This window comes from Vitis riparia, chromosome 5 (assembly GCF_004353265.1).
Source record: "Vitis riparia cultivar Riparia Gloire de Montpellier isolate 1030 chromosome 5, EGFV_Vit.rip_1.0, whole genome shotgun sequence".
In the NCBI taxonomy this organism is placed as follows: domain Eukaryota; kingdom Viridiplantae; phylum Streptophyta; class Magnoliopsida; order Vitales; family Vitaceae; genus Vitis; species Vitis riparia.
Window position 1 is genome coordinate 17,927,145 of NC_048435.1, and position 72,089 is coordinate 17,999,233.

At 32.3% G+C, this 72,089-nt stretch overlaps 6 protein-coding genes across 7 annotated transcripts; 4 read left to right on the forward strand and 2 right to left on the reverse strand.

Moving 5' to 3' along the window:
• Positions 1-1,155: 1,155 nt before the first annotated feature.
• On the reverse strand, positions 1,156-8,315 carry LOC117914454 (V-type proton ATPase subunit F). Of its 2 annotated transcripts, none has more exons than XM_034829803.1 (5): positions 8,211-8,315; positions 7,182-7,261; positions 5,419-5,500; positions 2,660-2,742; positions 1,156-1,626 (listed from the first exon to the last, which is right to left on the reverse strand). In XM_034829803.1, the coding sequence occupies exons 2-5, from the start codon at positions 7,242-7,244 to the stop codon at positions 1,462-1,464; spliced, it is 393 nt and encodes a 130-aa protein (XP_034685694.1). In that variant the 5' UTR covers positions 7,245-7,261; positions 8,211-8,315; the 3' UTR covers positions 1,156-1,461. The 2 variants fall into 2 exon arrangements, with proteins under 2 accessions (XP_034685694.1, XP_034685695.1); XM_034829804.1 differs by lacking the exon at positions 8,211-8,315 and adding an exon at positions 7,978-8,005.
• Positions 8,316-8,467: 152 nt separating this feature from the next.
• On the forward strand, positions 8,468-18,129 carry LOC117914453 (protein TIC 22-like, chloroplastic). The gene is made up of 7 exons (XM_034829802.1): positions 8,468-9,055; positions 9,140-9,214; positions 13,746-13,802; positions 17,012-17,071; positions 17,166-17,246; positions 17,319-17,354; positions 17,505-18,129. The coding sequence occupies exons 1-7, from the start codon at positions 8,582-8,584 to the stop codon at positions 17,601-17,603; spliced, it is 882 nt and encodes a 293-aa protein (XP_034685693.1). The 5' UTR covers positions 8,468-8,581; the 3' UTR covers positions 17,604-18,129.
• A 16,749-nt stretch (positions 18,130-34,878) lies between these two features.
• Positions 34,879-36,582, forward strand: LOC117913869 (xyloglucan endotransglucosylase/hydrolase 2-like). Its single transcript, XM_034828964.1, has 3 exons — positions 34,879-35,275; positions 35,709-35,902; positions 35,989-36,582. The coding sequence occupies exons 1-3, from the start codon at positions 35,003-35,005 to the stop codon at positions 36,365-36,367; spliced, it is 846 nt and encodes a 281-aa protein (XP_034684855.1). The 5' UTR covers positions 34,879-35,002; the 3' UTR covers positions 36,368-36,582.
• Positions 36,583-51,634: 15,052 nt separating this feature from the next.
• On the forward strand, positions 51,635-53,290 carry LOC117913911 (xyloglucan endotransglucosylase/hydrolase 2-like). Its single transcript, XM_034829029.1, has 3 exons — positions 51,635-51,985; positions 52,157-52,350; positions 52,720-53,290. Exons 1-3 carry the CDS (start codon positions 51,713-51,715, stop codon positions 53,090-53,092), a joined length of 840 nt encoding a protein of 279 aa, XP_034684920.1. The 5' UTR covers positions 51,635-51,712; the 3' UTR covers positions 53,093-53,290.
• A 982-nt stretch (positions 53,291-54,272) lies between these two features.
• LOC117914062 lies at positions 54,273-59,594 on the reverse strand. Its single transcript, XM_034829228.1, has 5 exons — positions 58,839-59,594; positions 58,584-58,686; positions 57,676-58,487; positions 55,257-55,355; positions 54,273-54,887 (listed from the first exon to the last, which is right to left on the reverse strand). Exons 1-5 carry the CDS (start codon positions 59,457-59,459, stop codon positions 54,807-54,809), a joined length of 1,716 nt encoding a protein of 571 aa, XP_034685119.1. The 5' UTR covers positions 59,460-59,594; the 3' UTR covers positions 54,273-54,806.
• Positions 59,595-64,078: 4,484 nt separating this feature from the next.
• LOC117913870 (crocetin glucosyltransferase, chloroplastic-like) lies at positions 64,079-65,751 on the forward strand. Its single transcript, XM_034828965.1, has one exon. The coding sequence runs from the start codon at positions 64,130-64,132 to the stop codon at positions 65,627-65,629; it is 1,500 nt and encodes a 499-aa protein (XP_034684856.1). The 5' UTR covers positions 64,079-64,129; the 3' UTR covers positions 65,630-65,751.
• Positions 65,752-72,089: the final 6,338 nt, after the last annotated feature.

A 72,089-nucleotide genomic window follows, 5' to 3' on the forward strand; every position in this document is an offset into this window, starting at 1 on the left:
CAATGACCTTTTTTTCAGGCACGGTAGCGCATTGACTATAGCGCGCTTGACCGTCATTGACTCGCATTGACTATGTGATATATCGGGAAAAATCGGCGATTTATCTCCAAAATCGTCGAGATATTGCCGATTTTTGGGGATTTCTCCCTAAATTTTGTCGAATCAATATTTCTACATGAAATATCGTATTGATACCCTCCGATACACGATATATCGGCGATATATCGACGACATATCGGCGATATATCGACGACATATCGGCGATATATCGACGACATATCGGCGATATATCGACGACATATCGTGATATTTTCTTGCTTGCTTATGACTTGATAAGCATTGGGCTATGGCTCATCCATATTACAAGTAGGATTGGTCATTTTAGTGAATGTGATGAACCAAATCCACTACTTAAACTTGTTTTCATGTTGCTAATTAGATGCATGCAGACCTTCTCTTTTACTTATTGATTCATAAAATGTTGGATTTTATTATAGTTTTAGATGTTATAATAAGCATGGAGATATGAAATCATCATTTTCTTTAACAAGCAATACAAAATTACTATAAGAATTTTTTTTTCAACAAAAAAAAAATAAAATTGTAGCAGAACCCACAACATGAGGCATAAAGCAACCAGTTCTTCCACTGTAAGAACATACATGGAATTAATTTATTAGCCCCTCAAATGTTAATTTATTTTCTAAAATATAAAATAATTTTAAAAAAAAACATATATGTAGTTAATGCTTAATGTGCATCACACGTCGGCACTTACTAGTATATATAAAAGAGTGAAGTGGTTGTGGACTTTTTCGTTTTGCTAAAATGCCTTGATTATCTCACTTATATACATCTTATTTTATTTAATTAATTTGGATAATGTTTCTCCCTTTTCAAGAACACCATCAAAATTGATTTAGATAATGTCTCTTTAAAAAAAATCATAATTTAATTAAAATAATAATATTTCATAGCTAATCAATTTAATAAATTCTTCATGTAGTTATATGTTTATTATTAATAATTTTATTAAGAAAAGATGCTATGTGCATTATTAATATCACACAATCATTATTTTCAAAATAGTGAGCTCTTGATTGCCCATGCAACTGTAGATGGCGACACGAAGCTAAATTTATAATAAGACTTAAATTCCAAATAAGCTAAAATTCTCCACTTTTTTTAACTGTGAATCCCAGAGGCAATAGTTCAAGGCATTTTCTGGAATTAAAAATTATTGTATATAGGAAAGTCTTGATGAAGTCAGCTCCGACCACAAAGTTTGGGCTTTTCTCATGACAGTTCATTTGAATGATCTTCATAACTTACATCCTCTTTGGACTTGGATTTGGATTTGGATTTGAAATAGAGAAATGAAGCAAAAACAATTCAAAATAACACAGTAACCAAGCACTAGAGATAGTGGTGTGCAGAATTGAAGCAAGTGCTTTAAGATGATCAACGCCTTCCGGATGCCACAGACTCAGCAGAGAAGAGGTACTTCACTCGTGAGAGGACTGAATCATGAGCAGGATCATAAGGATGGTCCTTGGATGGAATCTCCAGAATTGCTGGTACAGGCTTGTTGTAGCTATCTACTAGGAACCTTATCATGTTCGCAACCTGAAATTCAGATGCCATGATGATTACACATAATTAGACTCTTCATACCAAATATCAAAGGCCACCCTCATGAAATTTGACTTTCTATTTTGTCAAGATGAAATGGTATTGCTCTAGAATAACCAGATTTTAGCACACACATTATGCTCATGTACAAAACACCCAAATTTGATTTTATACGACAGAAGCCCGTAAGAGGGAGAAGAAACTAAGAGTGGGATTGTGGGGCTTGATTCTCTGTGGTTTCAATTTTTTTTTTTTGTTATATTTTATTTTAACTTAACAGTAAGGGAGGGTTATGCACAGCATTTGCCATGTAAAAACACAATATCGGAGGGAAACTAGGCTCCTTCTTTAACCATTAATGAATTCAAAATACTTCAATAATTTTGAGATTATCACTATTTCCATTGGGGTAAAAGTCATTTCCCCATGTGATTAATCCCCTTGATTGGAAGAAGACACAGGGAAGTAGTGCAACATATTTACAAAATAACATCAATATACTGCTACATTCCCTGTGAAAGTTTCATATTGATTTGTGCAAGGATCCCCTTCTTTTTCCCTTTTATTCCTCAAGAAAAATTTCCAAAATCTAGTCATCTGAAGGTCCAAAATGTGTCCCAGGGACATTTTCTGTACTCCAACTTCAAAAATCAATTCCTAGTTCAATTTTCAGGATGCCTTCAGCAAGCATAGCATCAAATACTAAACAGAACTTGGTTCTAGGGTGTCTGCCTAAACCAGTAAATTAAACCCCGTGTATTAGTGTGGATCGGAGGATCAGTTGTTTGGTGAGTTACTAATGCTAGAGCTTGAGCTATTTTCCCTTTTGCCCCATCAGGAATCCTCCAGTTTCATAGGAGAACATAAAAGTGTTGGTGGATCAACATGTTTAAAAAAGAAAAAGTCGTATTGCTATTATTCCATTATCACACATGTGCTTGCAACAGAAAAGTTTACGTGCATGCTTAACAGTAAGGGGAGGGAGGGAAAAAAAATAATTAAATGTCATACTGATAGAAACACTTACATATTGGCTTATTAAAATGATAGCAATGTCTTCCTTTGTGGTGAATTCCTTGAATGCATCTTCAATTTGTTTTACAGTTGTTTCTAAGAAAGAACAAAATGACCTCATTAGCCAATGAAATGACCATTGATAAGCTTCATTAGATACTGAAATAAATAAGGGTACACAAGTTGCCCAATTCACATAAAATAATTAATGTGATTTAAAGTAGATTCTCGCATTAATTAAGGATACACAACCAGATATTCGAATTTTAAGAAACTACAACAATCCCAATTTTTTTTACTCATGCCAACCTTATCAGTTCAAGTGACGAAGGAGATATTATTTTCTGATGCACTTATTGCAAGAACCCTTAAGTCATAAAATGAACTCTTCTTTGAGTGACAGCCTCATTACTGCTGTGACGCAAGTGCCCTGTCTTAGAACTAAGTCATAATGGCACATGAATGAAATAAAAAAGGAAAGAGAAAAATTATTTTATCCAGCATTATCAATTAAAAAATTACTTAGCATCAAATCAACTTCTTGATCTAGAGTGTCCTTCTATTGACCATTTGATTACATTTTGACATAAGGTGGTTGGATCTAATCCTCATAATTAAATCATAAAATATAACAATCAAATAAGGAGCAAAATAACTGTAATCAGAATTAACATCAAATGATTTCAAGATCCAGAACATTTTAATTTACCAATGGAGTATAGCCTATCTAAACAACCAAGATTCAAAATTTAGCACAAAATTTGAGGATCTGAAGCGGAGGAGATAGGAAACAGCCATGCTCACCATACAAAAGCTTCAGCAACACTTTTGACAAAAAAAATGTTCCAAAAAAAGTGATGAAATTTTCAATCTGCATATTTCTATACTATTTATGGGGTTGCCAACTAAGTGTATGCACACAGTTTACTCAGATAATAAGCTTGTAGCGATATCATATGTACAGGTCCACCTATGACAATGTACTGTTATTATGAATAAGCTTGGGACTCAACATCAAGAACTAACAATTCAAATCACTTACAGGTGATTTTCTGGTAACCCTATTAAAATGCTTTCAAACTTACAACAATTGTATGTTGAAGTGATTGCTTGTCTGTCAGTTTTGACTATATGTTAGCATCTTGTCATATGGATTGGCATGCATTAGACATACTCATTGTTAGATAACAGTTGATGGAGCCTTTATGATCTGTAGAAAGTGCAAATCCAAAGTAAATAAATTTTGTCCCTCCTAAGGTGCATTCATAATTCTGTCTTCTTAAGGAGATAACAACATAATGTGCCAGTCTAAACCAATGTACATTTGGCAATGCTGTTTAAGATTAGAGTTTTGAAGGGAAAATCAATCTAATAGCCATAGACTATAATAAGACCCTCATAGCTTCAGCATGCAGCCAAGTGCAGGGTTTTATTATTATGGAAGTTTACCTGAAAATAATATGTGGAGAAGGTTTGTGAGCCAAACACGAATATTCTCTCCGTTCCCTTGTGCAGTTTCCTTAGAACTTTTAAAACACAAATGTTGATATATTAACATTTCAGGAGTGTGAAGCATGCATCTTAGGGAGAAAGCATGCCTCAGGGAATGAAGTGTGGGTTTCCTGAATGTAATTCATACATAAGGCTGAAATCCAAAGGGATTTTGGTATATTAATATTTCAGGAGCATGAAGCATCCATCTTAGAGAGAAAGCATGCCTCAGGGAATGAAGTGTGGGTTTCCTGAATGTAGTTCACACATAAGAATGAAATCCAAAGGGACTTGAGCCTCAATATTGCAGTTTGAGGCATTTTTTACTGTTGAAGTCATCACTCAAGGCATAAGTTTCATCTACTTTCTTGACTATCCCAAAATAAAAATAAATAACTCTAATAGCCATTCCCCACAGACCATTCTACCTTACTTTATGCTATACTAGAGGTAGGACACACAATATAGGGGTGAATTACCACATGGGTGTAGAGTTTTTGGAGAAATGCAAAGAGCAAGAGAGGTTTAAGGTGTCAAATTAATCTTCTGTTTTAACAATTGTTTCATGATTATTGGCTGAAGGGAATGGAAGTTCCAAGTAGTCATTGGTGGGAGAGAAAGTTCAGGACAGCTGTCCAAATCTTTAATAGTAATTTTTAAGATGTTATAAATTAAAAAAAAAAAAAAAATAGAGACTAGAGAAGCCATTCCCATCATTGATATAGATAAGAGTGAAATATACTAGAACATGATTATAAGGAACATTGTTTTTACAGAAGAAATGAAAATGGTGAAATAAAATAACTAAATGAGTTCAACTTAAGGAGACAAAAATATGGGTATTAAAGGCCTTTGAGTTGCATGGTTAAAAGATTGACCTAGGAGTGCCATAAAGTAGGAACTTATTTATGGAGGAATTTTAGGGATGGTAAATAGTAATGGCAGAGGCCAATAATTCTTTAACATGGAAAGTGAAAGGGAATTCACCATTGCCAATTCTAGTACATGGAAAGGTCTCATGCTAAGGATACTGTAAGGTGAATTCACCAGATAAGTACAACAATATCTCTTGTAAATGGTTTAATCAGTTACAATATCATCAACAATTCAATAGTTGGCAGAGGTTAGATTTTATAAATGATATAACAATGGCTACAAAAATAGCAAATCAGCATATGGAGAGCTAATTTGATTTATATCTTTATGTTAACCTAAAAATTCAATCAACTAAAGGATAAGCAACCTATAATACTCTAGGATCAACTAAGCTCATAAACGTACTTGAGTCAACAATGAGATAATTTGTCTTTCTCCGCAAGTCAACATTACCCACTCCAGCCAGCAAAAACCCAGTTATAGTGTCCTGCATATGAACAATCATCCATCAGATAAATAACAAACCTAGTGAAAACCATGTGCCTTTGTGACAATTTATCAAGAAATAAATAATTATGATGCACAGTTTTATGAAATATACAGTTAAATTACTTTAGCTGAGCAATTACTGAACTTTCCTGGAAATATAATCTCTACAGATCAAGTGGTAAACTGCACTAAGGTAGGCATGTAGGAATCAACTGGAAATATCCTAGGAAAAGGCTATTAATGGAGTACTAACGAACATGACATGAGCAGGTTAACAGCTCAAACACAAACTAATGTGCCCAAAGAGAAATACAAATGTAGTGGACAATCATTACCATGTTACCACAAAGACCACGGGGTTCATTTTCCCAGGCAACCAAAACAAGTCCAGATCTTTTTATCCCCCCTTTTTAATTAGAAATAAATAATCCATTAATAAGAATTTTTAAGCACAAATGAATGATGCAAAATCCTTCTAAAAGTATAAAGGATAATGAAAAAAGAAGAGGGAAATGCCTAACAAGATCAGTAAGATAGCTATATAGATCAAGGATTAAGCAAAAACATGAACAAAGTATAGGAACAATGAACAATTCAATGGAATAAAAAAAATTCCCCACAGAAAAAACCATTTACTTAGCTCCATGTTTTGCTAATCTATCTACAACATCATCAGCTCAATTGGGCACCAAGAAAAGGAACATCCCAACCTTCTAGCTAGATCTAGGATTTGGCGTAGCCACATGATGTACTTCCATGGGCCTTTTTCTGACCTAAACACATAAAACATCAAGATAGCAGAATCCCCTTCCACCCATAAATTGGATAGATCCAAAGTCTTGATGCTTCCAGAAAGCACAGGATATTATCTTTCAGGTTTGGAAGCTCAACCCAGGAAGAATATGCTTTTATTGAATGGGAATCACCACTAAAAATATGGATAAGATTGAAATTTGATGATGTGGCTGAATGTGATCCTAAACAAGCTGTCATTGGAGGGGAGCTTCAAGCAGGGGGTCATTCTCAGGTTTTGCAGCAGCAAGTGAAAATCAATGCACAGCAGAGGTTTTGTCCTAACATATCTACCAATGCTAGCAAGCAACATGTGATTCAAAAGTGTTTGGGTTGAAACGGATCCTAAAGATAGTATATGTTTGATTCATATCTAATTGGTATATTGTACTAGTGTTCCCCCTGGCCTCAAGCCAAACCATTCATGATCTTGTATAGAAATGTATTTTTTTTTTTTTGATAGACACAAATATGCAAAATACTATTGGCTCAACTGCCACTCATGGTTTTGGAACACGGGTAAAGGAAGAAAGTAGTTGGAAGACATTTTTTCGAAGGAGGTACAAGCCAACCCAGATATAAGAAATGATTTTAAATACCATGAGTTACCCCTTCAATAACAGCATGATGACCATGATAGCCAACTTGTACTTGTTATATATCCTGCTATATGAATTTATTGATTTCAGACTTCTTCAAGAGGAAAAAATGCAAAGTAGAAAACAGAAACCTCAATTCAAAAGTGTTAAGAGACACAAACCCAGCTTAAAACTGAACAATCATACATATATGTCAACATAAAAAAAACACTAGTTCAAGTGTCTAAAACATAAGAATTGGGTATAGTTCCATTAATAAAGCCATGGAGCAACTACATTAATCCATACCTCATCAGCAATCATAGCAATGAGTGCTGAGCTTTTAGTGGGGATTTGAGCTCTGCCAGCCATTGCTTTTGAAAATTCAACTGCAACAGCAATTTAAATAAATAACAGAGAATGCAACTAACCCACTAATAAAAAAAATTAAAATACTACAAAGAGCTTGTAAACCTTTTGCTGCCCAAAATACTCCAACTATATCACTCACTTCCCCTTATGTCCCACATCTTTACTATTTGATAGCGAAAATCATAATAAAATTACCTTAAAGATCATAATAAATTTTTATTATTTATTGGTTATAGATAATAAAATTAAATTCATTTCACTTATTTTGCACTTTAAAGTTCTTTCTTTTCTTCTTTCAATAAGGAGTTTTTACATTTTTTTTTGGTAGTTGTTCCTTTTTTCCTACATAGGCTTCCATTTACGATGGGATTCATTGGCAGCATGGTGGGTACCATTTATCTTTCCATGGTAAAATTAGTCAACAATAATTGAAGCCAAAATCTTTTCTACGTATGATTTTACAGGATAATGTTTCCAAATAGTTAATTTTATAAAAATTCTAGCTTCAACCTAAAATCCTAGATTTCAAAGTTTTCAGCAATAACATTGACAAGTTAAAAACATTCAAAGAGAAACCCTAAATCTTGGTATGGTTTCCAATCAAATAGAGAAATAAAAGAACATAAATTTTGTCATCTCTCATCTTCTGCTTCCGAAAAATAAAAAATCAGGTCATCTAAACCAATTTTAAGTAAAAAAAGAAGAAAAATAAAAGAAAACCACTTTTTGATACCTGTATTCTTTCACTCCGTTTGCTGTCAAAAATCCAAAATTCAGATCAACTAAGCCAAAGAATCACATGATTTTAAGGTAAAGTGTCAATTTCTGTATTCTCCACTACCTTGATGGTGAAAATTTGAAGATTCAAAATTTTCTTTCGTTTCTCATTATTTTCTCAGCATCCAAACGATTGTATCTAACCTAGAAGTCGATTGATTGAATTGAGAATATAGATTGGAGCAGTACCTTGAACTCAGAGATGGATCGAAACGCAGGTATGGAGAAGAAATTATTGAATGCTGGAGAGATCGGACCTTCTTGTGCTGCAAACAGGCCTAAAAGTAGCGTAAAGCGTGAGTTAGGCGTCAGTAGGGCGATAATTCTATGGGCCTGGGCCTGGTCCAGTGGCGGCCCAATTTTTGAACTGGTGGACTGTAAGTGGGCTGATTTCTACTATGTGTAAAGGTAAGTTGTAACAGAGCTTTCGATGACATCCCAACCCAAATTCAAACCCCCTCTAAATCCTCGGCTGCTTTCCTCTTCATTTCCCTGGAGAAACCCCACCACCCTCGAATTCTCGAACCCAAATCTTCTGAGAAAACATAGGGAAAAGGAACATGAATTTCCTCAAGCCCAAACACCTGGACACGCCTTCAGCATCAAAGCCACCACAACTCAATCTCCAGCAAGCTGTCACCGACATTCAAAATCACTGCTCCGCTTTTCTCAGCCACTTCCCCAATCTCCCATTCGACCCTAAAACCCACTTCGAGTCTACCATCTCCAACCTCCAAAACCACGCCAAACGCGCCCTACGATGCCCCGGAAAGGCTCCAGTTTGGGCTCGTATTCGCGGGGATGGAGGGGCCATGCCCGCAAGTGCAATTGAGGAGCGGTTGGCGGGAGTGCCCGTGTACGCCCTCAGCAACTCTTCGGATGAATTCGTGTTGGTTTCGGGTGTGAGGACTGGGAAGTCCCTTGGGTTGTTTTGTCTCAAGAAGGAGGATGCTGAGACGCTTCTCGAGCAGATGAAATTGATGGACCCCGGAATGCGGCAAGGCTCCAAAGTGGTCGCTGTTGCTCTGAACAAGGTTTGTAATAAGCTCTGTTTCTTGGTTTCTGGCGTTCTGGCCGTGGCTTTGTGTATTTGATTGATTATTTGATGGGTTTTGCAGGTTTTTCAACTAAAGCTTGATGGGGTTGCATTTAGGTTGATGCCGGACTCAACCCAAGTCAAGAATGCACTTAGAGTGAGTAATTTGGCAACATAATTTTTTTGTTGCTTCCCAGTTCATTGGATGTGGAGTGGATTAAGCACCAAATATTTCATCCTATGGAAATCAAATAAAATTTTAAAGCAATACACCCTTGAGTCTTTTTTAAAGGTTTTGGAGAAAATTTTTCCAGGGAAAATATGTTCCCAAGTTGAAAATTTCTGTTGGTTGTAAAGGGTTTTTATTTAATTAATGATACTTGGTAAAATTTGATCCAAGTGTCATGCTGTAATGTCTAATCTACTAAGCTTATTGAAGGCTTTTATTCATACTGCTTTTGATTAGCTATGTGAATTATTATTATTATTATTATTATTATTTTTAATTTTTTTTTGTCCATCAAGCTTGTTTTAGAGTCATATCTTTGGCAGCTCTAACTCCCTTTGGTCATTCCTTTTCTGGCTTATATCATATCCTTTTGCTACTTTCCACATGAATTGGATTACTTCTCTGTACTGTTACATTTGTTTATCTTTGTTGCATATGTCTAAACCATCTTAAACAGTTTGCTTGACATGTAGTTCAACTGGTTAGCTTCTTGCCACTGGCCTCATTTCTTATTCTATCTATTCCGGATTCATGTTTATGCGGAGTGATGATTGATTGTATATTTTATGTTGGCAAAGTACCTACCCCAACCATTGCCTTTGTCAGGATTGGGAGTGGCTGTGTTGAAAGATGCTTTAAATATGATATTGGCAAAATTCTTCATTGTGGAATATTCGTGCAGATAAATTGAGAAGAAAAAAAATCATTTTGCCATAAAATTTTCCTCTAATCTTTTTTGTTGAATCAAAGTTGGAAATGGTGTAAACTTGTTGACTCAAGAACTTTGTTTCCAAATCTAAACCATATATATTTTTTTCTGCCTTCAAATATTATACATCTGGAACAAATATTGTTTTCTAACTCTCTTTGGTTCAAATGTGGGAAGGATTAGGATCTTTGAACAAAACCTTTACTGTTTTAATTCCTATGTCTCATAAATATGAGGGGGCCAATGTGGTTCATATGAGTTGATTCAGATCAATACTGTTTCTGTTTCTGTAAAGATGTTACATTAGCCAAGATTGCTATGTTTGAGACTAGTGTGTAACTAATGCCATCACTTCTTGGATTATGTGATCTATCATCCAGTATTTAGAACCATGGTCACAAAAGTGTAACAAAAATTATAGAAAAACTTGTTCAATTGAAAATTAAAAACTATGTTCATCAGTGGCCATTATTATTTAACAAACAACATTTTATAAACTAGGGTAGTGGATAGGCAAGGATTTGTCTTCAATGTTTCAACTTCTAATATCTGGCACCTTAAGATATTTAAACCCATTTTTTGCGCTACATGTAACTGACCGTTGGAAAAACCACCCTATTCTTTGATGCAAAACAGTTACAAATAGCTGCAGTTTGATTCAATTTGTTGAACTAGTTGCTGACTTCCTAAAAACAAGTTTTGATTTCCTTCCTACTAAGAAATGAGGAGTTTTATTAACATAATTTTTTTTTTTTGATAAGTGAGGGGTTTTATTAACATAATGAAGATGAATGATAATTATTTCAAGGTGTAATAAAAGCAGCACGATCAAAACCAGCATAAGCATTTAATTAAAAAGGTGCACAGAACATGTGAGGTGATGGACTTAATAGTTATAAGATCTTGCATGCATGGAAGTTTGGGAGTTTATTCTAATTGGGACTTTTGATTCACAGATGAGGGATCTTTGAATTTTGATGAGTAGTATAAAATGTAATTGATATCAAATAATTACCGATGGAATCAATTTTTTCTTTGATGAGATAAAAACCCCTAAAACATACAGGAGGATTACTATGCATTATGAAGAAACCATAAATTAAAGTGGTGTGCTTCGGGTACTGATTCATTGTAGTGGGATTCCGGCTTCTGGCACTTGGCCTTTTCTTTGTTTGGGTTGTTTGGGTTGTTTGGGTCCTTCCTTGAATTGGCTAAAGATGCATTGCTTAGTAGGCGTAGTGGTGCTATGTGGAATCTTGTGCTCATATATTCCCATGATTACTTCTGCAAAAGTACTTGGTCTATATGGGCTTCTTCCATATATTCATTCCTTGGAATTCCAGGCAAGTTTCTAACCCTTTTGCTTGTGGGGTTAGTCCTCAGGTTTGCAGCTGAAAAGAGTGTTTTTGTTTTTGTTTGTTGTTACCGTTAGTTTTTTCAACTTTTTTTAATTTGTATATGATAGCCACAATTTTATACTGAATTATAGGTGTTAGTCTTGTTGAATATTGATCTTTTGGGATCTCTACTAAGATTTGAACATGGAACCTCCAAATTTCACACTAACCCATTACCACGCTAGCTAGTGATGTAATAGGCAGATTTCAGCAGCCAATATGACAATAAAATTTTCGGTTTTAGGAGGAATTAGTATTTTTATTGACTCATGGTGTTGAATGGCATAAGCGCCTCTTTCATTTATAATCTTGGAATTAGATCCTCTTTTTTTTTCCTGTGAGACCCATAATCTTCTTTGGTCTTCTCAGTTGTTCTTTTTCTTTTTGGTTTCTTGCATTTGAAGAAGCTCATACTAGAACCTCTAAAGCAATTTTAGCATCGAGACATGTAAAGGCATTGCCTTTTGGATACTTCATTTTACCACATCATTTTTAACTCATCTAAAAGTGTTGTCTGAAATGTCACTAGCCCTTATTTTTTATGTGCATTTTATTTGACTTTGATTTAGTATGACTGTTGACCCTGTTATCGAGTTTTTAATTGTAACATGATTTAAATGTATATAGGGAGGTAAGCGCCTCTCTACTTGAGGTTTTTACCTATAGTATGATTTAAATGTACATATAAAGAGTTAAGGATCCCTCATTTAAGGTTTTTACTTGTAGCAGGATTTAAATCCATTTAAGGAGGCAACCTGATTTTAATACTTTTGGAAGATGAAGTATTGACCTTACCAACCTGTAGTTGCTCAGTTGGTATCAAGTGCTGTGCTTGCCTTTTTTTTTTTTTTTTTTTTATCAGAGCTGTGCTTGCTTATTTGCCAACAAAGGCTTCTCTTGGTAGTGGCTTAAGAAGACACCTTGGGATAGATCCATTCTCTTTAGCATAAGGCGTGGGATATGGTGCTAATGTAAACTGAATCTATTCCCTAGAAGACTTCAATTTTTTTATTTATTTTTTATTTTTTATTTTTGTCATCAACTGATACTGCAAAAAGGTTGATACTCCAAAATCCAACCGGGTTAAGATTTGATCATGCTAAAGAATGAGGGTGGTTGTAGAATTATGCAATCCTCTATGAACTCTCTTTAACTTGAGGAGTAGTTATTGTCAGCTGGGTGAGAATGATGTAGATGGTGCTGCAAAGATTGACTAAATTTGATACACTTTGACATTGCACTAAAGAACAGCCTTTAGGGAGCTTGGCTTGTCTATGCTTATATTAGACCTGATGATTCCTTCTTCTTTGTGAAGGAATGAGTATTTAAAAGGAGAAAGAAGAAACCATGAAAAAGGGAAAATACTTGTATATTTTTCTTTATTGTATAATTTTTATTTTTAATTATTAGGAAAAGGGCTGGCAAGTTAATTAGTGCAATATGTGCGATATCTGACTTTTGTTACCATTGTTAGGACTTTCGTATTTTAAGACCTGTAATGCTATATCTTTTGTAGTTTCAGTTTGTGGGTCTTAACATATCTGGGCTGTAAAAAGGACTAGCTGCAATGTGATGTAAATTTGGATGTTGAATGATATTTATTCACTAAGAGAACTTTCCCTTGTCCCATTTGTATTATTTTATATTTTGCAATATAATGTAATAACTTGGTTTTTGAATAATATTTACTAACATAACTTTCCCTTGTTTCCCACCTTTTTGTATGTATTATTTTAGTTTGAACATAAATATATAGTGCTTATGACCTGTCTATTGTTGAAGGTTGATTCCCACCTATACACACACACACACACATATGATGACTTTTTAATTTTAATTCTAATTTTTTTTATGCCCATATCTTCTTTTAAATGTTCCTTTTCATGCAGGAGTGTGTTCAATTGGGAGAAATTAGAAAATACATGAAAAGGAAATAATTTTCTTTATATTATCTGGTATGGGTCAATTTCATTTTTCAAAACAAATAAATAGGCATATCTATTTCTGGTAACACTTTACTAAAGCAAGACTAATTTGGATTTAGTGATGACTACATGACTTAATTTGACATGACCTAATTTTTTTGAGTTTGCTCTGTCTATTTTTTTTCGGATTGGAATGAAGGTATATTGCAAGTTTCTTAGAAGATTTGAACAGCTTATTGAATGGTGAAAATTGTAATATGATACTTCTCTTTATGTTATTTCTATGATTGTTCTCTTCAGTGAAGCATAGTTACGTTTCATACTCTGTGGACATTTGCAGATCTTGTGTAACTTATTGTGCTTGTGATCTTTTGTTTTGTTCATCCAACATTTTTTTTGAAGAATGATTTTTATGCCTCTTATTTTAGGTGATGGAAAAGGCTGGTTTTTCTGATGATGGCTTCTCCGGGGTTCCAGTTTTCCAGGTTCTCGTATTAGCATTGGTCATTCTAAATAATTTTCTTGCAGTATTTGTGTTACCTTGTCAACATCTTGACTTTAGATGGGACCATGATTTATAAGGAACAAAAGCCCAAATGGATTTTGGAATATGATTGACATTATCTTGCTTTGTGTGAAACGGCTAATTTAGTGATGGTGAAGATCTGGTGCATTCTTTGTATGGCAAAAAATGGCAATTGTGTAACAATTTACTACCGTACGTTGACCCTGCTGTGCTTGTCACTACTAGATGCATGTTTGAAGCTAGCTGATAGATTTACTTCCAGTAATACCCTTGACCTGATATTTATTTTTTGATTTCATAATACACAATTAACGAACATAATTGTAATTTCTATAATATGTTTTTTTTTTCCTTTCAAAAATCTTTAAGCTTCAGCATTAATTTACTGTATCAACCCTGTAACCCCAGAATCACTATCACCACTCACAAATACTACTGTTGCTTTGGTTGTAGCATTCTACACTACTCCCCTCTACTCTACCATCATCAGGTCACACTGCCACCATCTCCATATTGTCATCATTGCTAGTGGCCACTCTGTCACCACCACTGTGGTCCTGAAAACCTCAGTAACCACCTCCTTTTCCATGACTATGATTTCTGTGTTGTACATATGCACTGCCTCTGCTATATCGCTAGTGATGAAGAAAATGAGAGTACCACTAGAATTTCTGACATTTCTCCTATAAATGCATGTAGTAAAGGTTTGTGTATGTGTCATTTTGGTGTCAAGTCCACTTTGTAGGTTACTTTTAATGGCTAATCATATGCAATATATTTTTAGTAATTGGTAGGTAGCATGTGCAATGAATGTGGCACTGTGTGATCAATCACCAATATATACACACAGGATAATATTTTGATCTGTGCACAAACATACGAGTCAATAGCTGTGCATGTGTTGATAGAAATTCTGATATGATGAGATTATAGATGATAGGTGAATTAAGAGTTACACTTAGCTTTCTTGCTTCATCATTAAGTGATGATAAAGTGAAAATTTTCTTGAATCCAACAAAGTAACCATAAGTAGTCGCAAGAACAAAAAAAATGATGTTCAGTCATCACCTTGCGTTCTGGATTTGGTGCTAGTGAAAGTAAAGAGGATGTAAAGAAACCCTCGGTTGCTTTCTTCTTAGTCCAAATGCTCTTATGTGTTTTCCTAATCTTAAAACCTCTGGAAAAGTAAATCAATTGTTAATTAATGCAACACTAAAAGTAATAAAATATTTAAGGAGCTAAATAACCAACTCCTTGTATGAAAGGTAAACCATTACTAAAATGCTTCAAACAAGATTAATGTAACTCAAAAGTATACTACCTTACTTTTTGTGGGCAAAAATCACAAAAAAGGATGGAAGACAACCCCCTTATGTATCTTTTGGACAGTTTAGAAGGAAAGAAATAAAATTACTTTTGAAAATGAGGAGCTATTGAACCAAACGCTGAAAAACTCCTTTATTTGTAATTTGTAATCGTGGACTAAGCTGTTTATAGATAACAGTCCTTTGTCTTTAATCAACTTCTTTGATTGGTTGGATTCTAGGTGAGGGTGGGGTGTTGTTTTTTGTAGCCCCTCTTTGCTTTTGGTTTTGCCTTTAGACGACTAGTGTATATTTCCTGTATGCTTTGGACGCTCTTTTGGTGCCCCCATTTTTATATGCACTTATATTTTACCTATCAAAAAAAAAAAAAAAAAAAAAAAATACTACTTTAACTATCAAACATTCAAGGTAACTAATAGACAACTCCGAGTGTGAAAAACAGGGATCTGCACTCATTTCTTTTGTTTCTTCTATGAAAGAATTGTAGCCATTTCATAAAACTAAGACTTAGAAACATGAGAGCATAAATAGGAGAGTTGAGATATTAAGATTTGGCCACAAAAAAACTAAGGATGTTAAGAATTGAATAAATTATTTTTGTTAATTAACTATTAGTCTTTTGACCATTGTCCAAATCAGAGTCTTGTGCTCTTCCAGATTAAGATGATGAAATTTATTTATCATTGGGAAAAAAAAAAAAAAAAGCTGAGAACAATGTTACTTTAGGTTGTTTTGATTCTCATACTGTTCTATAACAATTGTCTTATACAAAATCCTTGAAAGGAGAAAAATCTTTTGTTGTTTAATACAAATTTTCATGTATGTCAACAAGCATAATTGTTCCTAATGCCTACTGGGAAATTTTACCATATTCTATTTAATTTTTTTTTTTTTTTGGGTTTTTGTTTGTTTGTTTGTGTGTTTTTCTCATTTTGTTGCTTTGCTATTTCACCATGGAATACTTTTCTTTAAATTTCAGTAGGCTTGTGTATCTGGAATACCCTTTGAGTTTTACTGTGTAACATCCGTTGCTAACTTGTCTTTTAGTTTTTCTCATATTATAATACTAGCAGCTATAGAAATATTTGAAACCATGGTTCTAGTCAAAATATGAAATCTACAATTTTATTCAATTTTTAAATATACACTTGTGCCATAGCAGCTTCTTGTGTTGAAGGTTCTTGGAACATAATTGTGAAAGTAAAAGTTTTGGAGGAATCCTCCTTGAAGTGGAAACATTACTTCCTTGATGGAAAGCACTTCTATTTCGCTCGCATTCTTATTTGAAATTTGTGCTTCTTGAAGGATTTGAACCTTGTGTATGAGGTTTTCTTGCAGGAGGGTTGAATATTATGATTTGTTACTAATGAATGAATGCATACTTTCTCTCCCAGTTCTTGTGGAAACTTTTAAGTCCTCTATTTCTTCCAGTGTTTAGTTTAGACTCATTGTTTATATTTGGCAAATATTAACTTTGTGCCACACATTTATAGCATGTGTTGCATTTTGGGATTGTTCCTTCACGAGTTGATTGCTTGTTGAGGCAATTCAATTATGAAACAGATGTTAAAGGAAATGACATCATGTCATGTGAGGATCTCCCATAGGTGATATCTTGGATTGCACTCAAATTAATAATATAGTTACTATTGGCCGGTCAATGCTTGACCAGGCACTGCAAAGCCATGATTTTGGTTCTGTCTGCTGTCACTCCTTGGAAGTATCCTTTCCTTGTGATTATGCTTTCTTCATTGATCCCTGGATCTGAAAATATATGCTATCTCCTCTGCTACCCCATGAATTTTATGCTGATGTTTTGAACTGTTCACACCTCATGTTTCAGTCAAGGAGCTTGATACTGCAGAGCCAGGACAAGAAATATCGGCCAGTTTTTTTCAGAAAAGTTAGTGGAGGAGATGCCAACTTGAAAATTATTCTTATCAAATATTTGGTATTGCATGTACACTTGCTCATTTCTCATCATTGGGATTTTGTAGGAAGACCTAGAGAATTCATTGCTAAGTGCTTCCAACCAGCAGAACCGGTTAAACCCTGCCTTCAGACAGGGGGATATTCAGGTATTGTTTTGGATGCCACTGTGCTGGTGGATCTTCTGTTTTTGACGCCCCTTTTTGGTTTCCATCTTGTAGGTTGCTGTATTTGAGGAAATAATAAAAGGGATGCAGGTAAGGAGTATCTCTATGTAATGTTTTCTGGTAGTGAACATTTGGAATTTTATAGCTGTTTGTTGTTTTTCTCGGTCTTCCTTGCAAAGCAGCAGAGTATTAATTTAAAATGAGAAACCAAAGTAACAAGAAAAATTAAAAATATTGCAGGAGAATGCTAGTAGGCAGTGGGATGATGTTGTTTTCATTCCACCTGGCTTTGATGCATCAATCAGTTCTTCCCCGCAACAGGCTACTACAAATGGTTAGGTGGTGAGACATGTTCGAGTTAATCTCGTGATATAATGTCACTGCTTGTCCTTTCTCCTTGTGTCATAACTCATACATGAAAAGTGGTTGCCAATGGAGATGAATTTCAGATGGTACTGCCTATCAAATGGCAATATACTTTCAGTTATACCAGGTCAGAAAAATGAAACATTCGTAAGGCTCTCCTGTACCATCTTTTTTTGTTGTTTCTGCTGCTGTTGCAACTTCTGGTGGCCAATATGTCCTGGTAGTTAAATCTTTCCTTTCTTGAGCTCGTTGAATTGATCCATTGTAACTTGGCCAAGAGCGGTATATGGTGGTATGCGAAGGGTAGGTTGATGGAGGCAGTTTGGGGCTTGTGGGTTTTTCGGAGTCTTGCTCCAGCTTGATTAACATAGTTTTAACTCGTACTAGTACCGGACTGCTGCTGAGCCTTTCTAGTTCAGAAAACCACAGCTACTACTCACCTAAAATTGTAGAATCTTTCTTCCATGCTAGTATATTTAGGCCCTGTTGTTTGAGTGAAGTTATTCCTCTTTGTATTCAGTTGTTCGAACTCATTTCCTAGATTTGCTACCTTCCTCAGGTTAAGCTGTTTCCATCTCCATCAACCTTGAGGGGTAGCTCAGTTGGTTTGACCTTGGGTTTCCTCCCCAATGGTCACCAGTTTGAGTCCCTTCAGGGCCACTAGAGGCTTATCTGATTGTTAACTTCAAGGTCCTGTGAGATTAGTCGAGGTGCGCGTAAATTGGCCTGGACATTCACGGTTATTAAAAAAAAAAAAATTTAAAAAGTCATTTCCATCTCCATTCAAGAAATCATATCCAAATTCGATATACTATGTAGGGGTGGAATTTTGATGGGTTGGTTGGGCCCAACCTGAACCCAACCCAATGCTTGGGAGGGTTTGGACAAGTATTTTTAGTACTTAGGTTGGGTTTGGATTGAGGTTTCTCAACTCAAACTTAATTCGGGTTGGGCTTAGGTCAAGGGTTTGGGCAACCGAAATCTAACTTGAACCTGATTTAATATTTAATAATATTTATAAATATTTAAATTTTAATATAAATGTATAAAAGATTGTGTTTAAAGGACCATTATACATGGGGTTAACCTAAATTCGACCGATACAAATCTAACAATCGTCCAACTTGAGTTTCAGAAGTTAATTCAAGTTTGTAAAAATGGAAATGGGTGGAGCTTGAGTTGAATATTTTGGGTTAGAGATTTTTAATTATTTTTTAAAATAATTAATTTCCTTTCTATACTAAAGTATAATTCTTGTCCCATTCCCACCATATGAATTTGGAATCAAACAATTCTCTATTGGGGGGATGGTCTCCCATGGAAGGAATCCACTTTGTAAGTTCCATTTTATTAGTTCAATCACTAACCCATACTTAAGGTGTGTTTGAGTATAAAAATAAAGTATGCTACTTTACATAATGCTCTATTATTCTCCACTTAATAATAGATCCAAAAAGTAAAAAAAAAAAAAAAAAAAAATTGCTCTCATTACTTTGGGTTCCATCCCTTGCCTTTCATTATAAGATTCTTGAGATGATGAAGAATGGTAATGGAAAGCAAATAGCTGCTATGATATGTCTTCAGCTTTATGTGTACTATTATTTTATCATTTGCTCAAAAAAGAAAGACTTGTTATCATGGTTCCACCATCATACACCCCTATCTCCACATCTACACTTTGGGTTAAAAATGACTTTTGTGGCATTAAAGTATGCATTAGGACCATCTTTGAAATAAGTGTCCATAATGATTTTTGTGCTAAATACTTTTAATATTGTTTTCAAAAAATTTGTGAAAAGTCTTATTTTAAAATTTATTTTGAATGTCCATCTAGAGATAGTATTTTTAAAATGTAATATTTATTTATTTTATTTGAAAATATGGTTTTACATTAATTTTAAAAAATAAAATATAAAAAGAGTGTACTTTGAATAATAGTTTCATAGAATATTAAATTGTTTATAATGAGAATGATTTTTTAGAAAACACTTGAAAATAACTCATCAGATTAATAATAATTTTAAGAGTGTTTGTTAAGTGTTTTTAGAAGAATTATTACCATTGACAATTATTTTAAAAAATATTTTAGTATAAAAAGTGTTTTTGAAGAAAAAAAAAGTTTGACAAAATTTAGGAAATATTTTTAAAATATGAAAAATCACTTATAATATTAGAAAATCACTTGAAGTGTTTTTTAAAGAAACACTTATTTTAAAAAATGTTTATAGAGAAAACAATTTTACTAAGAACACTTCGAATAAAAACACGCAAAAACACACTTTTAAGTGTTTCTCCAAAAATGATTTTTGTTTTTTGGAAAACACACTTTGAATCATTCCTAAACACATTTTAAGTAATTGTTTAATATCATAAATGATTTTTCAAATTTTTAAAAGTGTTTTTTAAAAATTTTCAAATATCTAAAAACGCATCTTAAAATTATTGCCAAATGATCCCAAACATTTAAATAATTAGAAGTGTTCTTTAAAATTACCGTAAAATGAATTTTTAATCCAATATTATCTATATCATCACAAAATATGTAACCACATGTGTTACTATTTTTCAAAGTTGTATCTAGAAGTATTTCTGATATATCAAAAATATATTTCAGTCAATCTCAATCGGGTTGTTAAATTAGTTATCATCAATAATATGAATATATTTGAATATCTTTAACATACCTCAACACCCACAATTATACAATGATCATCAAGAAGGGTCATTGCATTTGCTCAATCCAAATCTACCTTTTTATTTCATTAATTTATCAATTAACTTTAAAAAAAAAAAATTGCTACATAATCAATCAGAATATCAAAAAAAAAAAAAAAATTGTAAATAAATAAAGGAAGAAGATTGTAAGTAGGTGGGAGAGAAGCTCAAATTCCAAGAAGCTTTGGCATGTCCATGCTCAATGTGGACCAAAGCCATACCTTAGAAGATGGTACTGGATGGTACATCCCTCATAATGAACTTGCATTGAACCTTCCCTATCCTGTCAGAAGAAGCTGCCACCCCCCCTCCTGACTCATTCAATTATGGACATGCTGCCAGTTTCATTTTAATAATAACAATAAAATATATCTATTTTTCAATTGGAGATTTTTTTTTTTCCATCGTTAGCATATATATATATATATATATATATATATATATATTATATATATATATATATATTCATTTACATTCTAAACCAATTTAATAAAAATAATTTTGTTATATTTAACCATTTTGAGATATTGTTAGTTGTATTTAACTTGATTTCACTCCTTTCTAACATCATTGGTTGAGATTTACTTCTTTTTATTTGTTTAATATTTAAAAATAGGAATAATATATCTTCACATAGTTAAATGGAATAAAATGAAAAACACATCATTCATGAATTATGCTCATAAAAATTAATATGAATATTGTTTTCTTAATCAATGCATTAATATATAAATAATTATATCCTAAATTTAGATTTAATTAATTCTTTTACGTAAATATACCCTAACATACTTTCTATACAGATCATCATTGCTTATTTCATTTTGTCAATTTAGTTGATGAAGCTGTTGAAAAATAAATACTCAAAACTCATATATTGTTTTCCATTATTCGTCTTTTAATATTCATTTTAATTTCATTTCCATCAACATTGTTGTTTAACTCCCATTAAAACTTACTTTATCCAATGTTCTCAAAATGTCACTAAATCGAAAAATTTACCAGTTTACAATTCAATAGTCGCATTAGTGGTCAAACCGCAGTCGAACTAATGATGTCATAAATATAATTTATATATTATATAAATTTAAATATATAATAAAAAATATTAATAATATGTTATATTTGATATATCAAATTACATAATAGAGATAAATATAAATACATTAAATTTTATTAAATAAAACATATATAATACTTAAGTTTAAAGATATATTTAAGATGAAAAGAAAATTATAATATTTAATTTATTTATAAGTTTATATATTTTATTATTTTAAGATTTTAAAAATTATTCTCTTAACTATTTTATATTATTTTCATATTTATAGTTGAATAGTTATTATAAAAATTAATATGAATGTAAAAAATTGCATTTATTTGATGGTTTGATATGATAAAATTTGATAAATATATTTTTATTTGACAATAATATTACAAAGATAATGTATAGCCAAGTAGTTAAACTTTTGGTTTTACACTTGGGAGGGTCGTGCTCCATTTTCTTCCCTTTAATTCCACATCCCACATAAGAAGATTATGGATTGTTTGTGGGGTATAAATATCTAATCAATTATACATGCCTAGGGATGGCAATTTTCTGGGCTAATCGGGTAACCCGCCCCGCCCTTATTGGGACAGGTGTGAAATATAATAAACGGGTATAGGTCGGGTATGAGAATATTTTAAAAACCTGAATCGGGTTTGGGATGGGTATGAATTTTGTTCCAACCCGCCTCACCCCGCCCCGAATATAAATTTACAAAATTACCCTTCAACTACTAGTAAAATGTCAAAAAAATCCTTGTATATCTATATTTCATTATTTCCCATTTGCCCTAATTCTGACGGTCACTCCTTCTTTTTCTTCCTCTGATATAATGGTCTTTCATTCTTATCGGTTGTCCTAATTTCAACAGTCGCTTCTTCTTCTTCCTCTGATGCACAGATTGAAACCCTATCTCCAGGATCAATACTACTTTTTCTTCCTCCCTCACACCAACTAAAATAATCTGAAATTAATTTCATCTTGTTCGTGGTTTGGTCTGAGAGCACAAAACTCCTCTTTCGCGATGTCAAACTAGTCATAGACTTCAATCTCTTTGCCCTAAATATGTGCAACACAATAATCTAGAGCGTCACCTTAAAGTCATTGTCCGAGAGCACAACATAAAAGGAATGCAAAAGCCTTTGAAGTAGTGGATTTGATGAAGTCTTTGTTCAAAGATTGGCTTGAAGATGGATTTAGATCCATGGCTGATATTGACCCATTTTCCCGTTTGGTTCAGTTTTCATTCCATTCTCTTGTAAATAGTTCAAATGATTTTTTTTTTTTTTTTTTTTTGTGTTTTGCATTAATTTTGAATCATTTAAGCTAACTATGAGCTTAAAATTATTGATTGTTGTGGTGTTAATTTTAACTTTGATATTATTTTTTCATATTTGGGTATATTATCATAATTAGTGAAAGGAAAGTGCATTTGGGTATGAGATCTACTCATCACCAATTAGGGTTAGGGCTCAATGGACATTCGGGACAGGGCGGGGATGGGGCTATTAATTCTTTTGTTAACGGGGATGGGAACCAATCAACCTGCCCTGACACGGGTTTGTGCTGGGATGGGAAATAACTATATAATCGGGTGTGGGAATGGGATGGGAATGACCCGTCCCAAACCCGCCCCGTTGCCATTCCTACACATGCCCACGAGTTGAACCAAAGCTTAACGTGCAAGCCTTGAAAGAAGAGTTGGGCTAATTAGGCCTAGTTGTTAGTGGAGGCCGATTCATAGTTTTGCACCAAAATAATTATTGAACGATTCACTAGGAACTGACCCAATTCGATGGTTCTAAAAACATTAACTATTTCTACTTACCCCTTTTGGAGACCACAATTTAATACCTTATTTTTTGTTTGTGATCTCTTAGGATGCATTAATGGTTCCTTTGCTCGTCCTACTTCTTATAACCTCAAATGGCTCATCAATTGCCAATCTAGGTTATACACTTTGGTTGTACCAAGATTAACTACTCCATGCAATCCTTACATCATAGTTTGAATTTATGGTTATACTTGTTTCCTTTACCAAAACATCTTATGAAGTTTGATTGAATAAGCTCCATACTGGTTGCTCTCACTCATGCATAATGTAGTTGAAGAAAAAATTTGCCCTTATTACATCTCTAAGTCAATTTTCAACTATATGTAACTTATCAAAGGTACTTGATGAACTCACTATCACAGGGGCTTCAATGGGATATGGTGATCTTGTACTTTTTTTTGTCTTAAATGCCTTAGTCTAAATTATAAGGAAATTATAGTTGTTGTTCGTGCCCTTGAAACCCTATTTTATTTGAAGAACTTCATGACAAACTTGTGGATTAAGAAGACTTCCCTAAATGAGAAAAGTCAAAGTCTAAACCTCCTCCAATTACACCAACTTTGCTCATCAATATCAATGAACCAAAAATGGAAATAATTCCTCTAGACAAAACATTATAATCATCAAGGAAAAACTTTTAGAAATACCAATCGAGGCCTCTCTTATGATCAAAATAGTCATCACAACAACTATTATCCAAAATTCTTTCATCAATATGATAATTATCAAGTTATGTACTAAATATGTGAAAAAAATGGGCAAACTACATGATAATGTTGCTAGTTGCATCTTGGCCATGTTCGTATGGCTTCTCACCTATACACAATTGGATAGTAGATTCGGAAGCCTTACATCATGTTACTATAGATTTCCTCAATTTGAATCTCTATGAAGATTATGCAAATCCCAATGATATTATCATCAGAAATGACTTAGGTTTCAAAATTGCTCATTTTTTTTCCCTAAGCCTTTTAACTCCATAACCAATGTTCCTACCATACCAAAAAAAAAAACTAATTTTTGTATCAAACTTTTGTAAATCTAATCATACTTCAATGAATTTTTTACTTCTTATTTTGTTGTGAAGGATCTAAGTATAGGGACATAGCTTCTTCAAGGCTAGAATAAGCTTTTAATGATGTTTATGAGTAACAAAAAATCATGAGATTTCATAGTGATCCCCTCTTACTTTGGTTAGAGGCATAATTCTCTCTTGTCATTGTCATAATCATTGTGGTCACCTACCTTCGTGAATTCTCAACCATGAAGCGATCACATTCAAGCGTTTGCATATAGCATCCAAACTATCTTCCACTTTCTTTTGTAATTCATGCCATTATAATAAAAGTCATCATTTATCATTTAATTTTTCTATTCTTCAAAGATCTTATCTATAATGATGTATAAGGTATTGCACCTTTTTCTTCAATATCTTTATCAAACATTTTACAAAATTCACATGAATCTATCCAGTATGATACTAGTCTAACACATTTACCTTTTTCAATAAATTTAAATTTGTAGTTGAATTTTTTTTTCAAAACCCCAATTATCTTTATTTATTAATGGAAAGTGTGAATATCAATAAATAAAATCCTAATTTGAAGCTTATAAGAGTCAACATTTCAAAACTCCACTCATACTCCAAAACATAATGTTTAGCTAAGAGACTTCATTGACACTAATTAGAGCCACAAATAGTGCTCTAACGGCATAAATATAGAGTGAATTATGTTATGAAAAAGACTTAACTCATCCCACTTAACTTGAATTGTTGTCATAAGTCTAATGTAAATCTTGAGACAAATTTTAGGTTTAAGAGATGAAAATGATGTAAGTTACAAAAACCACTTTCATCCATGGTAGTTAAGGAGTTTAATTTACGTCAAATGAGCTCCAAGGGTTGTTAAGTATGATGAGAGGTGCAAGTTGTAAAGATTGCTTTCATCCATAACATGAGAGATGAGAAATGAAAATTAAGAAAAGAGATAGAGGTTAAGCAAACATAAAAAAGAAGATTAGGGGCTATAGATTAAAGTTCAATATGGGAATTGAAATTCAAAATCTAATAACAAAATATATCTTCAATTTGAGGTGATTCTAAAGCACTTTTTGAGATTATTTTTAGACAAGTTATATATTGTTTCAAAGCTCATAAAGTCAAAAGTTCAACACTTTAATGATATATAAATAGAAAATGAAATGAAGAAGTTATGACCATTTAAAGACAAACATAATTGATGAGGCATTTCAAATTCAAAATGGTGATTTTGAAACTCAATTTATGATTTTAAAATCCATTTCAAAATTACCTTAATTTCGAAATTACACACTGCCACTTTAAGAATTCATTTCCCCTACCTCGAGAATTGCAGCTTCAGCACTCCATTAGTCCTAAGTAAGTTTCATATGATTGAAAATCAAGATTTTATTTAATTCAGTTATTTTTAGGAAATTATTTGGGAAATAAGTAGCCAATAGGAGCATGCCACATTTTAGTTTCTACTTTTGCTATATAAATATCAATCTTAGATTTTGAAAAAAAAAACTTTTAGAACTTTTTGACGTTTCTTGAGAGAGAGGAAGGCATTGAAGGTTTTCTTGGTTTGTTTTCATTCTCTTTTAATTATTGAATAAATCATTATCTTAAATTTCTTTGAAATAAAAAATAATTCTTTCTTATTCTCTTATAGATTGTGTATGTGAGAACATAACCATGATAAGCTAAAAAACCATCTTAGAGTGTGAAATATGAAAACCTATGATTATATTTAAAGGAAAATAACAAAGGGAAGCAAACTAATAATAAATTGAATGAAATGTTAGAGCACTGATATCAAGATCAAAATACCCTTTAAAGTTAATTTGACTTAGAAGATGATACAATTGCATATTTCTTAATATTAGAGATTCTTGGTATTTTTGTCATTATTATCTACTCTAAAGCAAACCTACATAGTGGTAAAAGCCTAAAAATGTTAGACCTAAATCCATATTTCATATTCATTCATCTATTAGGCAATACAAAAAGGAATAAAGTATTAAAAGTTAGGATATGGATCAAGTGTGAGGAATGGAACTCGAGTTGATTTCATTAGACCATGCATTTTGATTACCCTAAGATTGATTAAATTATATACCCTTGTTTCATTTGATGGTCCATACCCGAAGCTGAATTGTGGAACACTCATATCTTGATCATTTGAAATTAGAAATCAATAATCTTTCTACAATTAAATTTAGTCGCTCTTCTTCTTCACAAAGTCTCCTTACCCTTTTCTTTTAGTCTTTTGCATTTTAAACAACATTTTATCTCATTGACTAATTACAATCCCACTTCTTAATCACAAATCTTCTTTTGAATTTTTGCTTCAAATGTCCCCAAGTTATCTCAAATTGAAGGTATTTAGATGTCTTTGATATCCATGGCTTCAATCATATAATCAACACATGTTAGAATCATGTTTTCATTCTTATTTCTTTCTAAGGTACTCAAGTCATAGAGTGTTTGCACAAGTTATGACTTATCTAATTAAACACATATTCGCTCTCAAAATGTTCAATATGTTGAACATGATTTTTCTTTTAAATTTGAACCTTGTACTTCTTTATTGATTCTTCAATGACATTAAATTAGCTTAGTTGCACATCACCATTGGTTGTATAAACTCCATCTTAGTTCTTTATCTCAATTTCTAATCCAAATTTTATTTCATAATTGCCAATGCTAAATGTAGTCCCTCATGAGCTTAAACACTTGGAAACATCACATGCCTCTTATTCTCAAACTAAAGTCAATTCTACATCCTCTTCTTTAGGTGTTATTTCACCTTCCTTAGCCAAATCAATCTACTCATGTGTGCTAATCACCTCCATGCCAAGCATCTACTTGAACACATCCTATGGCCACTATGTCACAAAATAATATCTTCAAGCCTAAAAAATTTCATCTTATAATGAAACATATTATACAAGAATCCCTTGAACCAAATTGTATCTCTTAAGCTCTCAAAGACCATAAATGACATTTAGTAATGTTTAAGGAACTAAACGCCCTTACGAAATGGAACACATGAATCACTTTCATTTAACACTAGTTAAAATGTTGTTAGATGCAAATGGGTTTTTCAAATCAAGAGAAACCTTGATAGTTACTTGTACAAAGATTATTTGGTTGCAAAAGAATTCCTTCAATGAATTGAGACGGATTATCATGAGCCTTTTAGTCCAGTAGTTAAAACCATTACATTATGTCATCCATTTATTGCCTTAACCCGAGAATGGCCAGCCTATTTGCCTTTACCAACTTAATGTGAATAATGTCTTCCTTTATGGTTCACTAACTAAACAAAGTTCATGTCTAAACCTCCTAGTTTTGTTGATGATTCACATCCTTATCATGTATATCATTTTTATAGAGCTGTTCGTGGCCTTAAGTTGGCACTTCATGTTGGATACAAGAAAACAAAACTTTTCTTCTAGCCTTTTTATTTGTTAATTCTAAATTAGATTCATCTCTTGTCATATATTATTGCATTATTATCACTATTTATTTCCTTGATTATGTTAATGATCTTCTTATTAATACAAATAACACTATGTTCACCATTCAATTTCTTACTACCTTCTCTAATTATTTCTATATCAAGGACTTGGGCCATCTTCATTACTTCTAGAGATTGAAGTCACTCCCAATTTGAATGTTCTTTAAACAAAAACAAATGCATAAAAAATCAATTGCAAAGATTAAATATGATAAGTGTCTATGCAGTATTCACACTTCTTTCAACGACACTATTGGTTCTTCGTAATGACTTTTCCTTTACTAATGAACTTAGTTTCAAAGTGTTGTTGAAGCATTATAATATTTATCTCTTTGCAAGTTAAATATTATTTATTCTGTTAATAAGCTTTCTCAATTTATGCATTGTCCAAGTGAAACACACTAGGTTGCAATGAAATGCTTATTATGGTATAAAAGCATCATCCATCAGACATTGATTAAGCTAGTTTTAAAGATGACAAAACTTCCACCGCTGCTTATATTGTTTATTTGGATAGAAGTTTTATCTTACAATGTTCTTAAAAGCAAAAGATAGTTGCACAAGCATCAATTGAGGCTTAATATCGTGTAGTGATGTTTGCTACTATAAAGCTTTGTTGGCTACAATTTCTCCTTAATAAACTCATGATATTTTTGTCTAATGTGTCTACCATTCATTGTGTCAATATCTATGCCACTTACTTTTGTGGCAAACTTATGTTTCATTCTTGCATGAAACCAATCTCTATTAACTATCACTTTGTTTGAGATAAAATTGAAAATAACTTACCATCTACCTAGTATGTATCTACCAAATACCAACTGGTAGATGCACTAACCAAATCCATGTCTTGATAGTAGTTTACACTTTTTAGTCCAAGATTGAAGTCTTTAATAGGAGCTTCATCTTTTGTTGCATGATAAACAAAATCAAATTATTATAGGTTAATCTCAATGAATTATGCTTATAAAGAATAACATGAGTATATTATTTCTAAACAATGAATTGATGTATTCTTGATTATTTGTTTGAGATAAAGTTGAAAATGACTTGCCATTTGCCTTATATGTATCTACCAAAGACCAACTAGCATATGTACTAACTAAATCCATGTCTTGATAGTAGTTTACACTTCTTAGTCCAAGATCGAAGTCTTTAATAGGGGCTTCATCTTTTGTTGCATCATAAACAAAATCAAATCATCATAGGTCTACTTCAATGAATTATGCTTATAAAGAATAACATGAGTATATTGTTTCTAAACAATGAATTGATGTATTCTTGATTATCATATATATATATATATATATTTGTGTGTGTAAATATGTATGTATATTATTCTCATCAAAGTATTTATCAATGTCCTCTTAACTTTTCATAAATTGATAATAAACAATATCTTACAAAAGGTACGAGTGATTGAATATTTCAAATTAATAAAATGTTGGAATTGTTCTCTAGCTTGATACGCAAGTTTTAATTTAGAACCATCACGAGTCATGCTTTCTTCAATCATAACAATGTGGTTTTTTTTTTACTAAATCGAACTTACACCAATAGATACAAAAACCCATTTATGCCCCTTTTCATATAAAATGTCAAGAAATACAGTCTTTTTTGACAAATATATATATATATATATCTTTGATAGCAAAATTTTAAAAATCTAATAATAAAAATATTTAATATAAATAAATAATTTTGTAGAAAAACTTTAAGATCTAATATCAATTCCATATTTAGAAACACATTCAATTTGATATATTTATCATTTTTCTTACCAATAGTCAAAGTTCGGTGAAAAGCCAAAGCATGAAAAAGTGTTGAAAAACTTTAGTTGAGATTAAGAAAGATAATGAATAAATATCAATGTCCAACCTCGAACTTATCAAAAACAGTTAAATGGTCACAAAAAGTTTTTTTAAAAAATTATCTTCTTTTGTGACCGTTTGAAGGTTTGCTCTCACTTTTATAGACAATTGCATGTTAGGATATTTATCTTTTTTTTTTTCTTTTTTATCTTTTTATCTTTTTTTTTTTTTTTTTCAAAGCAGTGGGCCTTTGGTCATTAATTATATGGTTTCTTTCATTTATTTATATGTCCTTTTCTTTTTCGGTTTTTTTTGGAAGTGGGATTTAATTATTTTTTTAGATTTATTTGCATGTCATGTTGTAAGTGTAATTTCTGATTTTTAAAAATAACTGAGGTTATGTTTGGTTATCAAAAAATTTGAGGGAAAATGTAACAAAAAGAAAATAGAAAGAAAGAAAAAGTAAAGAAAAATAAAATAATAGATTAAAAGTCAATAAATTATTTTTATTTACTACTTAAAATTCATTTTATTTATTTTAACTCATTGATATAAATATTAATAGCATATTTAGCAATTGTTTTTAAGAATAGTTTTTTGTTCTTAGAAAAAAAAATACTTTTGATAACTATAAACTATTTTATGTTCTTAAGAACATAAAATATGATATTTACATAAAATATCTTTTAATTATTTTTTATTATTATTTTTTTTTTTTAAGGATTGTTTTAAAAAATAATTATACAAACATGTCAAACGATTAAAAATAAAACACCGGATATAAAAATCATTTTTAAAACATATTAAAAAATATTAAAAACATGTTAAAATATCTCAAGTTTTCAAACAGACTTTTATTCTATAAAATATTAGAGAACAGTTTTCAAAAATTATTTTCAAAAACTGTTTTTAATGACTGTTTTCAAAAATAGTTATTAAATAGAGTCTAAATAATTTAAAAAATGTATAAATTTTTAACTAATTTTAATTATATTTAATTTCCTTTGACATTTTTTATAAGACAACTAAACATAAGAAAATCATTTTTCTTTATATATATATATATATATATATATATATATATAGCATTTTTCGAGACCAAACATAACCTAAGAAAAAACATAGGAAAGGAAATGAAAACAAATGATTTCTCCCTTCAAATCATTAGTCGGATTTATTTGTAAATTCAGAAAAGAAAATAAATGTTTATAACTTAAATTTTCTAAAATCTATATATTTAAAAAAAATATCTTAAATGAAAAAAAGTTTATCATTCATTCATTCCTCCTTGATGTCATGACCTCGATATGTAAAGCATGTTTTTCATATGAAAAGGTTTATCACTTCCCCCTCCAATCCCAAAAGATAAAAAGAAGATAAAGGAGACACCAAAAAAAAAGAGGGAAAAGAATGAATGCTTTCATCTTTGCTTTGGGGCCATTGCATGCCTCTAATGATTATATTCCGTGGCTTTTGGAATGGGTTTTTTTTTTTTTTTTTTTTTTTTTTTTCCGACCCAAGACAAAAAGAGATGCTTTTTATCTGTCCTTTTACCTCCTTTTCTTTTTCTTGCAATTCAAATAATTTATTTATTTATTTATTTTTATGTTGAACATTTCTTATGATTGTATGGAATAGTTTGAAAAAAGAAATTAAAATAAATGCTTTAGAGAGGTATTCAAACATAAAATTTTTATGCTTACTTATTTTTATACAATTGTAATTTTTAGCAAAGCATTGCTTAAAAAAATTAATTAATATAAATAATTTAAATTTTAATATATTTTCTACTGGTTTCTATAATTTCTTCTAGGAATTGGTCTCATGTTAAGAGTTTAGCTTAAATTGATTCTATATATGTTATTGGTTTATTATTTCACAACCTAAATTTTTAGTTTATTATTTTTAAAGCTTAAATTTTAGTGTGGATTAATATCTAAGCATCACAAAGAAAAAAAGAGAAACTTATGATATGTTTCTCTTATGTTTGGCAAAATAAATAAAAAAATAAAAAATTTAAAATTAATAAATTTTTTTTATATCTTTTAAATTTCTTTAATTTATTTTTCATATATAAAGATTAAAATTTTAAATATACATAAAATTTAATTAATTTTAAATAATTATTTTATTTTTTAATGTGAAAAAAATCATTTTCATTTTTTTTAGTACTTAATATATATATGATAATTAGGTTTCATGAGTTGGTGGGTTCCTACTCTAATGATGGGAATGATCTCATAATGAAATGAAGTTTGAGAGCACCCATCTACAATGAGTGGTGGAATAGATTCATAGTTTAGCATTATGTAGTTCTACTTTCTCTTTTATAGGTGAAAACAAAAGTATATAAAGAAAAGAAATAACATGTGATATATAAGCATTGAAAAAGAGTGACAAAATTGAAAAAGGTGAATGAATGAAAGGAGTGTGATGTGAAATGAAATAAATCAAAGTGTGAAGAATCCAAATTAGAAGGCATCTTAACAAACAAGCTTTGAATAATAAAGCACCCACTAATTATACCAAGTGGTCCCTTTCCTACTACCAATGCTCTTGTTTTTTGATGTTACATTGCAACCACTACCCTCACCATTTTTGTCTCCATCTCAACATTTTCAATCTCATTAATTTCATTTCTAGGGTCAATCAAATGCTGATTTTACTTTCTAATGGTAGCCAACTAAATGAAAATGAAACAATGATTAGTTTTTTTTGACCAAATTCTCATTAATTCTTTCACAAACATATTCATATAACATGAAAGGTGAGTTCAATAGTGTGTCCACTTTAAGGTGTTTTTAAGAGAATTATCGATTAAGTCTTTCTTCATAAAACACTATAAGTGATGCCCTAGTATCAGTGCTCTTGTTTTTTGATGTTACATTGCAACTACTACCCTCACCATTTTTGTCTCTATCTCAACATTTTCAATCTCATTAATTTCATTTTTAGGATCATATACAAATGTTGGCTTTACTTTCTAAGGTAGCCAACTAAATGAAGATGAAACAATGATTAGTGTTTTTTTTTTTACCAAATTCTCATTAATTCTTTCACAATCATATTCATATAACATGAAAAGTGAGTTTGATAGTATTTCTACTTAAAGTGTTTTTAATTAATTTTTTAAAAGTATTTTTAAGAGAATTATCGATCAAATCTTTCTTCAAAAAATAATATAAGTGATTTTTCAATACTATAAATAATTTAAAAAATTTTTAAAAGTGTTTTTTAAATTTATCAAGCACCTAATTTTTTTTTTTTTTACAAAACACTTTTTAGGCTAAAAACATTTCTTAAAATCACTGCTAAATAAACTCAAAATAGAATATTTTGATATTAATCTTTTTACCCCTTAACTCAATTTTATTAGAAGAAAAATACTTTTTTAAATTTACAATGGAAATTAAAACAAAAGCCATTTTATTTTATATTTATTATTATGTTCAAATACTTATTAGAACTATAAATAAATATGGATATCAAAGATTAAATCTTATGAAAATGAAAATTTACTCTATTTCTCTCATCTAAATAATGTTATTATACAAATCTTCTTTGATGCTTATGCTTATTTATGTTATTATTTAAATACTTTATATATCAAAACCCATCCTTCAATTAATATGAAGAGTTGCAATGTCCTCATTAAATGGAGTTGGTGATTGGAATCAAAGTTGGAAGCATTCAAATTCAAAACCCTAACATAGAGATTGGTCAAACAAGCATTTAGGCCCACACCCTATTTTTCCTTTTTCTATGTGCATGGCATCTTGTTTAAAGTAACCCTTTTCCACCGCCACCCATCAAACTATTTGCTCAATTTAAATTTTCTTTTCAGGAAAATATGCAAATAATAATAATAATAATAATAATAATAATAATAATAAAATGATACTAAGGGGAACCCAAATCAAAATTTGACAAATCTTGGGAAAATCATTTGTCCCAAACTAAAGATTTTTTAGAGCCCTTAGGTTTAAACTTAATCTAAAAATATAATTTACTTTATAATTAAAAAAATGTTTGATAAAACAACTTATGTTTACAATCACTAATTTAATTTATATTAATCTCAATTTTTTTTATAAACATATTTTTAGATTTAAATAAAAATAAATTAATCATTTTAATTTAATATTTAAAATCATTTTTAAATTTAAATTATAATATGAAGTTATTTTTATAAATATATTTAATTTATTTAATAAATAAATTAAGTTATTAAGTTACTTTAAATTAATTTACTAAATACCATTTAAATTTAAAATTAATTTATAAATTCAATTAAAATGTCACAATGTTAGGTTTTGCCATGAAGTCATATCTTCACAAGCAAAAGAGACGACTCAATTCCAAAGTCTAATTGGTCTTTGCTTTAGAATCCAAAGCCTAGTAAAACAACGTCGATTCCATTCAAAGATTTTGAATCTTCTAATCTATGAATTTGTTTGAATAAATCTTAATAGAAATTTGAAAAACTCAATACATAAAATAAATATTTATATTTTAATTTAATATTAGGAAATAGTAAATAAAGAAAATAAGGAAGAAGAAAACACAAATTTAACATGATAAATACAAGAAATAGCAAATATAATAGAAACTACTTAAAGAATCTTCATTCCTCATATGAAAAAATAAGAAAAAAATTAATTAACTTTTAAATTTGCTTATATTTTTGCCTTTTTTTTTTCATTCTCTTTTCTCAAAATTCCAACTTTAAATACTAATAAAAAACTAATTTTTATGCTCATATCAAGTCAAATAAAAAAAGAGAAATATGGCAAAACCATGAACTAGGGAAATTCAATTCAAAAACATGATGAGGGGGTTATAGTGAGAAACAAATCCCAAAGCAAATGTCCATTGGAATTGACATTTCATGCATTTGAACCACATAAACGTTGGCGTGTCTCTTAAGCCTTTAATTCATGTGACACTGACTTGGAATTCATCCTTGTTCCTTACCACCACCGTATATTTCCAATGCCATAATTCTTTTGAATTTTTTTCATTTCAAATTTGATATTAAAAACGTACATAAAGAGAGAGAAGAAAGCAATGAGGGGCGGTGAGGAATACCCACAAACAAAAGTTGTTATATATCCACCAGCTGTAGGCATCATGGGTTGAGGACCCCCCAACTCACATACAATCATAATAATTTCTTTAAACCCTTTCCTCCACAAGTAATCACCCAATCCCTGCCCTCCCCTCCCACCTCGAATACCACCAAGCCCTGCCACCTTCCACTTTGCGCAGCTGTCTCCAGTTGTTGCCTCACTCACGCGTCTCCCCCATCACCCACCATCTCACTCAAGTCTAAACCCCTATATATATACCATTTCCTCCCTTTCCTAAAACCCCACATCCAATTCTACAAACCCTCTCCTCTTCCCTTCTCTTCTCACAAAATGGGGTCTTCTTCAAATGGGTATTCAGTGTTTTTGTTGCTTTTTGCAGTGGTGGTGGCTACTGCCTCCGCTAGTAACTTCTATCAAGACTTTGACCTTACATGGGGTGATAATCGTGCTAAGATCTTCAATGGAGGACAGCTGCTGTCTCTCTCCCTAGACCAGGCATCTGGCTCTGGGTTTCAGTCCAAGAAGGAGTATCTGTTTGGGAGGATTGACATGCAGCTCAAGCTTGTCGCTGGCAACTCTGCTGGCACCGTCACTGCCTACTACGTATGTCTTCATCATTCTCAAACTTCATCCCTTCAAATACGGGTGATAATGATTTTTACATAGAACCAAAACAAAAAACGGTGGAAGTTGCTTGAATTAATTAATATGTGTGCATGCATTTAGTGTATGAAGAAAAATTTCACAACTTGGAACATTATTTCTTTTACTTCTTTTCTTTCTTTTCTTTTTCTTTTTCTTTTTCTTTTTGGGAATTCAAGAGTAGTTTTGTCTCCTTACGGGTACATAGTAATCATAAAAGGTTCTTTTCAAAAATTATTTGTCGGTTTCCAATTATTAAAGGGTGAAAGATACTGTTTTGGTCAGAAAATAAGTTCTTCTATTCATCAACTCACTCTGAAGCTCTTTCTTTCTCAAGAAAATAACTTTATGTATAATGAAGTTAGAAATTGAGGCTATAGTATTTGTGATGCAGTTATCTTCTCAAGGGTCAACCCATGATGAGATCGACTTCGAATTCCTGGGAAACCTGAGTGGAGATCCTTACATCCTTCATACCAATGTATTCACTCAAGGGCAGGGCAACAGGGAGCAGCAATTCTACCTCTGGTTCGACCCCACCCGTAACTTCCACACCTATTCCATCATCTGGACCGCCCGACACATCATGTACGTGTAAACCTAAACCCACCTTCCAACTCTACTTCCATTTTTCTATAAACTAAAACTGAACTGGGTGTTGGTTTTTTCTTCAGTTTCTTGGTGGACAACGTTCCCATAAGGCTATTCAAGAATGCAGAATCAATGGGAGTTCCCTTCCCAAAGAACCAGCCCATGAGGATATACTCAAGCCTCTGGAACGCGGATGACTGGGCCACAAGAGGAGGGTTGGTGAAAACTGACTGGTCCAAGGCACCCTTCACAGCATACTACCGGAACTTCAGAGCCAACTCCTCGACCCCCACAAGTTCATTCCCTGACAGTACCTTCCAGACCCAAGAACTCGATTCCTACAGCAGAAGAAGGCTGAGATGGGTTCAGAAGAACTTCATGATTTACAACTACTGCACTGATCTCAAACGCTTTCCTCAAGGTGTCCCTGCTGAGTGTAAGCGCTCAAGGTTTAATCTCTAGAACAGTATGGGTGGAGTTTATATAAGGGTGAGGCGTGAATATTATTCTTTTGTTGTTTCCTCTCCATCATGGGCTTGGTGCTTATAAGTCATAAGTTACGGTACAAATAAATTATTCTTTGCTTTGTATGTAAGGGTTAATTATTGTCATATATCAATCTGTTTTTGTATTTCAAATAATAATATAATAAATTATATGGTGTTGTATTTTTGGAATTTTGGAGAGGACCCAGTCCAAATCAAGCAATGTCTCCAATTGAATATAGGAAGTGCATAGTCCTTTCTCTCTGTTAACGTTTTGTCTGCCATGATATTTTATTTTTGGCTTCAAGTGAAAGGTTGAAAGGGAAGGTAAAGTCATGATTTTACATGGTAAAGTGTAATCACAAAATGTTGAAAAATAATCCTGACTTAAAATTTTAATCTCAGTTCATTAATGCCATGGCAATCATATATGCTACAAGTAACATGGATTTTACCAAATTTTAAAATCATCAGCCTTTAATTAATCATTGATATCAGTATTAATCATCTAAGCCAACTCGACTTGATCACAACCAAACATTTGGACTGATTTAGACAATCATTTTTAATACTAGAATTAAGTTTGAGTTGGATTTTTTCAATTCAAACTCAATTTGAGTTAGGCATAGATTAAGGTTCAAACAACTTGATCCTAGCTCGGACTTAATTCAATGTTTTTATAATATTTATAATGCATATTATCCTATATAATAATATTTATTTTCTTTTTATATTTTTAAGAAAAAAATATAAAACTATATTACATTATATATTTTTCTGAAATTAAAACACAAAGAAATAAAACTCAAAAGATATTCTTAAGCATGGCCCTTTCCCATGATGGGATACATATCTTTATGTCTATGGGTGTATGTGGATAAAGTAAGTTTGTTCCTCACATGTGAAGTTACAATTAAGTCTCCAGTCAAAAGCAATAAAAAAGCACATAGTAATCCACTAAAAGTAAGATTCAAATGTCAAAAGTTAAAAGTGTTACGATAAAAGTCTTTTTTACTATTCACTATTCACATTATGGGTGATTACTATTCACCGTTAAAGTCAAATGTCCACAATGACCTATTGTTTCCTTTGTACTGTTTAATATTCTTGTCTTAAACTATTTAAAGATGTTCGTTCCTCATTTGTAAGCATCTTGAAATTTTCCTTAAGCCTTAAGCTCTTCCTTCTCTCTTCTTTCTCTCTCAAGAAATGTAAGCCTTCCAGATGAAAGCTTTCTTTAAAGCTTTCCTCACTTCTTCCTTTCTCTCATCCCTCCATTGTAATTTATCTCTCCTATAAAATAATGTATGTTTTCAAGCTTATGTAATATATAAGTTTTTAAGTTCATTTTCTTTAAATTTCCTTTTTAAATATCTTTGTGTTTATTCCATTCTCTCATCCCTCCATTGTAAGTTATCTCTTCTATAAGATAATGTATGTTTTCAAGCTTATGTAATATGTAAGTTTGAAGTTCCTTTTCTTTAAATTTCTTTGTTTTTGTATTTTATTTCCCATTTTTCGTATCTTGTTTTGAGTTTTTGCATAATTTATTTTTTCATTGCATATTACCTTGTCCTAGGTGTTTATGGTATCAAAGCCACGGGAAGGAAAGTCGGGTTTGTTTTGAGTTTTTAATCTATCCTAGGTTGGTAGCAATCTACCTGAGGCGATCCCATACCGGGTTAAGCCCGTTGTTAGCCGGTGTTAGGCGTTTTTAGGGCTGGAAAAGGGTATTGGGTGATTACTCCTTTAGGTTTGTCAATTTGCTATTAGGCTCTAGATTAAGACCTTAAAATGAGTTTGATTTTCAGAACCATGTGTAGGAAACCCACAGATTCTCAAGAAGTTATAGTAAACAGTGAAGAGATCAATTATATATCCTAATACTCAAAATGATTTAGATGATTGGAAGTTACCCAAGGTATCTAATCAAGAAATTTATAAGAAATGAACCTTGAAGTTTTTTACAGACTACACCATTAAGACACTTGAACAGACCATAAGCTTAGAGCAGGAAGATCAAGTGATAAGACTCTTGAATAGTAGATCCATAGAGAAACATAAGAAAGACTACAACTTCATACACCTTGGTATGATTCAAGTTGCAGCTAAGCCTTTGACAAGAATAGGTCTAAACACCTCAATTGTCATGTGTTTAAGGGATAATAGACATCTTGATTATTAAGATTCTATTATTGGAGCAATCCAAACAGGATTGAATCATGGTCCTGTTTACCCTAACTTCACAGTTATATTAAGATTTGTTGATATCCTAGATTCGATTGTCCTCCATGTTAAGACCCATGAATTTAAGTTTAAGGAAGGAAACAGTCTTGTTTCCATCATCACAAGATTTGCCTATAAGAGTATGACCACAAGCGTTGGATTCAAAGCATTGTGCACCAGTCCTAAGGGTGAAACTATTCTCTTCCACTTAGATGTCCTAAACAAGTCAAACTTCATAATCCCCAAAAAGATCATGTGGAATGAGGTTGAGTTTCCATATTCATGACATTTTGCCAATGTCGTTCCAACCATAGAACAAAAACCTAAGATGATTGAACAAATTGTTCAATACCCAAATGGAGGTGGAGATTTGGTTTTCTCCAACTCATTCAAACATTCTAGTAATCCTAGAATTTCAAATTATGAGTCTTCCAGAGCATCAAGCTCATCTATCCCAATAAGGACCACTAGGGTAGAAGAAGCATCCACTTCAACAAATCCTAATAACATTAAGCTAAAAGGTGTCAAGAGTCACACCAACCTTGTCAAACCCTTTTACACAGAGGAAAATGAGTCTACCCAAGGATCACAACAAGATGAATCACCGGATATGTCTCCCACATATTCGCAAATGATTAACACCATAAGTGAAGAGTTTGAAATTGATAAGAATCTCTTAAGACAAGAATTCTATTTAGAAGCCAATGAGGAAAATAGAGTTTGGTTCTTTAGCAACCTAAAAAACCTTAGAATCCTCTACTAAGAAGAATTTTACACATAATTAAGAAATGAACAAAAAAATGTTACGTATTGGATCTGGTTTGAACTCTTCAAACAAAAGGAATATCCAAAGTACACAAGTAGGCGTATTAACAACACATCTACAAAAACTAAGATATGGAAAACTAGTGATGACATTGTCATAGAATCCATTCACCCTTCAAAAGCTAAGATAGATAAGAATATTAATGGTACAATAATAAGAGCTTCACTTTTCAAGACTAAGCCAGAGGATAAAGAAACTGTTAGTGTAGTAGATGTTAAGAGAATCATGGAACAAAACAACTACACTAATATGTTTCTTAAGACTCTAGGTGATCAACTCAACAGGATTGAGGAGATTATTGAAACTTAAGATCATGTTAAGACATCTTTTGTTAAGAAAGATAATAAGCCTTTATTTAAGTCGTTTGAATTCTCTAAAAAATTCCAAGAAAATCCTTATGTTAATCAAGAATTAATAGAAAAGATTAGTAAAAAGGTAAAAGATAGTGTAATTGTCCCAGAGACACCTCAACCATCTCATAGGAGAATTATTGTTATTGATGATGAAATTAGTTATGCAGCAAAGACTAATGAACTAATCAAAATCTTTAAGGAATCACAAGACCAAGGAGTTTTAGGAATTATACATAGCCAAGATTTTGATTAGTTCATTCCCTAAGACTAGGAATTTCTGCCTTAGGCCAACATTTCCTAATATGCAGTATGAGAAAAGAAACCAGTACACTCAAGCTCTTACACTAGTGGAACCATTTATGAATGAAATATAGATGGTATGACTGAGTATAACATACTCACTAAGCTTCAAGAGATGATCATGGTTAGCACAACTTATAAGTTAAACAATAAACCGTTAGATCATGTTGTAGTTTAGACACTTGTTGTTGGGTTACAAGTCAACTAAAAGGATGGTGGGATAACTATCTCACACTTGATGATAAGAATGGTATCCTAAGAGCCTATAGGATAAATGAGGACAATGAAGTTGTTAAAAACGAATAAGGACAAGATATAGAGGATGCAGTGGCTACTCTAATCTTTTCAATATCGAAACAATTCATTGGAGATCCTGTAAAAGTTAAAGACAAGATTGTAAATCTCTTAACCAACCTTAAGTGTCCCAAACTTCATGACTTTTGATGGTATAGAGACATATTCCTTACCAAAGTCATGTTAAGACCAGACTATAATCAATATTTTTGGAAAGAAAAATTCATCTCAAGATTACATAGACTTTTCTTTGAAAATATTATGATTAAGATGATGGAACAATTTAATGGTCAAATCCCTTATGATAAACTGACTTATGGAGAAATTATAAGCATTGTTACAACAAAATGAATAAGTCTGTGCAATGACTTTAAGCTTAAGCAACAAATAAAATCTGAACATAAGATCTACAAGAATGAGTTTGGCACATTTTGTAGCCAGTTTAGGTTTAGTCAAAAGGAAACCAAGTCTCCTTTTAAGCAACGTAAAAAAAGATAAGTAGCAAGAAAACCCAATAGGGAAAACTTTTATCATAACAAGAAAGGTACTCATGGGAAGTACAGAATGAATGAAACCAAGAGATCAAGACACATTCAAATGAGGATGAACAAGGAAGCATAGAAAAAACTAAAAACCCTTTTACAATCTAACCCAATTATTTTAAGTGTGGTAAGGTAGACCACTATAAGAAAGATTGTAACTTTAATAAGAAAATTAATAACTTAAATGTTTCCAAAGAATTAAAAAATATGTTTTGCAAAGTAATGTTAAATTCCTCATAATCTAAATTAGAGACTAATTTAGATCATGAAGACAATATTAATCAACTAGATACTGATGAAGACACTTTGAGTCAAACATCTAGTGATCCGGAAGATTGTATTAAGGGCAATTGTGATTACCATCTGATTGGAACCAAAATATGTGCTTTAATGACACATATTAGATATAGTTTGTGAACCTAAAGACACTCAAATCACCCAACTTGACCTTAATCGATGCTAAGGCCCTAACCATGAGTTTAACTTATATTTTGGGGATTTATCTCAGGTTCAAGGGAAGAAAAGGGTGCAAGTTGAATCACTTTAGATTTTGAAAGATCAAGAAAGGGTTAAATAAGGAAATAAGTGAGTTAAGACTCATGGACCATGAGGAAAGGCAAGACAAGGATATCATGAGTTTGGAGGATGAGAAATGACCATTATGGAGTAATAAAAAATGCAAGAAAACATGAGAAATGAGGCATGAAGCAAGATTCAGCTGCATGAAAATTTAGAACTCAAAATATGGTGGTAACATATACTCTGACTTTGAGGAAAAATTTGGAATACTTTCCAAAGTCCATTTTATACATACTATATATCATTTCAAATTTTGAGAAGTCAAAAGTCCAACGCTTCAAACAGTGTGCAAATCAAAGTTGAAATGAAGAAGTTATGACCATTTGAAGACAACTGTGCAAAGTTAAAGGGCTATTTCGAAATGATTTTGAATTCAACTTATGAATTTGAAATCCAACTTATGAATTCGAAATCCAATTCAAAATGACCCCAATTTCGAATTCACCCACTTTCACTTTGATGTTTTGCCCCCTGTACCTTGGGAATTACTTCTAGAGCACTTCATCCACCCTAAGTGGGCCCTACACGACTAGAAATCACAATTTATTTTTTTATTTTTTTAGTCATTTTAGGTAATTATTTTGTAATAATTAGTGGCCAATGAGAGTGTGTCACATGTTAGGTAATTGATGATATTATATAAACTCTCTTAGTTCTAGGTTTTAGGGATCTTTGATCTTTTTCCGGAGAGTTTGACATTGAAGGTGGAAGAAGACGAGAACTTTGGTTTGTTTTCTTTTTCTTTTTTATTAAATATATTATTTTTAGTTTTTTTTTTAATTCAAATTATGGATTTTTATCCTATTATGGATTGTGAATGTGACATCACTCCCATGAGAGGCTAAGAAGCCAACTTGAGGTTTGAAGCATGAAAACCTAAGGGCTAGGAAACATATAAGGACAATGGGTAAATTATTATAACAATGAGATTAATTATTGGTTAAGTGAAAATTTATCATTTTTTTTTTGTCCTATCCTTGTGAGTTAGTTTAGAGAATGATACGGTAGGTTATTACCCAATACTAGTGATTCTTGGTAATTATTGATCGTTAGTTATCTTTGTCTTCCCCATTATTATTTGCCCCAAAACGAAGTTATAAGGAGTAGGAAAGGTTAAAAAGTCAAATCTTAAACTGGTAATCAATTTCATTCATTTGAAGGTTTTAGGAATCTGTTTTAAAAATGAAAAATTAGGTTTTAGATGCGTTTTTGAGTTATAAAACTCAAGTTGATCGCGATGGGCCAAAAATCCCAAAACCTTAAGATCACTTTACTTAAGAAACCTTTGTTCTCTCTATTTCTATACATTAAGTTGGATTGTGGAAAGCCCCAAAATTGAATCGATTGAATTAAAAATCAATATTTATTCATTTTATTAATTTGATTATTTTACTTAGTTTCACTTCATTCACATATTATTTTTCACTTTAGGATTTAAACAAAAACAATTTATTTATTCTAATATTGACAATTTCCATAAGTTCGTCCCTAAAGGCGATACTCGGAGTACTACAAAAGCTATAGTGACTTTTTCTTTAGTTTTTCTTGACTAGAGTTGCTAAGTAAAAAGACTAATTATTTTGGTACAATAGAGAAGTTCGGTCACCATCCTAAAACTATAAATGTCATAAGCCAAGAACAAGAATTAGTTCTAGATGTTTTAAGAAAAGTAGAAGATGAAACTGTTAAGCAAGAACTTTTTGAAGTTTTTAAGAAATATGTCCATAAGCCAAAAATTAAGAAGGTTGTAAGTCCTTATAACCTAAATGAAATTTTAACAAGATTTAATCAAAATTCCCCCAAAGACATAACCATTAGGGATCTTCAAGAAGAAATAAGCCAGTAAATGAAGGAAATTCAAGATTTAAGACAATTCACAAGTTTAGGTTTTACAAACCTCTAAGACCATATCAACAAGATTGTTGTTAACCAAGGAAACCTTGAAGAGGTTCCAAAATCTTCACAAGTGAATGAAAAAGTGGCAAATTCATACTTGAATATTGTTAGCAGGGTTATTTTCCAAAAGTGATAAGTCTTCCTAACTATAGTAATCAAGGATAAATTTGTCATTGATACAGTTGCTCTGATTGATTCAGAAGCAACTTCAAATTGCCAACAAGAAGGTTTAGTACCAACCCAGTTTTATGAGAAAACTAAGCAAGCACTTTTAGGAACCAATGGTAAAAGACTTACATTGATTACAAGTTGTCAAATGCGCACATTTGTAACCAAGACATTTGTATTAAGTAAACATTCATTCTAGTTAGAGACTTGAAAGAAAAGGTTCTCTTAGGAGTACCCTTTTTAAACTCCATCTACCCTATTAAAGCAAATAACCAAAGTATAAGAGCAACACTCTTAGATAAGGAAATTCTCTTTGAGTTCACTAATCCACCTAATGAATATCATATAAATACTTTAAGGGATCAGGTGATTAAGGCTAAAGAAAATCAAGTTAATCTTTTAAGACAAGAAATTAATCTTGTAAGAATTGAAGAACAATTAAGAGTTAAGAAAACTCAAGATGCAGTAGAAATATTTAAGAATAAGATTGTTAGAGAAGTTTGCTCTAACATTCCTAATGTGTTTTGGCATAGGAAGCAGAATGAGGTAAAGTTACCTTATGAACCAAATTTTAGTGAGAAAAATATTCCCACTAAAGCCCGACCTATCCAGATGAATAAGGATTTAGTAAGCTATTGTGAAAAGGAAATCCAGGATCTTGATAAGAAGTTGAAAAAAAAGTCTCGATGTTTGTTTTTTAGTTAAATAGACAAAGCCAAAATATTTGATTTTTTTTTTTATTAAGCTAAAAGTAATTTGTTGACATCATTCAACATAACTAAAATGAACTTGTTATCGATAGGTTCAGTTTAGTTATGTTGGATGATGTCAACAAGTTACTTTTAACTTAATAGAAAAAACCAAATATTTTGGCTTTTTCTATTCAGCCAAAAAACAAACACTACCTAAGTCTCCTTAGGGTTGTTTAGTCTTCTATGTTTAGAAACAAATTGAATTAGAAAGAAGAACACCTAGGCTAGTAATCAATTACAAGCATCTTAATGATGCATTAAGATGGATTAGGTATCATATTCCAAATAAGGAAAACCTCCTTCAAAGGTTAGTTAAGTCTAAGTTTTTTCTAAGTTTGATATGAAATCAGGATTTTGGCAAATCCAGATTATAGAAAAATATAGGTATAAGACATCCTTTGTGGTACCCTTTGGATATCATGAATGGAACGTAATGCCCTTTGGTCTTAAGAATGCCCCTTCGGAATTCCAAAGCATAATAAGTGAAATCTTTAATCGGTTTTCTGATTTCATCATTGTCTACATTGACGATGTTTTGGTATACTTTACATTCGTAGAACAACATTGGAAACATCTCAATAAGTTTGTCCAGGCCGTTAAAGAAAATGGTTTAAGCTTGACAACCACTAAGATTAATCTGTTTCAGACTAAGATAAGATTCCTAGGTCATCATATTTACTAAGGAACCATTACTCCTATTCAAAGATCAATCCAATTTGCTGATAAGTTTCCTGATGAGATTAAGAGTAAGAAACAATTACAACGTTTCTTAGGAAGCCTTAATTATGTGTTAGAATTCCTTAAGGAAAGCTAGTTGTGTGCCCCATTAAGACGAAGACTTAAGAAGAATCTAGTTCCATGGAATGAGGAACACACTATGATTGTCAAAATTGTTAAGTCTAAAGTCAAGACTCTACCATGTCTAGCCTTGGCCGATCCTGAAACCTTTAAGATTGTTGAGATTGATGCTTCAAATATGGGTTATGGTGGAATCCTTAAGCAAAAAGATCGTAACCAAAAGAGATTAGTTAAGTTTACTTCAAGAATCTGGAATAATGCCCAACTCAATTACATCATTATATATAAAATAAAATAAAAATTAAACATTGTTTTATGTATTTCAAAATTTCAAGATGATCTTTTGAACCAAGAATTTTTATTAAGAGTTAATGGCAAATCCACAAAATCAGTTTTACAATAAGATGTTAAAAATATAGCTTCTAAGCATATTTTTGCAAGATGGCAAACTATGTTAAGTAATTTTGATTTTCAAATTGAATATATTAAATGATAAAATAACTCAATCCCTGATTTCTTAACTCATGAATTTTTGCAGGATTCACGGGATCATGACCCCCAAAAAAGAAAAACAACCTCTTAAGCCTATTAAGAAATCCTAAGATTCTAAGAAAACCTATTAAGTCATTCCAGAAAAATTCATGTTGTTATACAATGAGCATTTTGAGGTTGTAGGTTCTTGTAGCATGTCAAAAGAATTACTATATTAAAAAACCCTTAAGATTCTCCCATCCCTTAGCAGGGATAAAGGAGCAAGTTCAAGTTTTCTACCTTTTGTGGAGGATTCCTTCCCCACAAATCCATCTATTAATGATACTAACCCTTTATCTATTTATCTCAAAAGTCTTTGTGATTTGTAGGAAAGATGTAAAACTTTGGAAAGAAAACTAGAAATGGTTGACTTTCTCAAAGTCTAGCAAGTGAATCAAGCCCCTTTTTCCCCACTAGAAAATGGTGAGAACAAGCAATCCGTTTCACTAGTGGATGAAGTAAAATTGAGTGAGAATGAGTGGAAGAATTTTAAGATAAGAATGTATTTTCATAAGAAAGAGATGTTGTATTCTCTTAAGCAAGATGTTTGCCTATTGATCCAAGAAAAAGCTAAACCCATGGCGGAAGACAAACAAGTTTTTATTTCTTCTTATCTTCAATACCTTCATCTTTATCTCTCAACCATCCCTAGCCTGCATATCCCAAGTTTAAATTTTGTCAAAGACATGGAATTTTACGATTCTAAGTTCTATAGAATTGTTAAAGACCCCCTTCCTTTACCAACAAGGTATTAAACAATTGTTCTGCAAGTCTAATAGGAATTTTAAGATTAGTCGTGTCTGCCTAAACCTATAGTATTATAAGCCAATCTATCTTCCATACAAACAGGATAAATTGATCCTAACTCCAAAGTTACTCTTGGATTGTGGATTGGTTCATCAAATTTTCTATTTAGATCCTAATCAGACAATAAATTTTGGAAGAAAGTTGGCTTTAAGTTTGCTACAAGGATTTAAGATGAATAAGAAGTTTCCTGATGCAATCATCATTAGCAAAGCTCCATAATGGATTTCTGATGGAAGCCTATTACCTATACAACATAATATCTCTCTCTATTATCATAATAGAAGGCCAACTTTGCTATCCTGCCTTATTGATTATACTAATCTTTGTGTTGAGCATATTAAAAATCAGATTAAGTACTAGAGAGGTAGAATTATCAACCACGATTTTGAGGCTTTTCCCAAGGGCATGGGTTACTTGATCACTGCAGACTCCTTTCATCAAATCTTTTGCAGCAAGAAAATTGATCATCTCCCGATCAAATCCATCACTGAGGATGTCAAGTTACTTGACGAACATCAAATGGATTATCTTCTCCCTTGATTTTCATTAAGACATAGTCGTTTAAGCATGTTGTTTGCATTAGGATTCTCCACCAAAAATATATAAATTTACGTTATGCTCTCCTCGTTCCACTCTACTCCACTCCAACATTTGCCCATTTTTCTCCATATATGTCTTTCCCTCAATATGAGCCACATACTGCAACATGTTGATCTTGAAATTTTGTCTTATTCACTATTTAAGTTTCATATAAATGGATTTTAAATTGCACAACCCAACCAACCTTAACTCAACCCAATCAACTTGAGTATAACTTAAACAACTCGAATTAAACCTAAACTTAGACAAATGAGGTTGAGTTGGACTTAGATTGAGTATGTCGGATTAGGGATTGGGTTGGGTTAAACTCAAGTTGATTGTTTCTTAATTCAGATTAGGCTCGGGTTGGCTAGTCATCAACCCAATCAACCCGTCTAAGTTGCAGTTGTAAATATAACAAGTTTTTTTTTTAATTATTTCAATTAATATAGTTCCATGGTTTTAATAAGAAATTATGATTTGATTTAGCTAAAATTCCTAATAAATACATAAATTTTTAAGTCAATCTTAGACCAATGTACAAACTAACATGATTAGTAACTCTTAAAACTAGATTATAAATATTAGTATTCAAATTACCTTAAAACCCTGTCTGGAAAAGTTTTTTATTACTCTCATATTTCACAATTTAAATCTTATTTGGATGATGTTCAACATAAAAAAAAAAAAAAAAAAAAAAAATTACTACTATAATTAATATTTAAGATTATATTTTAAAATTGCTTTTATTAAACATAAAAAAAAATCCATAAATTTAATTACATAAAAATTTACTAGTCTTTGAAAATACCATGGATCCTTAATTAATAACAATTAAGTTAACCCACAAATTTATTACTAATTAACTTGAAATTATTTTTAGATTAATTTTATCTTAAAGAGAAATTTCTAAAAATTCTCACATTTTTCACCAACTTTACTTCCATATTCAAATCTTCATGGGTAAAGTTATAGGTGTAGGATTTGTCAATTTTCCTATAATCAAATTACTTAGGTGGTGTTTGTTTTTTGGTTGGATGGAAAAAAATCAAAATTTTAACTTTTTCTATTCAGTGAAAGGTAATTTGTTGATATCGACCAATATAGCTAAACTAAACCTATTGATAACAAATTTATTTTAATCATGTTAGTTAATATCAACAGGGTAATAGAAAAAAATCAAATTGACTTTTTTCTATTCAGCCAAAAAACAAACACCACCTTAATTACAAACATATTTATCAAATTGACATTATTTAACTTGGTCCACAAGTTTATTATATAACATAAAAGAAACCTAAACCTAGCTTGGTATACAAGCTAATTCCAATTCCCAAATCCGAATAGCCTGAGAATATTGCATTCCTAACGTACAATATTAAACAACATAGACATATACCTCCAAAAAGAAAGAAACATTAAGGTTGCTTTTCTCTCCCTTTTTCCTCTTGCCCCTCTTTAAGTCAAAGATTAGAGGTTGCTAAATTCCATAAGAGACAAAGTGCATGAAAATCAATTGATGGAATACTTATATATCCCCATGCAATGCTATCTACATGCATGCACCCTTCTCCAACCACACAATTACTACAAATTCTTTGTACTTTCTCTTTATGAAAATTGATGAGATGGTAATATGTGTATAGAGAAATGAGATGATATTACAATGCTTTTTTCCTCAATTGATCCCGAAGAGGAATAGACAGCTATAATAATAAGTTTTTTGTTTAGATAGTTCCCCTCTTTAAATTTGATTGAGAATGTGTTCATCCTTAGTACTTAGACCAATATTGCCTTTACTTGACGTGCTTCTATCTTCACTCAAATTAAAATTAATGGAAATAAAACTTTGGATTATCTTCTGAAATGCTTAAAATCTGAATAGATTGTTTTACCAATGAATTCTCTACTTTAAGTTGTAATTGAAACTACAAAAATTTGAAAACACCTTGTTTTCACAGCATAAATATTTTAACCTTCTTTTTTATGAAGAAAAAAAAAATGGAAATCAAAAGAGAGAACTTTCTTGCAGAAATATGTTTTTTTGACTTTTCTTAAAGAGAGTGAGAGAGAGAGAGTTTTTTTTTTTTTTTTTCTAATGATTATATAGTAATAAAAATGAAGTTTTAACTCCCAAAAACTATTCTCGTCATCTCTCATTTTGTTGGATGGGGTCGGGTCAATCCACTTTTTCACCCAAACCCAACTCTAACAAAGACATTCAAAGAATCTTATGTACTCAACCGTATAGGAAATTATAATATTAATAAATTATATAATTTAATTAAATTTTTAGAGTTTTGCTTTTGTTTCGAGTCATTGTAACTCTATGTTATATCACTATAGTCTTTAGATTTATTGTGATGATACAAATATATATATATTTTGACTAGTAGAAATCTAAATATTTTAAAAAATAAAAATAAAAATCCCCATTGCTTTATTTATAGGAAAGGTAAAAAAAGTATTTCAAATTGGATGAAAAAATTATCTTCACTCTATTTTTTGGTAAAATATAAATTCAAATTCCAACCGCTCTTATTAACTCCTACTTGATTCGAAGTGAATGCTTCATCTAAGGTGAGTTGAGGACAGTAGGGTATTGTATAGATGTTGAATTTGACATGGTAGTAAACCTGCATAACACTCGTATTCTCGGTGATGCTCATTAGATATAAAACTTTCTTCCTCCATTGATCCTTATGTGACACGTGATTATTAGTATATGCTCCAATGCGAAATTGGATATCAACAATCCTTATGGTCTCTATCTTCAATGGCATGCCACGTAATCAAATCTTCCATGCATATTCAATTCTCTAAAGAATGATCCTTCTTTTTTCTAGATTTTTTTTTTTTTTTTTTTTTTTGTATTTCCGGTCATTTTTCAATTTCGTTCTTCTCAGCTTTTAGTTTAAAAGAAAAAAGTTTTTATTTTTATTTTTTATTTTATTTTCTTTTAATTTTTTGAAAGTTTGGCAGGTTGGTCATGTGATATACATTTGATTAATTATGCTCACAATTGGGTAGCTAGGTGTGATTTTAATTTTTGGAAAATTTAATGATTTAGCATACTTTTGGTTGAATTGATGACCTAAGCATGCTCTGATTTTTGTCACCTATGGTGAATTTTTGGTCGATTTGGTGATTTTGTGCATTTTATTTTATTTTATTTTATTTTTTTATTTTTTTATTTTTTTACTTTCACGGATTGTTTATGCATTACATATAATCTAATTATTAATTTTTAAGGTTCTACCATAATAGCATGCTGTTTCGATATTTATTACAAAAACATTATTAATCGTTTAATAATTCAAATTTTATCATATATTTTTAATGGTTTAAATTTAAAATTTAGTTGGTTTGATACTTAATATTTTCTTAATTTGAATTATTGATGTGCATTAATTATGTTGTTACTTGGTAGGTGACTTACGGTGTTAAGAGTGTATTGATTCACTTTTTTACCATTCTAACTAGTCTATAGAGAGGAGTATTATAGACATTTAACATGTAATAAAAATGAAAAAAATAAAAAGTAAAAAGTAATATTTGAATCAATACGACGAGTTGACGTGATGATACGATAGCAAAATGGGTCATCTCCTTAGGCCTAACATAACTCGCTCCTTCGGGTCATGTCAACCCAACCTACTACAATAATTGGGTTGTGCTGGCCCAACTCAACCTTTTGACATTTCGGATCATGAGCCAAAATGGGGTGACCCGGCCCATTGCACACCTCTAGGTAGGTCTAGGTAAAAAGTCCCAAGTCTCTTATAAAATCAATCTTTTTACTATTTTATTTTTTCTAGAAATTTCACTTGTGGAAGTAGAACGCACGCAAATATCTATCCATGACATCTTCTTAGTTTCAAAAAATTTGAGAAAAAATAAAAAAGAAAAGAAAATTAATAAAAAAAATTAAATTCAATAAATTATTTTTTTATATATTATTTTAAATTTATTTTAATATTTTAACTTTTTAATATATCAATTAAGTAATTTAAAATTTAATTATATTTTATTTTATTTAAAATTTACCTACTCACTACTCACTTCCTTTGATTTTAAATTAATCACACACCTTCACACACAACTTCTCCTTTAACTCTTTTCATTTCCCTCACCTGCCTCTGGCCCATTGCCTTCTCATCTCAACCAAAAATACAGAGATTTTCATGGGAGCACCCACCAACTGTATTATTCTTCTTCAGATGCCAGTGACTAGATTCATTTTACCAGATGGCACCCTCCGAATGGCAGAAGCATCTATTTACTAGTGGCCCCAAAACCAATGACACTCTTCAGATTTTTAATTGCCCATATCTCAATGGTTGTCATCCACCACCACCACCACCACCTTCCTCCAATCATATCCAAAGACTGCCCTACCTCAAGTCATTGTTATAGCTTTCCTCCAAAAAAAACCCCGAACTGCCCAATACACAAACAAAAGGGAAAGCTCCAGCTTTGATTGAGCTAAGCTGGCACCAGCTTCATCATCATATGCCCTCCTCTCCTTTATCCCTTGTGTCTATCCTCCTTTCCTAAGTCCTATGTATATATATAGCCTCTCTTTCTCCCCTTGAAGCTCACCATCCACTCATTCACCAATACTACATTGCACACACACACACTCTCCATCTTTCTTTTTGTGTGTGAAATATGGGGTTTTCTTCATATGAGTATTCAGTTTTGGTGTTGGTTTTGGCAATGATGGTGGCTACTGCCTCTGCTAGTAACTTCTATCAAGACTTTGACATAACATGGGGCGATCATCGTGCTAAGATGTTCAATGGAGGGCAGCTTCTCTCTCTGTCCCTCGACAAGGTCTCTGGCTCTGGCTTCCAGTCCAAGCGAGAGTATCTATTTGGGAGGATCGATATGCAACTCAAGCTAGTTGCTGGCAACTCTGCTGGCACTGTCACTGCCTACTATGTATGTTTGATAACTCCTAAAGCTTAAACTGACTTTTCCTGCCTAAAATTTACTTTAAGGGTGGTGAGGGTGTTGCATATATATCATCTTTATGAGTATGCATTTGGTATGAAGTGTTTTTGCCAACCTTCATGTAGGACTAACAATCAGCTGCCGTTGTTTGTGTTGCAGTTGTCGTCTCAGGGACCGACACACGATGAGATCGACTTCGAGTTCTTAGGAAACCTTAGTGGGGATCCATATATCCTGCATACTAATGTGTTCACTCAAGGGAAAGGGAACAGGGAGCAACAGTTCTATCTCTGGTTCGACCCCACTAGAAATTTCCACACCTATTCCGTCATCTGGAACCCCCAGCAGATCATGTAAGAGAGCACACTCAACTAACCATCCATAAGCTTTAGAATGAAAAACAAGTGGAAACTAAGCAAAAAGGCAGGGTAACTAAGAAATCCAATGAATAATGAGCAGAAAACACAAAGGAAAGGATTGAGAAATGCCAAGAAAAATCAGGGGAAATAAAAATTTAGAGACTAGTAATCCCCAGGCTCCTACTTCCACATTTCTTCATGTTTCCGTCATAATTTCACTCCATTTGGGTTTCCTATATGTTTTTTGTTTCAGGGGAGACCACTTCCCATCACCATAAAGCATTTCCCCCAAAACCAATAAGCCAACTTCCATGTTTACTATGCTTTAACAATAACTGACACAGTAGCTGCTTCTCTTTTCAGTTTCTTGGTGGATAATACTCCCATAAGACTATTCAGAAATGCAGAATCAATGGGTGTTCCCTTCCCAAAGAACCAACCAATGAGAATTTACTCGAGCCTATGGAATGCGGACGACTGGGCCACAAGAGGAGGGTTGGTGAAAACTGATTGGTCCAAAGCCCCCTTTACAGCATACTACAGGAACTTCAGAGCCTACACCTCCACCTCCTCAAACTCATTCTCTAATAGTGCATGGCAGTTCCAAGAGCTTGATGCCAATAGCCGAAGACGACTGAGATGGGTTCAGAAAAATTTCATGATTTACAACTATTGTACCGACTACAAACGCTTCCCTCAAGGCCTTCCTCCTGAGTGTAAAAACTCAAAAGTTTAATCTCTGGAAGACAGGATAAGGATCTCTACTAAAAGAAAGAATTGAGTTTGTATTATATTTCATGGTAGAGATCATTTAGTACTTCTGTTGTGCATATTCCACTTGTTTGGGTGCTTAAGAGGTTAAATAAACTATATTGTTGACAATTGTTTGTTGCTTGAATCATGGGTTTAATGTAACAAAAGTATACTTCAGCCACTCTTCAAACAGTTGACAATTGATGGTTAGAATTTGTATCACCAGGCAGTTATTGTTTGAGGGCATCTCATTTGAGTGGTGAGAAGGGGGTGAGGTTGAAATTGAAATTGCTATATCCTGTTTGCACCTCAATAATTCAATATGAAGGATGTTCATACTCCATGTTGAGTGAAAGAGAGATCTAAAAGGACAAGAAACTCCAGAATGATTGAAGAGCCTGAAAATTTCTCAAAGTTGTATACAATATTAAGACAACAAGTCTTCCTCCTTTGGAATGGTCTTCCAATTATTTGTCACTGTCTATAGAAAATCCTACAGACATCAACTTATTTCCTAACTACATGTCAGTTGTAAAACTAAACCAAGCTTCATATCCATGCTGAAAATTTCCTCACCTACTAACCTCACTTCCTCATCTACTTACCTCACTTCCCCTGCTCACTGTGGATCCAAAGAGTGATTAAACTCAGACCCTGCTTCAGTAGACTAATTGCTAGATAATGACCTTAACACAACCGAGAAGAAGTATGATAAGACACCACTCTTAAGCTTGTTATGCTTAGACATTGCACATTTACATCTTACTGATAAATCTAAAAATTTCTCTATGCTCATCTATCCTCACTATTTGGCAACTGTCATTTCCAGTTGCTGATAAAAGATTTTACAATCTTTAAAAAGGCTGAATCCTGTGGAACATAATTTTGCAATTCAAAGATGACTAAACAAAACCACAATCCTAGAGTTATATGAGACATGATTTCAAGAGTACATATTCCAAACACAAACCCTTTTAGAAGAGCTCTTCTGATCAGTGCCATGAATACATCCGTATCACATTTGCTAAAGCTAAACTGGAATTATTCCAAACTAATAGCAGTTATAATTATTCTTCTAATCAGCACCACGAAAACAACAAAATTCACATTAAGGGAACCTACATCTAAACAGATCTCTCAAAAAATTAGCTGAAAAATAGGTGGAATCCATAACAATGCACAGAGAAGAATTTATTGATGTGAAATCATTTTAGGTATACATATTCCAAACTTAAAGCAATTAAGATGATTCTTCAAATCAAAGCCATAAAAGATGCTGATATTCACACTAGTTGAAGCTAAAGTAGCTTCTTACAGAGCTTCAAGACATGAAGCTAAAGAAGCTGAAATCCATAACAAATGGCTACATATAAATGCAGACAGTGTTGTGTGTGGTGGCAAGCATAGCTTTCTGGATTCATGATTTTTCTTTTATACAACTATCGTTTGCCCTCTTCCACAGGTAAATTATATCTATCAACTTCTCAGCAACATTAAATGTCACTTACTGTTACACTTGGCAAAAACACGCGAGCAAATCCCCGATACTGTAGCCTCTGCAAGGCAAATTATCCTGGAACAAGAAAGACCTGCTACAACAACCAAGCATGCCTTGCACAACACATGCCTTAAATTAATATCACCATCTGAAGAATATGTCAAAACTCTTTGTCCTCTATCTTCTTTCTCCTTCAAAATTATTTGCTTGACAAGCTTGTCTTTGTAATGACTTTTTCATTAACATAATTGGAGAACGTCACCCTTGGCCGCTGCAAACACTGTTAGGAAAAAGAGTAACTAAGCTTAAGGAGTACTTTAGGTAAGCATATGGGCTGTGAGCATAAGTCAATTATGCTGCCCACGCACAGTAAAACTAGCAGGTTGTTACAGAAGAAAATTATAACAAATAATTAGTCCAACATTTGTTGGTGAAGTAATAGCTTGTAGCCTGCCTCTTTATGATTACTGTGTTTTTACACTTAAATGATCATTCGTGCCATAACAAAAGAAGGGCATGCTAGGGAGGTGAAAATAGGAGGACAAGGATTTCCAGTCCCAAATAGTAAGACCTTTTTGATATAGTTGGAAAATGGTGTTTAAACAGTGGAATCAATTAAAAAAGGCAAAAAGAATAAGTTGGCACTCACTGTAATTCTGCAGTGAATGTTGAGGTCATAATTCATTTGTTTTAGTCGTTCTTTTGCTAGTTCTGCTGCATTGGAAGCTTTCTCACAAGCATCTTTTACCTGTAGTTAAACAGGAAAAAAAAGAGAAAAAAAGAACAAGAGAAAAATTAGATATAGCAATAGGCAAAGTTTCATAGAAACCAGAGAAAACTCCTCAAGCTTTTTGAGGACAAAAGATTGTTCCAGAATTTGTATATTCAAGCCAATAAGAAAAAAATAGGTTGATGAACAACTCATGAATGACTAATGGTACAGCATACCTAGTCCTAAAGTATTGAAAAGCGATTTTTTTTTGTGACTCCAAAAGAAATGAATGAATACTTGCACAAGCATGGGTATTAGAATGAAACACATGGTATACCTAGCACTGATGGCCACACAAAATAATGGTGAAAGTTTAGCAAGCAAAAAGCTAACATGGAAAAGTTATATCATTCATTACATTGGGATTATGATGGTAGAAGATGGAAGTTAAAGAATTACAATGTGAGATTCCCAATCTTTTTAGGAAATACAGGTATTTGACTTGTATCAGAAAGCTCAGTAGATGCATCAACATTTATCAATTAAGAAGCAAAAACCATGAACATAAGTATGAGCTACTCTATCCAAAGATACAATGTGATTGGTTCAAATTTGTATGACAGATTCAAGGGAGCAAAACATATTATAGAATACCTAGCCATATGACACAAGCTAGGAATACCAAATAATAAGCATATTTGTAAACCAAGATTGCTCATATTCCAAGCTAGGTATATCTTGGCCATCCATCTCCAGTAAAAACCAGCCAATCATAAAACAAAAGTATCACTAATCATTAGAAAAAGTCTACAGGATTAAGTGGTTCTTGAGGAAGAAAGTTACTCCGCTGGGGCTTTTGACTAACTGGCTCAATTCATTTCATGTCATTATTTAATTTTGAGATCCATTGCACATGCAAACTCTCTACTATAGTTGGTTACAAATAAAATAACCAAAATTCCAAAATGATAAACTTCCATGAGATAGATGCATAGTGATGTACCAGACTCATGATTCAACAAGAGTAAAGAAATTTCTTTGTTAAAAATTGATTCGTTAATCTTGCAGACTGATACATGCCACCCTTTCTTAAGGGTTAACTACAACAACTATGTGCTCAGCAAAGCCACAGAAAAAATGTTTCACATATGCATACAAATATGAAGATGATTTGAACAGAACAATGGACAATTTGTACATGTTAACTATAATTTTATTTATTTTCATTGATTTCAGAAGTGTTCTTAACCAACAACTTTGCCCTTTAACAAGATCCAACACTTATTTTGAAAAATTAGATCTACTCTTGAAACACCAATGTCACTAGCATCTTCAGTAGCCAGCTTATGTTAATATTCAAATAGAATAAATTTATTCAAAGAAACGAAAAGGACGGAAGTTCAAATTAATAGAGAATTAAATTGCATACCGAAGAGGCTGGTGCATATTAAAACTAGGTTAGTTCCTATTTTGAAAATGGTGCAAAGCATCTTGGTGAAGTTGAACTGGAAACAATAGACCCCAAGTATTGTTCCAACTAATAGGAGCTTTTTTCAAGGTAAGAACATGGACCCTGAAGGTTTCCATGCCTTTAGTGGCTTTGAATGAGGTCTTTAAAACATAAAGAGATGCTGGATTGGGCATTAGGAAGACCAATGATTTAAACACAGCTATTCTTCTTTTTCCCCTCTTTTGGGCTAAATTGGCTTGGGAAGTTCTTAGTGATAGTCATGGCATTTGGATGAACATTACAAGACCAAAACGTATTGGTAAGTTATCCAGATCATAATGAACTAAAAGAAATGGTGAACTTGTGTCAATTTTGGGTCCATAATCAGGCCTACCATTAACTGGATGGATGAAGTCTACAAAATACATTGATTACTTTAATTGTCTTGGAATTTCTGCCTCAATGAAAATAGAGCATGTTGGACTCAAACCAAGGGTGACGATTCAACATAGGTAGTTTGGGCTAAGGCAGCAATAAGAATTATCAAAAGGCCAATCTTCTTAATTGGATTAGAAAAGTAAAGCTAAACTCTACTAATTTGATATTTGCATGGTGACTTTATTGACTGGATTGAAAATATCTATCCTGAAAATCAGACTACCTAAGTTGTTTTCTAAATAAATGGAACTAATAGCTACCCTTGGAGAATTTATTCAGTGAAGCCAGGTGATGCTTCTGTTAATATCATGGAGGCTCCGGCTCTTAGAGGACTTATGTTGGCAGCATAAAAAGGTTTTCAAACTTCTTGAAATGGAATAGTATTTCCATTTGGTGTTTCCATTAAACAAAGAATAAAAAAAGCAAGAAGAGTCAGGAAATTGGATCTTCAGTTCATGCAATATTTACCTGATTGACATGGACAAAAGCATCATTACTGGCTCCAACAGCAGATTCCTCCAACATCTTCCTTAAGTAAGATAGTTCCTTCATCAATTCCACTGCTACTTCCTCAGCATCTTGCATTTGATTTCTAGAGAACTCAAATGCTCTTTCAGCATGGAGGCGAAACGAAGCACAGTTTAGACAACTGCAAAGTCCCCTGCAGCCTCGTGGATTTCTTTTAAGAATCCCCTTCTGGAGTCTAGCATCAGGAAATCCTGAAGGAGCAAATGCTTCAACTTGTAACGAGTTTTGCTCAAAATTAATTGTATCTGATGACTTCACATTTGTAATTAACTCCATATCTGGAGTCACACAGTTCTCTTCTGTATCTACAGATGGTTGATGACAAACTTCAACAACTGTTTTTTCTCTTGACAAAGCTTCACAAGTGACAATACATGGTAGCGTATCTGGTTGATCCGTTCCCTGAATCACTGTCAAATTATCATTGGGAGGCTCCAACCTACTAGATTCATCTGATTTAACCCGTTCAATTTGCGACTCTCGTTCCTTCTGTGAATCTAATGCAATCTGGGGTTCACCAAGGTGTTCATCAGATATCAAATCCAGCTTCTTATCATTAATAGATCCTTCAGAGGGAGTCAATGTGGCTGTGTGCAGGGCACCAGAATCAACATTATTACCTTCTATCTGAAAACTGTTCACATTCAATTTGTTTTCACACATTTCTTCATTGTGAGAAGCCAGCAAAGATGGGTGTGGCTTTTCTTCTAAGCCCATCTCGGGTTTTGGGCATTGAACATTTTTTGAAGCACCTATAAGAATTGGTTATAATACTTTAGAACTTAGCCTTTCAATATATTCCCTTCTATTGAGAAAAGAAGATGGTAAAACAAGATAGAAAAATTTACAGGAATTTTCTTTTGCAATATCCATCAGATAAGGAAGCAATCTTCTATAGCTGAAGGAGCCTGGAGTTTTGAATAACTTGAGCCGAGAACATGGATTGAGAACCTACAACCCAGAATTCAAATCGCCAAAGTAATTAAATTGCACTAATCCCATGCCAACATCTAAAAAAGAAATCACATTATTGTGTCAATCCTGTCACATTTTCAGATTTTAGAAAAATAAAAACATAAGTGAAAATGAGTTATCTTCTTTACCGATCTACTTCTCGACATGGAGTCATTTTTGCGAATGCTCCCAGACGGCTGCTTCAGCAAAATATTTTCAGTACTCTGGGACACACATTGAGCTCCATTTCCCTCACCTTCATCCGCCTCTGGCTTGCTGAAAATATCAGCATCCGGCGGTGTCATCTGACCATTTTTCTCGTCACAAAACCCGGCATTCTCCTTCATGGCAGCCGCCTTCGGATCATCTCTGCTGCTCTCTGTCGAGTCATCCAAATTCCGATCTGGACTGAGAGATTCTACTCCGACTTTCCCCTCAAGCGAGGCCGTTCCATCAGGATAACCACATCCATCCTTCAGGATTTGAGGCTTATCAGTGTCCAGATTACAACAAGAGAACACGCGATGCGCCCGGAGATCCTTGATAGCAATGTGGGAAATCTGGCCTTCATCGAGACGGCTTCGAGGCCCATATCTCCCTCTGGGCTTTCCTTGAGGCAAGTCCGACCATTGAAATGTCGTTGTTGGTGTAGTGAGGAGCCTTTTACGGCCAGATCGATTGCCGCCGATGTGGACTTGAGATTTACTGCGAGTGAAGATGCCTGTAGAGGAAGGCTGTTTTCGTTTCTTAGAGCTTGAGTTGGCTGCCATGGCTGCTTCTGGTTTAGGGTTTTTGGGATGGAGAGGCTTTTTTGGAGATTTTTGTACAGAGAGATGTGTTTTGGCGGGGAAGAGTGAAAGGGGCGATGGCGGGAAAGGGAGTGGAATTGGCGGGGAAGTCGGACCCATCCGGTAGACATTCAGGACACATTCTTACTCATTATTTCTATATATATATATTTGCAAACTAGTGATCCTTAAGAGGGCACCAAACCCGAATTTTTTTATAAAAAGTAAGGTCATTTAAAAATTATTTTTTAAAATACAGCATATTGAAAAATATTTTTAATTTTACGGCATTCACACTATTTATTCATTATTCTCTCCTCTTAATTTTTTAAAATAAAGTGAAATAGAGAACTGATTTTTGAAAATAAGTAAAAGTTATTTTTGCCAAATTTTAAAACAAAATGGAAACACTAAGAAAATTTTAAAAATCATAAAAAGTAAATAAAATTAAATATGACATTAATCTTTTTCTCTCTTAATAATCTAATATCAATATAAAAAATATTTAAATATGATATTTCTTTAAATTACACGTGTTTTTCTAACTTTTTTAACTTCTTTATTAAGCAAATGAATTATAAATCAAATATATATAAGATTTATTAATTTTCAAAAATAATCTTAAACTTAAATATTGATTTAATTATTATCAAAAAGTCATAGAACTCAATAATATTATAAAGTTATAGACTAAAATTTATTTTAAATAGTTTGGTTAGTTTCTTCTTTATGGAATAAAACTCAAGCAGTGATGCAATTGATAGTAGAAATTTATGAAATAAAATTGGTTTAGAAAGACTCAATTGTTTTTCTTCTATAGAATAATTTTATTTTATTTTTTCACTAGATATATGAAACTCAAATTAAGTAAGACTTAATGCATTGAATTTATTGACAAGTTTAGTAATTTTAGAAATAACTTAGAACTTAAATAATTAAAAATGCTCGAAAGTTCAATAGGGTAACACTCAAAGGGGTGAATGAGTGTATTTAAAAATTTGTTTGAATATTATAACTAACTTTTTCCTTGTAAGAAGTTAAGGATGATTAATTCATTCAATTATTGGCAATGCAATGAAGATAACAAAAAATAAGCAATGAGACACAAGGATTTTTATATGGAAAACCCTCATACTCGCTATGAAGAGAAAAAACCACAAGATCTAAGACCGTTAATCTAATTCTACTATATGATATCAAATTATATAGATTTATATTACTGAGAAAAAACCACAAGATCTCAGACCGTTAATCTAATTCTACTATATGAGATCAAATTATATAGATTTATATTACTGTTTTACCTTAAAGACTTACTTTTCAGTACTTATAACTTGATTCACGTCCGCGGTACAACAATTTCTTATTACTTTAGTGAATACATTTCAACCTCTTTGAAGGAATGAAGGTCTTCAACTAAGATTCAAAGCTTGAATCATTTGAATGAAAGATAGAGAATGATAAGGCTTGTTAGACTTTCTCCTCAATGAAACTCTCTCTAAAGAAATTAAGATTTCTTTTGAAATCTCTCTAATCTCTAACCCTAAGAGGGTTATAGAGAGGTATTTACAGGCAAATAACCTAAAAGGGTTTGATATGAATAGGTTTCCAAATCTAATTTACATGAAAATTTTAAAAATATTCTCTTATTTTCAACAAAAAATATGAGTGCTCAAGTACACTTAACCACCACTTGAGCGCCTTGAATGCTTGAGCGGTGCTAAGCGCTTAAGCGATCTCAGCACTTGAGTGCTGCTACCCGGTTGAGCATCCACTATTTCATTTAACTTTTTTAAAAAAATCATTTTTTGTTAATTTAAAAGGTACCATTCCTCTTTATACCTCATAAGAGTCTAACTTGTCATAGGCGAAATCTTTTTAAATGTACTTATGACTTTTCGATTAGACAAACAACAACACTGTTGGGCTTTGTGGAGCCTAGTTTTGTTTTATCTGATTTGATGACTCGACCCGAATAATATTGCATGACTTTTTAATGGGAGATTTACTGAGGTATGTTGGGTCCGTTTAGCCCATTGTGGAACCACCTTTTGTAATTAGGGTTTTTTAGTGTGGTGTGGTTGCCGTGTTATATATGGAGAGAAAATATTGTAGCTATTGTGGTTATACTCTATATTCTTCCCTGATAATAGTGATATCCCTACAACTCCGTAGATGTAGGCAAATTACCGAACCATGTAAATACTGTCTTGTGTGTGTAATTGTTTTTTCTTTGACGTGTGTTTTCTCTATTTTTTGTTTCTCACAGGTTGGGAATTTGGTTTAATTCCCTATAAACACTTAATCTTTAATGAAGAGCAAATCGTTATTTAAAAGGACTTCTATAACTAAACATTAAAAAGAATAAAATTACCAACGTACAAATAAAATTCAATGTCTTAATAATAATGATGTAATTAATACCAACAATTATGGACAAAAATTAGTCTAGAAAGACTCTAATATTTATCTTCGACATAAAATCATTAATTTTTTTAAATATTTTTTTTCACTAGGCAAATGAACTCCAAATTAAGCAAAACTTAATGCGTTGGATTCATTGATGAGTTTAGTAATTTTTAAAAATAATTTGAAACTCAAATAATAGACTCATTAATACTATAAATTTATGAAGAAAAATTGGTTATAATGACTTTATTGTTTCTCTTTTATATCAAATCATTATTTTCTAATTTTTTTTTATCAGGCAAATGAACTCCAAATTAAGCAAAACATATATGTTGGATTCATAACAAGTCTAATATTTTTTTTTTTTAAAGCTTGAAGCTCAAATAATGACTCAATTAATACCATAAATTTATTGAAAAAATTGGTCTAAAATAACTATATTATTTTTCTTTTGCATAGAATTATTGTTTAATTTTTTTTTTTCACTAAGAAAATGAACTCCAAATTAAAGCAAGATTAATGTGTTTCATTCATTGATCAGTCTAACAATTTTTAAAAATAATTTTACACTCAAATAATAAATCCATCAATACTAGAAATTTATAAATAAAAATATGCTTAGAATAACTCTATTATTTTTTTTCTACACATAGTTATATTTTTATAATTTTTTATACTAAAAAAAATAAGTTTCAAATCAAATAATACTTTGTATTGATTTTATTAATGGATTAAAAAATAAATCTAATCACTAAAAAAATAATAAATCAAATTGAAAAATTATAAGTTATAATTTTATTATTTTTCCTATACACATAACTATATTTTTTGAATTTAAATATATTATAAATTAAGTCAAACATAATTAAAAATTTAAATTCTTAAATGAATCTTTTAATTTTTAAGAATAATTTAGAATTAAAAATATTGATCCAATTAATTATAGATTAAATCAAAATATTTTAGAATATTATATCATAATTGAGTAGTAAATGTGTATATGTGAATATTAATTAATGATTTTATTTTAAAATTATTATTGTTAAATTATGAAGATGTCAATATATTTATATTTGTAACAGGTGATATTTTTTTAATAAAAATTTTAATTTATGATTTTATTATAATATTATTATTTGTGTTTTACTAAAAACTATTTATTTTTTAATTTATTTGTAATTATAAAACTATTTTCATTTTTGAAAAGACTTCAATTAAATCTAATTAATATTATATAAATTGAATTTACAATATTTTTATAAAATCAAAACAAAAAAAAATAAAAACAACTTATCGAAATAAGTTTTTTGTTCTTTATTTTGAAAAACCATTTTTAAAATCAACTTGTCAAACACCCTTATATTTTTTTTATAAAATACTAAAAAACTGTTTTTATGCTTTAATTTAAAAACAATTCTAACAAAAAAACAATTTTTAGAAACAAGAATAAGAAAGCACGGTCAAATGAGCCCTTATTTATTTGTTTGTTGTTTGTGTTTTGTTTACTATTTAGTAATTAGTTCTTCCCTATAATAAGATGATCTCTAACTGAGTAATTGGTTAGATTAATCCGGAAACCTTTTTTAATTGTTCCAATAAGAAAACCTTTCTTAATTATTAATCCAATAAGAGAAATTTTTTCTATCTACAGTTTTTTCTATGACTAAATAAATTTATTACTTAATATCTAATATTTTAAGAAAAACAAAACTTAAATTGATTTTACCAAAGTCCAAAACTTAAATAAGTCAGATAATTAAAATATGATTAATTGAAAGTTATCTTAAGCACATTAAATTCTACCTCTACCACCTAAAATTAATTCATATTTTATAGTAGTGATAGATCCAAGTTGTAAGGAAAAGGTCTATAGAATATGCATTCTTTTACTTATAAACAATGTATAAAATAGTCGACATGGATTTCTTCTCTTTTTCAATGTCGGATATCATAATAGGCACTTCTCTCATGTGAAGATAACTAAATTGGAAAATGGTCTCTACATCTTAACTTTGGGTCGCGTCTAGAAGATGACAAACTACCGGTCAGTGTACAGCAGAAGATAAAGTGAGACAGGATAGTTATACATCTCTTGAAATTAATTAGTCTTTGAGCCAAAACAAAGAGGAAGAAGCAGCTCACAATTCCTCCAAAACATCATTGCAAACGTCATAGCTCTGTTTCCCCAAATTCGTCATTACAAACGTCATTCCATACTCTGCCTTCCTTATTTAAAGAGTCCCATGCAGATGCAGATGCAGATTCAGTTCGAAACACAAGTCAGATTTGATCATCCTCTGCATAGACCCAACCGAAGTATCTCCACTTCATCTTCTTCCCCTACAATGACACAACCCCATTTCATTGTGATAACCTATCCGGCACAAGGCCACATCAACCCTTCTCTCCAACTGGCTAAGCGCCTCATACGGGCTGGTGCCCATGTCACCTTCGTCACTAGCACCTATGCCAGTGAGCGCATGGCCAAAACCCCCACCATGGATGGTTTAAAATTTGTCACATTCCCGGATGGCTGCGACAGTGGCCTCAAGCAAAGCGATGCCCTCCAAGGCTTCATGTCTGAGCTTGAGCGTCTTGGCTCCCAAGCTCTTACCGACCTCCTCATAGCCAGCGCTAATGAAGGTCGTCCCGTTACTTGCATAATCTACGGCATCCTGATTCCTTGGGTAGCAGAGGTGGCGCGTAGTCTTCACATCCCCTCCGCACTTTTTTGGAGTCAACCTGTCTCTGTTTTTAATATCTATTATTATTATTTTTGTGGCTATGGAGAGCTCATTCGCAAGAAAGTCAGTGACTCCTCGCCTTCCATTGAATTACCAGGACTGCCCTTGCTCAGTAGCCGTGACATTCCCTGTTTCCTACTCCCCTCAAATGCAAATGAATACAACTTCGTCCTTTCAGCGTTTGAGAAGCACCTAGAGATGCTCCACCGTGATACCAACCCAACGGTACTGATAAACACTTTCGATGCATTGGAACCAGAGGCCCTAAGGGCCGTCAGTAAGTTTAAGTCGATTGGAGTTGGACCCTTGTTTCCAACCGCTTTCTTGGGTGGAAAAGATCCATCCGATACTTCATTTGGAGGTGATCTTTTCCGTCGTTCAAAGGATTATATTGAATGGCTGAACTCAAAGCCTGAATCTTCTGTCATTTATGTGTCATTTGGAAGCCTTGCGGTGTTATCGAAGCAACAGTCTGAGGAGATTGCTCGTGGATTGCTGGACAGTGGCCGGCCTTTCCTGTGGGTCATAAGAGCCAAGGAGAAGGGAGAAGAGGAGAAAGAAGAAGATAAACTAAGCTGCTACGCAGAATTAGAACAACAAGGGATGATAGTACCATGGTGTTCTCAGGTTGAGGTTCTCTCAAGTCCATCACTGGGTTGTTTCGTGACTCATTGTGGGTGGAATTCAACCTTGGAGAGCTTGGCTTCTGGGGTGCCAGTTGTGGCATTTCCTCAGTGGACCGACCAATCCACGAATGCAAAGCTAGCCGAAGACGTGTGGAAAACGGCTGTACGCGTGACCGTGAACCAAGAAGGAATAGTTGAAAGCGATGAGATTAAGAGGTGCTTGGAATTGGTCATGGGAGATGGAGAGGAGGCGAAAGAAATGAGAAGGAATGCAAAGAAATGGAAGGGTTTGGCAAGGGAGGCTGTGATGGAAGGTGGATCATCTGACAAGAACCTTAAGAATTTTATAGATGAGGTCATACAAGGTTACTAGCTAGATATTGTGGTTGTATCTCTTGGAGTTTATGTTAAGACTCCCCGATTAATTTAAATATTTTACAAGAAGATTTTTATTATTTATGATGTTAATACAAGTAGTAGTATTAATTAATGGTAGAGGGCATATCTAAAATTATGGGAGATTCATTGCTTCCTGAAGGCCCTATCACAAAGGATCTGTCAAATGCGTGGCTAAGGTGCAGTTTGGTAAATGTCCGTTACCAGCCAAAATTTTGCAATTATTGCTAATGGGAATCGGGGAAACCCCAAACTGGCCTTGATGGTCCTTGCGTAAAGACCCATCCAATTCTTTACATTGTGGCCACTGATTTGGTGTCTTATCCTCTCATGCCCATCACTTCATGTTTACAAATTGATATTGTATTCATAGCTATGTTTGATGAAGGTTCAATTGGCAAGAAGTATTTTTGCCTTGGGAAGATGTTGGTTATGGATTTAAAGCAAAATAACAGATTCAAAAAATGATCCTTGTACAAATTTTTGGGTGCCTCTATTAATTAAGTGAATATTATTATTTAAATGATATATTAATAATTTATTAATTTAATTACTTATTAATTAAATATCTGGAATAATTCTATTATGGAACCTATCTTGCACTAAGAAGCATCCATAGCGATAATAATATTAAATAAATTTTTGTTATAGTACGAGAATGTTACATCAGACCTTTTTTTTCATATTAGGAATAGTTAAAGATGAGATTTAAGTAAACATCAATTTTAAGAAGAAATAACACATATTTTACGAATGATTCTTGATAAAATATATGAATTTAATTACACATTAGAAAATTATTAATTTCTATAATATGTGGATTTTATATGAAACTACATAGATTTTTTTTATAATGTATTATTTTATAAATTTATCAAATTATTAGTTTAGCACGGTGGCCCCAAGTTTAGATTAATTTAAAAAAATATTTAATTGAAGTTCTTAATTAATTAAATATTAATTTATTATAAAGTTTTATTGTATTTTATTTTTATGGTTCTAAAAATCGGATTGAACTAGTCGATTTGATTGATTTGAACATTAATTGACTATGTAGTTTACATATGAGATCGATTATGAGTTGCACTTTCATCCCAAGGTATTTAAAAATTAGGAAAATCAATCCAAGGTATCTGTTTTACTTTTCTTAGTCTATTCACCACTGTCCAAACACTCCATAAGTGGAATGTAACTTGGAGGGGCTTGAATATGCAGAATTTTATAATTTTGCACATTAATGTCTCAAAGTGTTAAAATCTTTTACAACTAATTGTAGATAAGTTTAGTATTGACAAATAATTTTATTACAATTAAATTATTTTTTAATTTATAAAAACATTAAAATAAAGATATTTAAGAAATATAGTACCTTAACAATTAAAAATAACATTGGTTGATGATATCTAAGAAATTCAATGTTTTCTTCAACCTAAAATGAATATAAAAATTTGGTATGAGGATTGTTTGCTTGACTATTGAAACTTATTGACAAGATAGGAAGAAACAAAACTTTTGGGGATATATTAATAGAGTGAGGAATTTAGTACTTGATTCAAAGAGTAAAAGTTGAACAAAAGCATCAAGAAACATCGGGGCTGGAAATGATAGTGCACTTTTTAAAAGTCATAGGTGGAAAGAGGGAAAATTAGAACAGATGAACCTTAATTTTTTGGTATTTTTGATAGGTGTTTAGTAAAATAATTTAATATTACAATTTATGGTTAAAAATAACTTAGTATATAAGCAATTAAAATGATTTAGGGCTTGTTTGACCGTGTTTTTTAAAATTTTCTTTTAAAATACAGAATAAAAACAGTGAACATCAAGTTGTTGGATAGACCAATTTCTACTCAATGCCAAAGAGAGAACCACACGAATAGTAGTTGGTTTAACCACAAAACTAAAGGTTTCAAAGAAATCAAAACCGTGAGTTTGATGAAATCCTTTCACCACTAAATGTGCCTTATAACAATCAATAGTTCCATTAGGTTTAAACTTCAATTTATAAACCCACTAACATCTAATGGTATTCTGATTAGACCAAGGAAGAATCATGACCTATGTTTTATTTTTCATAAGAGCTTCAAATTCAAGATGCATAGCCTATTGCCATTCAGGAACTTTAGCAATTTCCTTAAAGGAATTCAATTCACAAAGTGGAGGAAAAATAGTCTTACTAGGAGACAAAAATAACTTGAGTTTGAAAAAGCCATTTTTGGCACGCATTATAATGAGATGACAAGTATAGTAAGAACATAAGAGGAAAGAGGCTCGGTTGTTGGAATAGGTGTAACCTTAGAAAAGGAAATTGGCACACTAGAATTAGATATTGAAACCAACTTTGAAGGTGGACATAATGGGGAAGGTAAGAGGGAAGATATTGGAGATGATGGTACTACCAAGGGAAGGACACAATGAGAGGGGGAAACATAATAAGGAGTCTGAACTATGGAAGACTTAGCAAATGGGAAATCTAGTTCATAAAAAATAACATGTCGTGATATATGTATTTTATGATTGGACATATTTAAATAAAGATATCCTTTATGCTTAGAACTATAGCCGATATTTTAACGGATTGATATGCAAGTTTATGACAATTAAAAGGATGTAGAAAAGGATAACAAATGCAGCCATACACATGAAGGTAATAATAATTTGGTAGACAATGGTAAAGAGTCTTATACGGATCAAGAAGAAATATTCAACATAGAGGTAGGAAGTCTATTAATCGAATATAAGGTAGATTGGAAAGCAAAAGGTCAATATTTAAGTGGAATAGAAGCATGAGCAAGCAAAGAAAGACATATTTCAACCACATGTCTATGTTTTCTCTCCACATGACTGTTTTGTTGAAAAGACAAGATACTCTATGCAGAATCTTAAATTTACATTAAGTATCAATAAAGGCTTGAAACTCCCCTCCCTAATAAGTTTGAAGCACTCTAACTTTAGTGTAAAATTGAGTCTCAATTATCACTTTAAATTGCAGAAAAGTAGAGATAGCTTGATTTTTAGAAGCTAGTAGATACAACCCCAAGAAAATCTTGTATGGTCAATTAGAAAAAAGTACAAAGTATCTTACTCCATTAGCACTAACAATAGCGGTAGGACCCCATAGATCAAAATGTATAAGAGCAAAAGGCTAAGAGACTCTAGATTTAGACAAAGTAAAAGGTAAGTGATGACTCTTTGCCATTTGACAAAGTTCACAAATACCTATCCAATGTTTTGAGGGCATACTATAAGCACTCAAAACTTTATTGACTATTTTACGTGCAAGATGGCCTAATTAAAATGCCATAGAACTACCTTATTGGGAAGTTGTAATGCAAATAACATACATAGGACCTCAATTGCCAAGCTTGTTCTTCTAACAATTTTATTACCATTAGAATCTATATTTTTTACCAGAAGCTGAAGATGACAATTTGTATAAACCATGGTTAAGGTTGCCTTGGAGAAGAACCTTCTTTGAAGCTTGATCCTTCATCACAAATCCATTAGTAAAGAATTCCACAGTAACATTATTGTCAGTACACAACCTATTCACACTTATCATATTGGTTGTAAGTTATGGAACATGTAAAATATTCTTTAGATTTAAAGACTGAGAAATTGACAAAATAGTAGAGTATCCAATATTTGAGATATTTAAGCAATTACCGTTTCCAACGACGACTTTGTCCAAACTAGCAAATGGAGTATGTGCATTCAAGTTGTTGAAATTTAGAGTTAGGTGATATGTAGCTCTAGTATCCATGTACCAACTTCCATCTCCAATAGTGGCCAGAGTTGCAATCATTGCAGCAAGATGAGATTATTCAATTCTTAGGGTTCTTCTTCCTCATTGGTTTTTAACTCAGATGAGTTAACTTAGTTCCTCGAGCTCTTCCTCAATGACAAACAATTTTGATCAGAGTGTGGCAACGAGTTCAATGAGCAAGCTGGTGATTGGTCAAGGCCTCACCAGTGATGAGGATGTTGGTGATAGCAACAATCTAGTTGGAGAAACGATTTTTTCCAACACCTTCAAACACCGCAAAAAATGATCATATCATCATCATGATCTTAGATAAGAGAAACTTAAAGTTTTTTTTTTTATTTCAATTTCAAATTCAAAACAAAATTGTAGAGCACTAGATACAAAAATAAAAATAAAAATAAAAGAACAAAAAATCACTATAGAAACCTTAGAAAACACACTAGGAAGAAAAATCATATACAAACTCACAGAAGAATTTTATGGCTTTAGGAGTCGGAGTCGGAGCTGGAGCAGAGTCTTTATGGACATTGAGGAGGGACAAAAAGAGGTGTTCAACTATAATTTATATAGGCTATATTGTAAATGTTGGCTTTAAAATGTATCTGGTAGTGACCCAATGGAAGTGGAGTCTATAGGAACATCTATGGTAGCGATCCAAAAATTATTGCAGTTATAGGAGAATATATAATAGCACTTTCAACAGTAATCATGACTATGTATCTTTCCTCGAAAATTTCCCACCAATCCCAATCCCTTTAGATGCATGTGGTTGGAATATGCATGAGGCTATATATTATGCGGTTGGGATATGAATGAGGCTACATAATATTTTTAGTTGTGGATTTTCTTAGCCCCTACTAAAACTATATTGCCATTTCCTATTCTTCTTGTAATGTCAAGTTGGAAAGTCAAACTTAATTTAAAAACTTTCTAAATATTAAACTTAGAGTTAGGTGGTGTTTGTTTTTTTTTGCTTTTTGCTGAAAACAATTTGTTTTCAGAATTTAAGTCACTTATTTTTCTACTTTTTCATGACTTATTATATACTTTTTACTAAATAGAAAAAGTCAAAATATGTAGTTTTTTCTAAATAGAAAAAAATAATATGTTGATTTTTTTTACTTTTTAATAATTAATAGAAATAAAATACTACAAAAACAAACAACCTAATATTTAACACTATTAAACATCAAGGTTCTATTTAGAATTAAGTAAAAAAACAAATACCACGTTAGTTTCTAAATGTTAAAGAGAACATTTTATTTTGAATGATTATTTAGTGTTTGTATTTGAGTAGTTAAGTCGTCAAAGGTCTCTGTATTTTATTATTAAGAGTTTCTATTTAGATAAATGTGAGTATATTTATAAACAAAAATTTATATATATATATATATATATATATATATATATATATATATATATATATATATTAAAAAAGCAGAATACAATAAATTTTTAATTCTCTCATATTTTTATCTTTTTTTTTAAGTGTGTGTTTCTCTTTCATCTAGACAACTCACACAATACTAACACAATGAGAGTAAAAGGAGAAGGGCAACAAAGAGTTGGAGCTGGAGATCATTGGAGGAACAGGTCAACTGTAAGCCGGTTGTCCATGGGCTCATATAAGTAACAAAAATTGGAAATGGTTTTTGTATCTTAGTGTCGTGTCTAGAAGACGACAATCTACCTGTCAGTGTGCAGCAGAAGAGAAAGCGTGATATCTGTAGGGACCCCTCCCCCTGATGACACGTGGCACGCATCGCTATCCAGAGCAACTCCATCCGGACTCCCCAAAAGGACACGTGGTGTGCTCCTCTATCCAGACTCCCTTAAGGAGAACACACGACACTCGCGAACATCACACCCGGACGATAGCATATCCTATTCGGATATGTTGTCCGGATCATTGACTAAAGTGAGCAAGCCTTGCTACGTCATTCCGACAGCCTGCCACAACCCACGTTCCACTGCCTGCAGAGTGAAAGGACAGGAATGATGGCAAGTCGCCTCCCACGATCTCTGACAGTCGCCCGTAGAGTGATGATGACCCTGCCACCACCTAGAGGCATCATGACGAGCCAAAAAGTCTTCCCACCATTAAAGAGGGAGACAGAGCCTCTGACACTATATAAATGGGCCTTCACATAAGGAGGAAGGTAAGCTTGCTATCCCTGAAAAAGCCCGACAGCTTAATCTCTAGCCATGGCTAACAAAACCATCGGATGGTGTGTCCGGACATCCTATCCGGACATCTTTTGCAGGGAAGACTGAACCAAAACTCAATCTTGGTTGAAAGTGTGCGTCAACTTGGCAGCTACGTGGATCATTGGGACACAAGGCATCAACATTGGTGCCGTCTGTGGGAAACCTCTGATTCAGTCGTCGGCAAAGATGTCCACACCTTCCAGAAGCCGCTCGTCTGCTAGGGGAGAAGAAGATTATTTTGAATGGCGCCAAGCCATCGAGAGAAGACAGTTGGAAAGCGAGCGACAAATGCAAGCTTTCCTCCAGGAGACAGCGAGATTGAGAGAAGAAAACGCTGAGTTGCGCATCCAGGCTTCATCGACGGGGCCTCCTCGTGGTCAGCGTTCAAGAGGCCAGGTAGCAAACTCAAGGCCTGACCTAGAGTCAATATACCCTGGGACAGCAGGAGCCATCCCTGAAACAT

Excerpts from the sequence above, each read along its gene's own strand:
- LOC117914454 (XM_034829803.1), bottom strand. The coding sequence starts at position 7,244 with ATGGCTGGCAGAGCTCAAATCCCCACTAAAAGCTCAGCACTCATTGCT. Across the intron at positions 5,501-7,181 it reads TTGCTATGATTGCTGATGAG|GACACTATAACTGGGTTTTT; the intron begins GTATGGATTAAT and ends GTTCATATGCAG. Across the intron at positions 1,627-2,659 it reads TCATTTTAATAAGCCAATAT|GTTGCGAACATGATAAGGTT; the intron begins GTAAGTGTTTCT and ends TCTGAATTTCAG.
- LOC117914453 (XM_034829802.1), top strand. The coding sequence starts at position 8,582 with ATGAATTTCCTCAAGCCCAAACACCTGGACACGCCTTCAGCATCAAAG. Across the intron at positions 17,072-17,165 it reads GGCCAGTTTTTTTCAGAAAA|GAAGACCTAGAGAATTCATT; the intron begins GTTAGTGGAGGA and ends GGGATTTTGTAG. Across the intron at positions 17,355-17,504 it reads AAATAATAAAAGGGATGCAG|GAGAATGCTAGTAGGCAGTG; the intron begins GTAAGGAGTATC and ends AAAATATTGCAG.
- LOC117913869 (XM_034828964.1), top strand. The coding sequence starts at position 35,003 with ATGGGGTCTTCTTCAAATGGGTATTCAGTGTTTTTGTTGCTTTTTGCA. Across the intron at positions 35,276-35,708 it reads GCACCGTCACTGCCTACTAC|TTATCTTCTCAAGGGTCAAC; the intron begins GTATGTCTTCAT and ends TTTGTGATGCAG. Across the intron at positions 35,903-35,988 it reads TGGACCGCCCGACACATCAT|TTTCTTGGTGGACAACGTTC; the intron begins GTACGTGTAAAC and ends TTTTTTCTTCAG.
- LOC117913911 (XM_034829029.1), top strand. The coding sequence starts at position 51,713 with ATGGGGTTTTCTTCATATGAGTATTCAGTTTTGGTGTTGGTTTTGGCA. Across the intron at positions 51,986-52,156 it reads GCACTGTCACTGCCTACTAT|TTGTCGTCTCAGGGACCGAC; the intron begins GTATGTTTGATA and ends TTTGTGTTGCAG. Across the intron at positions 52,351-52,719 it reads TGGAACCCCCAGCAGATCAT|TTTCTTGGTGGATAATACTC; the intron begins GTAAGAGAGCAC and ends TTCTCTTTTCAG.
- LOC117914062 (XM_034829228.1), bottom strand. The coding sequence starts at position 59,459 with ATGGCAGCCAACTCAAGCTCTAAGAAACGAAAACAGCCTTCCTCTACA. Across the intron at positions 58,687-58,838 it reads CCATGTCGAGAAGTAGATCG|GTTCTCAATCCATGTTCTCG; the intron begins GTAAAGAAGATA and ends TCTGGGTTGTAG. Across the intron at positions 58,488-58,583 it reads TATTGCAAAAGAAAATTCCT|GTGCTTCAAAAAATGTTCAA; the intron begins GTAAATTTTTCT and ends CAATTCTTATAG.
- LOC117913870 (XM_034828965.1), top strand. The coding sequence starts at position 64,130 with ATGCAGATGCAGATGCAGATTCAGTTCGAAACACAAGTCAGATTTGAT.